The sequence below is a fragment of the Hyla sarda genome, chromosome 12, assembly GCF_029499605.1.
Source record: "Hyla sarda isolate aHylSar1 chromosome 12, aHylSar1.hap1, whole genome shotgun sequence".
NCBI lineage: Eukaryota > Metazoa > Chordata > Amphibia > Anura > Hylidae > Hyla > Hyla sarda.
Genome location: NC_079200.1, coordinates 60,219,480 through 60,280,501, shown reverse-complemented (window position 1 = coordinate 60,280,501; position 61,022 = coordinate 60,219,480). Strand labels below are relative to the sequence as shown.

Genomic DNA, 61,022 nt, shown 5'->3' with positions numbered 1-61,022 from the left:
TCCCATACATAGTGCCGCAGTGAGTTATCCAATTTTTATTTCAGTTGCAATATATGTACCCCACTTTATTTCCCAACCAGTATTCATGTGTCAAGTTGATAATGTACAACTCCCCTTGTATGTTGACTTTTTGATGCTGTGTATACTTGTTTATACTATTTATACTATTTATTTTTTGTTATTTTACTTGAATGGAAATTCAGAGCATTGAATCACACCCCACCTGCGAGTGGGATGGATCGTTGTTGTACACCTTTTTTGTTGCATTGTGCTCAATAAAAATTATAGTTGAAAAAAAAAATTATAATATTATGTTAAGGGTGCCAATTATTTTGTCCAGCCCATTTTTGGAGTTTGGTGTGACATTATATCCAATTTGCTTTTTTTTTCCCCTCCCTTTTTTCGTTTAGTTCTAATACACACAAAAGGGAATAAACGTGTATAGCAAAACATGTGTTACTGGAATCCTTTTCTGTGAGAAATACTTCATTTTCTAGAAAGATTTAAGGGGTTTATGGCCAGGGACTGCTTTACTTGCTTGTTACGGACCAGGGATTTCTCACAGAAGAAAACATTGTCTGGGAAAGTTTACATAATGTGGATGGAGACAGTAACTTTTGTGATTCTGACTTCTTTTGTGATTCCGATGGCTTTATCAAGCAAGAGAAGCAGAACCAAGACATGGACTGGGAACAGACACCATGAGTGATCTCGAATTGGCTAAAAAACGTCAGAAAGAAGGACAGGAGAGCCTCGCCATATTACCAGGAACAAGTGCAGCCAGTCCTTTCAGTGGACGGCCACCATGGAGCAGTGAGAAGAAGAGGAAAGAGCCACCCAAAAAAAAGGACAAAACAATTCTTGCATACGTCAATGCAATGTGTCGCCATTTTTATATATATTACCTACACTGGGTATGTGGTGTAGGATTAGGTATGTGTGTATGGGTGTAGGCATGTGCATACATATGTGTGCATGTGTGGGTATAGATGCATATATATATATATATATATATATATATATATATATACATATATATATTTTTTGTATATATATTTTTTCATATATTATTGATTTTTTATAATTTTTTTATTATTTTATATATATATTTTTTTTTAACCAATACCACTTATGGGTTTCTAATGGTATGCATGAAATGGATGTTTTTGATTAGACTAAATATGATTGGATATAGGATATATGGGTAGAGGCTGCTGGCACTCATGTGTAGGTCCCACATTAGTCTGTAGGGGGCTCCCTTAGGACTAGGATACATGAATGCGAGGGATAGGAATAGATTATATGATTGATAGAGATAGGGGTATGAATAGATTTACATAATTCTTGCTGGAATAAACAATGAGGGCTATTCTATAACCACTATGTGAAATCGTTTTGATTCAGGATCCATGTCTATGGCATTATTACTTTTGATATATGACTAAACATTTCCTATATATTATTATTATTTATATATCTTTATTATTTTTTCGAATATAGTATAGCCAATTGATAATGTTCTATAACTTTTTCCTTGTTGGTACATGTGACGCGGCTCCCCTGGGTGATACTCACAAAGAGGATGGTTACGCCCGGAGCGCATGCGCGGATTCGTGACGCTGTGCCGTCTTTCGGAGGGCAGTCAGTATGGGCGGATGTGTTTCAAGTTCTGACGCGCATCCGCCGGTGACGCCACCCGGAAGTCGGCAGGCGTCTGGTTCCGCTACATGCGCCATTGGAGGGCGACCATTATAAAGAGCCAGTAGTTCTCACCTCAAGCAGCGCCTCTTGAGAAAGGAATCATCCGAAACACGTGTCGAGGTCGCAGGACTATCACTGGGAGGCTGTCAGCATGTCACAATTAGGTAAAGTGTTTTGAGATATTGTCCTATTATACGCTGACTAAACCTATATTGTAGGATTGTGTTATTGGCAACATTGTGATATTTGTACTTATCCCAGAGATATCCTGCTTAGCTTTTTGTTGGGGGTTTTTTAAGGGCGAGTTATTTTATGGGTGTTTTTTCTACCTGTTTTGTATACATAATAAAGATTACATTTTTGAACATAATTTTGGGCTAATTTTGTAGGTTGTTTGCATTTCATTTATATGTTTAGTTTTAGGACAATGCAGTTTTAATGTTATTTATCAACCCCTTAAGGACCAGGCCCATCTTTGCCCAGAAAATCATGCTACGTAGATATCATGGCAGCAGAGAGGGGGTGCCCTTGATCTCGGATGACTCACAGGTTCTAGCTATGTTGGAGGCACTATGGAGTGAGGCCCAAGGTGAGAGTAATGACCCGATACCAGGGAGCATACAGAAAAAAATCCACGACCTTCCCACCCTTTGCACTCTGTCCGCAGGTTGAAGTATTTGTCAAATTGGTCTCTGAAGATCTTAAGGCGCTGCAGGGCCAACATTGGGACAACCTTACTGGTAGCGAACGCGCAGCACTTAAGCAACTGAGGAATATTAAAGATGTCACCTATAAACCTGCAGACAAGGGTGGCAACGTGGTGGTTTGGCCGTGTGACATGTATGAGAAGGAGGCTAGACACCAGCTAAATGATGGTGGAGTGTATCGTCAATTGTCCAAGAATCCCATGACAGTATTCCAGGGTAAATTATGTAGAATTTTGGATAGAGCTGTGGATGAAGGTATCATATCAAGGAAGGTCCGGGACGGCTTGGTTGTGACTCATCCAAGGGTATCAACTCTATATCTCCTGCCCAAAGTCCACAAGAGTGTGACTTGCCCCCCGGGACGTCCCATAATATCTGGGATAGGGAGTTTGACGGAGGTGGTATGTCAGTTTTTGGATTTTTATTTGAAGCCGCTTGTCGAGTCCCTGCCATCATATTTACGCGACTCCACTGACGTCCTGAAATGTTTTGAGGAAATTAGATTGGAGGATGATATGGTCATTGTGACGAGTGATGTGGAGTCGCTATACACTTCCATCGCACATGATGACGGACTGCGCGCATGCAAATTCTTTCTCAGTACCAGTAATCTTTCATCACAACTTATACATTTACTGTTAGAATTATTGGAATTTGTTTTGAGACACAATTTTTTTGTTTTTTGTGACAAATTTTATTTACAGGTAAGTGGTACTGCTATCGGGGTGCCTTGTGCGCCCCCATATGCAAATTTATTCATGGGATACTGGGAGAGAGCAATGATCCAGGAAGGTGAGCATGCATGCGTGCGTGCAGTCCATCATCATGTGGCGTCGTTATATTGACGACATCATTTTTGTATGGCAGGGACCGACAGGCGACTTAGAAAGGTTTTTAGTTTATTTACAGGACAATCCTATGAATGTTAGGTTGACCAGCAAATGGAGTCGATCTAGTATGGACTTTTTGGATGTTAAGTTGATAGTTGAAATGGATGGGTCAATATCGACCGACCTTCATAGGAAGGAGACCTCCGTCAATTCCTATCTGTTGGCTAATTCTTTTCACCCTCCCCATGTGATTGGGGGGAATTCCCCGGGGGCAACTCATACGGGCTAAGCGTATATGCTCTAATGATACCTTATTCAATAGACAAGCAGATGATATGGTTAGATTCTCTAATAGGGGATACCCACGTGATAAGATAATGCAGGAGTTGTTACAGGTGAAACAAATACTGAGGAAGACACTCATGAATAAGAAGGAGAACAAGAAAGATGAGGGGAGTGGACACACAAGGTTTCTATCCCAGTTTAATAAACAATGGTCTGGTATGCGGAGGATCTTGACGCGCCATTGGCACGTCTTACACAGTGATGCCAAGTTGAGACATCTACTCCCGGATAGGCCCCTTATGACACCCAGGAGAGCACCCAACCTTAGGGACTTATTGGTGACCAGCCACTATGTCCCTCCTAGGTCGGGACAATACTTATTTTGATCTAAGGGACCGCCCTGGGGCAACTATCCGTGTGGTAGATGTGGAGCTTGTTCCGCTATGGAAAGAACTCAGGAATTTGTTAACTGCAGCGGGACGAAGAAGTACAAGATCGTCCATACCATCAACTGTGGTGTCTCAGGTGTGGTCTATCATGCGCGCTGCCCATGTAATAAAATCTACATAGGCATGACCACGTGGGAATTGAGAGCGCGTGATGGAGCACAGAGACATTAAAAATTCCGCACGTGATGATTGGATAGACGAGGGTGGATCACGTGGGAAACCTCTAGCCAGACATTTTAAGATCATGCACCAATCAAATTGGAGATTATTGAAAGTTAAGGGTATTGATAAGATTTATATGGGTAACGGGAGGCGATGCCACAAGGGCCCTCCTACGTAAGGAAACGAAATGGATTGTGATGTTGGATACCATGACCCCCAAAGGGTTAAATGAATATTTGAGCTTCTCTCCCTTCCTGTAATTTGGAACTTGTTTTTAACCTGTTAAGGACATAGGACGTTCTCTAACGTCCTCACTACCTGGGCTTTAATGCCCAAGGACGTTAGAGAACGTCCTGTTGTATTTCCGGTCTCTGCCGCTGACCGGGCAGAGATCGGAACTGGATGCCTGCTGAAATCCTTCAGCAGGCATCCAGGGCAAACGCCGAGGGGGGGGGGGGGGGGGGGGGGGGGGGGAGGGAAACGCCCAGTATTGCTGGACAGCCGTTGACTGTCCAAGCATGCTGGGAGTTTTGCAACAGCTGGAGGCACCCTGTTTGGGAATCACTGGCGTAGAATACCCCTATGTCCACCCCTATGCAAATCCCTAATTCAGGCCTCAAATGCGCATGGCGCTCTTACTTTGGAGCCCTGTCGTATTTCAAGGCAACAGTTTAGGGACACATATGGGGTATCGCTGTACTCGGGAGAAATTGTGTTACAAATTTTGGGGGGCTTTTTCTCCTTTAACCCCTTATGAAAAGGTGAAGTTGGGGTCTACAACAGCATGTTAGTGTAAAAAAATAAATTTTTTACACTAACACGCTGGTGTTGCCCTATACTGTTCATTTTGACAAGAGGTAAAAATGAAAAACGCCCCCCAAAATTTGTAATGCAATTTCTCCCGACTACGGAGATACCCCATAAGTGGGCGCAAAGTTCTCTGGGGGTGCACAACAAGGCCCAGAAGGGAGAGTGCACCATGTACATTTGAGGTGATTTGCACAGGGGTGGCTGATTCTTACAGCGGTTTTGACAAACGCAAAAAAAAACCCCACATGTGACCCCATTTCGGAAACTACACCCCTCACGGAATGTAATGAGGGGCGCAGTGAGAATTTACACCCCACTGGTGTCTGACAGATCTTTGGAACAGTGGGCTGTGCAAATAAAAAATTTTGTACAGCCCACTGTTCCAAAGTTCTGACAGACACCAGTGGGGGGGTAAATGCTCACTGTACCCCTTGTTACGTTCCTCAAGGGGTCTAGTTTCCAAAATGGTATGCCATGTGGGGGTTATTTTGCTGTTGTGGCACCATAGGGGCTTCCTAAATGAGACATGCCCCCCGACCAAAATTTGCTCTCCAAAAGCCAAATGTGACTCCTTCTCTTCTGAGCATTGTAGTTCGCCTGTAGTGCACTTCAGGTCCACTTATGGGGTACCTTCATACTCAGAAGAGTGGGGTTACAAATTTTGGGGGGTATTTTCTGCTATTAACCCTTGCAAAAATGTGAAATTTGGGGGGGAAACACATTTTAGTGAAAAAATATATATATTTTTTTACATATGCAAAAGTCATGAAACCCCTGTGGGGTATTAAGGTTCACTTTACCCCTTGTTACGTTCCCCAAGGGGTCTAGTTTCCAAAATGGTATGCCATGTGGGGATTTTTTGCTGTTTTGGTACCATAGGGGCTTCCTAAATGCGACATGCCCCCCAAAAACCATTTCAGAAAAACGTACTCTCCAAAATCCCCTTGTCGCTCCTTCCCTTCTGAGCCCTCTACTGCGCCCGCCGAACACTTTTCATGGACATATGAGGTATGTCCTTACTCGAGAGAAATTGGGCTACAAAAATAAGTATAAATTTTCTCTTTTTACCCCTTGTAAAAATTCAAAAATTGGGTCTACAAGAACATGAGTGTAAAAAATGAAGATTGTGAATTTTCTCCTTCACTTTGCTGCTATTCCTGTGAAACACCTAAAGGGTTAAAACGCTGACTGAATGTCATTTTGAATATTTTGGGGTGTGCAGTTTTTATAATGGGGTCATTTGTGGGGTATTTCTAATATGAAGACCCTTCAAATCCACTTCAAACCTGAACTGGTCCCTGAAAAATAGTGAGTTTGAAAATTTTGTGAAAAATTGGAAAATTGCTGCTGAACTTTGAAGCCCTCTGGTGTCTTCCAAAAGTAAAATCACGTCAATTTTATGATGCAAACAAAGTAGACATATTGTATTTGTGAAAAAAAATTATTTGGAATATCCATTTTCCTTACAAGCAGAGAGCTTCAAAGTTAGAAAAATGCAAAATTTTCAAATTTTTTCAGCAAATTTTCAAATTTTTCACTAAGAAACGATGCAAGTATCGACAAAATTTTACCAACAACATGATGAATATGTCAAGAAAAAACAATCTCTGAATCAGAATGAAAAGTAAAAGCATCCCAGAGTTATTAATGCTTAAAGTGACAGTGGTCAGATGTGTTAAAATGGGCTGGGTCCTTAAAGGAGAACTCCAGAATATAAAAAAATGTCGCCCTTACTGCCGGCAGTAAAAATAAAGATGTACATACCTTCCTCCGCTCCCCCGGGGCCTCCGGTTCCGGTCTCCGCTGTGATCCACTTCCTGGTTGCTGGTGGTCGGATGAATCATACTGCGCTCAGCCAATCGCCAGCCGCAGCAAAGTCAGAGTCGGCCGGCGATAGGCTGAGCGGCAGTGTGAAAACGCTTCAGGACACAAAATCCTTCACTACACCGGCACTTTCAGCCGGGGCCAAAAACGTCACACTGCCGCTCAGCCTATCGCCGGCCGAGTTGGGACTTTGCTGCAGCCGGTGATTGGCTGAGCGCAGTACGATTCATCCGGCAACCAGGAAGTGGAGCGCGGGCGGAGACCGGAGCTGGTTACCGGGGGAGCGGAGGAAGGTATGTACATCTTTATTTTTACTGCCGGCAGTAAGGGCGACTTTTTTATATTCTGGAGTTCTCCTTTAAGGACCCAGCCCATTTTAACACATCTGACCACTGTCACTTTAAGCATTAACTCTGGGATGCTTTTACTTTTCATTCTGATTCTGAGATAGTTTTTTCGTGACATATTCTACTTTAGGTCAGTGGTAAATTTGTCGATACTTGAATAATTTCTTGGTGAAAAATTCCCAAATTTGATGAAAAGTTTTAAAATTGTAATTTTTTACTGTGAAACTCTGCTTATAAGGAAGAGACAAATAAATGATATATTGATTCACATATACCATATGTCTATAGTTTCATCATAAAATTAACATGTTTTTACTTTTGGAAGACATCAGAGGGCTTCAAAGTTCAGCAGCAATTTTCCACAAAATTTTCAGAATTCTAATTTTTCAGGGACCAGTTACGTTTTGAAGTGGATTTAAAGGGCCTTCATATTATAAATACTGCACCCCTCCAAGTATACAAAGTGACATTCAGTAAGTGTGTTAACCGTTTAGGTGTTTCACAGGAAGGAAGGAGAAAGTGAAGGAGAAAAATTCAAAATCTTCATTTTTTTTTTTTTACACACGTTCTTGTAAACCCAGTTTTTGACTTTTTACAAGGTGTAAAAGCAGAAAAATCCCCCCAACATTTGTAACCCAATTTCTCTCAAGTAAGGAAATACCTCATATGTGTATGTCAAGTGTTCGGCAGGCAGACTAGAGGGCTCAGAAAGGAAAGAGACAGAGACAATGGGATTTAGGAGAGTGAGTTTTTCTGAAATTGTTTTTGGGGGGCATGTCGCATTTATGAAGCCCCTATGGTGCCAGAACAAAAAAGAAAACCCCAACATGGCATACTATTTTGGAAACTACACCCCCTCAAGGAACTTAACAAGGGGTCCAATGAGCCTTAACCCCCCAGGTGTTTGACAACTTAATTTTTTTTCCATTGAAATGCCGATTCCCCCAAATTTTAAATAGCAGAACAACTCCCAGCATGCACTGACAGACCATACATGCTGGGAGTTGTAGTTATGCATCAGCTGGAGGCACTGGTTGCGCTACACAGACTGTTCCTTAACTCCGTGTTTCCCAACCAGTGTGCCTCCAGCTGTTGCATAACCAGACCTGGTGAGTGCTCCATCTTTTTCATCTTTTGTATGGATTTGTTACCGATTCATTATATGTGAGCACCGAGAGGGTCTGAACAGCATCTATACCAGAGTGCCGTGGACGGTTAGACTTCAGTGGCAGGTTTCTCTCTATTAGGACTGCATAACTAGAAACTGCCAGCATGTACAGTCTGTGCATGCTGGGAGTTTTAGTTTTGCAACAGCTGGAGGCACACTGCTTCACCTCCCAGCATGCCCTTAGGTAGTCTGTGAATGCTGGGAGTTGTAGTTAAACAGCTGGATGCACACATGCAACTGCTGGAGGCACATTTTTCCTAACTACAACCCCCAGCATGCACAGACTACCAAAGGGCATGCTGTGAGTTTTAGTTGGAACTCCAGCTGTTGAACTACAGCTCCCAGCATGCCGAGAGTTGTTGCTAAGCAACAGCAGGAGGTGAACAGGCCTCACATCCTGCCGCCAGGACTACCACTGCCACCACTCCTGCCGCCAAGACCTCCTGGTCAATTTTGTGTTAAAATGAAAGGTATCATTACAAAGTTCAAATAGTCACACAAAACACAACTTTGAGTCTGGAGGTGGGGAAAAAAAAAAAGTTATGGATTTCAAAAGGAGAAGGAAAAAACAAAGATGCAAAAAGAAAAATTTCCTTAATCCATAAAAAGGGGAACTTCCACTTGAGCATATTCAGAAGCTGATAAGTACTGGAAGGGTTAAGATTTTTAAATAGAAGTAATTTACAAATCTGTTTAACTTTCTGGCACCAGTTTTTTTTTTTTTAAATAACGTTATTTCACTGGGAGTATCCATTTAACCCCTTAACGACGCAGGACGTATATTTACGTCCTGCGCCGGCTCCCGCGATATGAAGCGGGATCGCGCCGCGATCCCGCATCATATCGTGTGGGTCCCGGCGCTAAACGGCCGGGACCCGCGGCTAATACCACACATCGCCGATCGCGGCGATGTGCGGTATTAACCCTTTAGAAGCGGCGGTCAAAGCTGACCGCCGCTTCTAAAGTGAAACTGAAAGTATCCCGGCTGCTCAGTCGGGCTGTTCGGGACCGCCGCGGTGAAATCGCGGCGTCCCGAACAGCTGATCGGACACCGGGAGGGCTCTTACCTGCCTCCTCCGTGTCCGATCGATGAATGACTGCTCCGTGCCTGAGATCCAGGCAGGAGCAGTCAACCGCCGATAATGCTGATCACAGGCGTGTTAATACACGCCTGTGATCAGGATGAGAGATCAGTGTGTGCAGTGTTATAGGTCCCTATGGGACCTATAACACTGCAAAAAAAAAAGTAAAAAAAAAAGTGTTAAGGTCATTTAACCCCTTCCCTAATAAAAGTTTGAATCACCCCCCTTTTCCCATAAAAAAAATAAAACAGTGTAAAAAAAATAACATATGTGGTATCGCCGCGTGCGTAAATGTCCGAACTATAAAAATATATCATTAATTAAGCCGTATGGTCAATGGCGTACGCGCAAAAAAATTCCAAAGTCCAAAAAAGCGTATTTTGGTAACTTTTTATAACATTAAAAAATGAATAAAAAGTGATCAAAATGTCAGATCAAAACAAAAATCATACCAATAAAAACTTCAGATCACGGTGCAAAAAATGAGTCCTCATACCGCCCCGTACGTGGAAAAATAAAAAAGTTATAGGGGTCAGAAGATGACATTTTTAAACGTATAAATTTTCCTGCATGTAGTTATGATTTTTTCCAGAAGTGCGACAAAATCAAACCTATATAAGTAGGGTATCATTTTAACCGTATGGACCTACAGAATAAAGATAAGGTGTAATTTTTACCGAAATATGCACTGCGTAGAAACGGAAGCCCCCAAAAGTTACAAAATGGCGTTTTTTTTCGATTTTGTCGCACAATGATTTTTTTTTCCGTTTCGCCGTGCATTTTTCGGTAAAATGACTAATGTCACTGCAAAGTAGAATTGTCGACGCAAAAAATAAGCCATAATATGGATTTTTAGGTGGAAAATTGAAAGGGTTATGATTTTTAAAAGGTAAGGAGGAAAAAACGAAAGTGCACAAACGGAAAAACCCTGAGTCCTTAAGGGGTTAAAGACCAAAATGGGCCAAGTCCTTAAAGGAACACTCATGTTTTCTCCCGCTCTATCCACAGGTACTGATAGATAGTGGGGGAGACTAAACATTTTGAGTCCTACCTTGCCCGAATGTGCTGCGCTGTTTGCCCGTTACAGCAGTTTCTGTATATTTAAATTAGCTGCTAACTGGCACGGACAGGGTTACTGGCACTATGGAATGGAAAGGGGGGGGGGGGTCTAGATGTGATTACTAAGAGCTACTAAACTAGTACATGGATTGCAGGATAAAATTAACCAGGAAAGTGTGGTGTCCCGGTACCAGATTGCATCCGTTACCTTGTGGTGAGGTCCCCAAAGTCAGAGTCCCTAGGTACTGGTGGGGTCCTCATCACTAATTAGCCCCTTGTCACCCCTTTAATAGTTAAAATTATTCAAATTCAATGTGTGAATATGTATATAATGTATACTTACCTTGTTGTGGTGTCGCAGGCCCTCCGGGTCACGTGATTCGTTCCAAAAACTATGGTTTTCTGATTCAAGGACCTTTGGAGGAAGTCAGGTGATCGCCCACCATGCATTGTAACGGTAAGTGACAGCTGACGCAGACCAATCCAAAACGTCCCTGCCCCATATAAGGGAGCGGTGGCCATTAATCGTTCTTTCCTCATGGGCTGCTGATGGAGGAGGATTTGTGCAGCTGTCATCAGCAGTGACTAGGCCCAAGCCTTGCGGCAAAGACCATCTTTTCAAAACAGAGTTATTTCAATCCCTGTTAACTCTGCAAGATCACCGGACCTAAATAGACCTGTAAATCTGCACCAATCCTAATTCTAACAGTATTTTGGATAAGTCAATGGTCCTCAGCATCTGTCAATCACTGCTGTGCTGCATAGAGACTATTGCCAAGACTGTTGCTGTTTACTGAGGTACTTACAGTACATCCAATTAAGTTTATGCAAGTTCATCTCTATTGTGGACCTTCATTCAAGCATGCACCTGTCATTTCTAGGAAGGGTGGCGATAGGCCGAAGATTTACCTCAGCGTATAAACCCTCACCCTGGTGTCACGAGTGACAGGGGTTAAATTAACCCCTCATACTGAAACACCCCAACTACACTACACCCCAAGGCAGTTACCACAAAAGGTTAAAGGACCTTAACACGATATAGACTTCTATAAATAAAGGAAAACAAAGTAAAAGGTGGAGAGGATATTTTAAAGAAAAAAAAAAGGAGCAGAGAATTATACAGAATCAGGAAGTATTACTTACTGAGAGAGTGGTGGATGCATGGAATAGCCTTCCTGCACAAGTGGCAGCTGCAAATACAGGGAAGGCATTTAAGCATTACTGGGGAAGTGAAAGGAAGAGGGGCAGTTAAAAAGGAACTTGTAACTACCACATCTTTACCTGATAAAAAAAATGCATGGAAACCATTATAAAACTGGATATAAGAATACTGAACCCAAGTAATGGCAACTGCTTGGTTTGAACAATGCATAAGATGTTCACGCTAGCATCATGGCTTCCATTTATGTCATGACAAGAATAGCACTGTTCAAAGAAACCCAAGAATAGTCTAACTTTGTTCTGCTGCAGATTTGTATCCACTGAAGAACACTATAGCAACATAGTATGATATAGGAACATCTAGTCTTATCCAAAGGCTGCAGATATTTTGCACAGTTAATTGACTTGCAGTTTCTGCAGCTAAGGATTTGGTACAGATGTAGCTGTCACGCCCCCTCCCGTAGGCTTGCATTGAGGGGCGGAGCGTGACATCACACGGGGGTGGAGGCATGACATCACACGCCGCCCGCCCTGTAGTCGCCGGTAATCAGTCCCGGAGCGAACACGCTCCAGGGACTGATTACAAACTGGGTGCTGCGTGCAAGATCACGGGGGTCCCCAGCAGCGGGACTCCTGCGATCAGGCACCTTATCCCCTATCCTTTGGATAGGGGATAAGATGTCTAAGCACCGGAGTACCCCTTTAACCCACTGCACCAAAAAGGTTGACAGGATTTGTAATTCACGCAGTCAAGCCAGGCGTAGATTTGTGACAAAACAGTCGCGTATGATAAATTCACGACTGACCCATCTACACAACCATGAGAAAGTGAAATGGCAAATTGCAATAAAACCTACTGCAACACTGTACACCATTCTCAACCATCTTTTTGTTGGTTAAAGCTACAGTTTCCAACCTGTGGCTTCAGTTGACAAACTACAACTCGCAGCATGCCCCCAACTACCAAACACCGTCAGGGAATGCTGAGAGGTTAAGTTTTGCTACAGCTGTAAACCAGGTTGGAGACAGATTGTCTAAAATAGTCTTTAACCCTTTGCTTGCCAGAAGGAGTTTTAGCTTGCATCAGCTGGAGAGGCACAGGTAGGTTGGTGAACCCTGAGGGGAAGAAAGGGGTTGAATAAATGTGGCACAAGTTAAATGGTTGTAGATTTATTGGTAGATTCCAAGTCATATCACCTCCCCAATGGGCTACTGGTTATCAGCACCAGGATTCTACAAAAATAAAGACACTTTCTTAAATTAAATCTCATAACTTAAAAATGGTAATTTGCAGAAATTTTTTACAATACCAGGTAAGTGGCAATGTCAGGAAACAAAAACAAAAAAAAGTAGATCCACCTCATGCAAACTTTGTCATCTTGTGGCAGTAACTTAGAAGTCATGCTGTGCTTTGGCAGAACTGAAGAGTTGCATGACAGAACCTTGGATTGGGTCAACATATGAGAGGGTGTTTTTTGCATTTTGGGTGACTATTCCAGATTACATGGTTTCGGCAGTCGGCTAGCAGTCTGGTCTAGTGTTATGAGAATAGCGTTCATAGATTCACACATGCATAGCCTTCCTACCTGGCTACCATGGCGACAATGAACAAAGTGCTTTGATGAAGAAAAAACAAAAACTAAAGAGTGAGGGGGTTGAGTCTGTACCCGCCACCTAACATTGAACCTACTTTGGTACACTTCTGAATACTTGAGTTACATTTCATGTAAGGGGGTAGGGGAGAGGGAGGGGTGAGCAGATCGCTCGTCCGAGCACAAAACAAAAGGCATTAAAACCCCCTCGCTTAAAAGGGCAATTGGCGTGGAAAAAAATTACACATTAAAAAGTACAAAACAGAAACCTCCTGTCTGAGGTCCAAAATATAACTGCTCACTTCAACTGAAATATACCACGCCCCTATAAAGCACCGCTATGCTCTTCTATACGCACACGCACTTATGTGCCATGTCCAATCTGCAGCCTATACAAACCAGTGTTATATGGATGAAAGCAATGCAGGGTCTTCTCCTGCCCAGTGCAGGGTTACAGAGCTGCTACAATGCATTTTGAGGGGTGGAGGAGGGGAGGTTGGGGTAAGAAGTTATGGAAGACTAGTCCAGTTAGGGACACACAAAACCCTTTTTTCGTCCATTTTAATGACAGAAGTCTTTACACCCTCCCAGTGCCAGCCCTCTGCGTTGTCTGGTTTCTTCTTGGAACGGCACCACCTCTTCCTCCTCTGAACCCACCACGAAAGCTGCGGCCTCGACGGAATCTGCCAGAGACCCCAAATGTTTCTGTGTTCAGCTTTTTCTCCTCTGCCCATGTGGTACGCCTGTGCAGACAAGGAAAAAAGTCAAATTTATATTTTAATTCAATATTTTATATATAAAGTTCTAGCCTAAATGAGGGCCTATAGAGATAGCAGTAATATACCATAGGCATGCTAAAAACCCTGTATTATACTCCAGAGCTGCACTTACTAATCTGCTGGAGAAGTCACTGTACACTATCCTGTACTGATCCAGAGTTTTTATTCTCTAGAGCTGCACTCGCCATTCTGTTGGTGTGATCACCATACTTTTTTTATTTACAGATTCTGAGAGCCATTACATGTGTATTTAGTGGTGACAAAACTAGTAATGGCTTTCTAAGGGTATGTTCACACTGCGCAGTCTCCATGGGCAGAGATTCTGTGGTGAGCATACCCTTATAAAGCCATTAGTAGCTTTGTCACCACTGACAAGTAGATTTCATATGGTGGCCATAGGTAGGACTGCGTGGCACTGTGCCATCAGCTTCTGCGCAACGAACAAACATGTTCAATCTTTGCGCAGAACAATTTTAGTGGAGGAATTGTCTGCTGCTGAAATACCCCATTGTGAACGGGTCTTGCGGAAGACCTATTCACGCTGATACTAACGTTCACAGGGCGTAATTCCTTGCATGGAGTTCTGCAGGAATTACAGTGTGAACATACCCTAAAGTTGCAAAAAAGGGAGGAGTGCTTTGGTATTGTACTACTTTGGATATGCTAGGGCCATGGAGTTAAGGGCCTGACACCACAAGCACTTGGAGTTTATGCATTTCGGATCTGAGGTGGCACTGCACCACTCTACTTGTGTCACTGCGCATACAATATTTGACATAACCAAGGATCAGTACAAGATAAGTTATGTCCATAAACTGACCACCAATAGTGAGAAGCTCTGGAGTATCTTTGCACATTACATATAAGTGATACTATTAAACATTAAGAGAATAGACTGGATTCTTAATTCAAAGCCCTTGAACCAGGACAAATTGTTTAATCATATATTTAAGCTTTATTTGTAAAGAAATGCAATGAACTACCTGGATTTCATCTCCGAAGAAATATTATCAAAGAAAGACTTTGTGCGGTCATAATATATATTGGGTCCCAAGGGATCTTCCTCTGGATTCCCATCACTATTCTGGGTTTCCACTCCAGAGTCTCCCTTCTCATCACCCTCTTTCTCAGGCTTGTCATCTACAAGGTAGAAGCAAAGTGTAATCCAGCATGGTGGCGCCAGCACATGACCCCACAGAACTGATAGATACCTTTTAAGTTTAGCTTATCCTTGAATTCTTTATCCAGTTCTTCCCGATTGAACTGAGCGTTTGCACTTTCAAAATCAAAGTCCCCATCAAACTTGATCGCGTTTTCTTTGACTGTGGTTGGCCGGTTCTGCCCCCGAGAGCGATTCCTGGCCCGTCTGTTACCTGAAGAGTCACAGGACGACATAGATACTGCAAAGCATACACTGCCTCTAAAGTTTGTAAAGGGGGTAGGGAAGCATTTAACATGAATAAGTCAATAAAGTCAGAAAAGTGACTAGACTATCTAACCTCCATGGCTTATTTCTAAAGGGGTTGTCCAGTCTTATGAACATGTTAGAGAGATTCATTAAAACCTCTAGAGGAAGAGTGGTGCAGTTGCCCATAGCAACCAATCACTAATTTTTTTAGGCCTTTTTAAAAATGAAATCAGCAATCTGGTTGCTATGTGCAACTGGTCCCCTTTTCCTCTGCACATGTTTCAATAAATCTCCCCCTTAAAGCTTTCAAGTGGTCTATCCACCATCACTACCTATTCACAAGACCGGTGATAACGGACCTGTGGGGGGTTTCAACTGTATCCCTCCCCCCGTGTCCCCCGATTGACTAGAGGAGTGGTCAGACATGTGTCCTGCCTATCCATTTCAACTTCAGACTTTTACAATGCCCATAGAGTTGACTTGAGCAAGCATGTTTGACTGCTGCTTTATTCAATCAGAACCACCACTTCAATCTCATGATCAATGAAGGTCCCAGAAGTCAGACCCCCAGTCATCTATCTATAATTCGTGGTAAGCCCTCTTCAACCATTTCTGATATACTTTGGGTTTCTATTCATCACCAATTTAAAGACCTGCTTGCTGTCAGTAAATGCAAACTTTCTACTTTTAAATGGTGGTAGGTTAGGACATTGACATCAATTCAGGAACATAAACATCTTAGGGAGATTTCTCAATACTTTCAGGGAAAGTCAAGCAGTTGCCTATAGCAACCAGATCACTTTCATTTAAAAAAAGGCCTGTAAAAATGTACAGTGATCTGATTGGTTGCTATGGGCAACTGATGAACTTTTCCTATGCACATGTTTTGATGTGTTTTGTTACAATGTATCACTGCAATGCAAGTAACACTCCCAGGCTGATACACAGTAAGTCAATGCAAGGATATGGACCATATCAAGAAGGGGATTTCTTAATTGGTCTTTTCCATTCCCTTAAAGAAAGCCAATGTCTTGAAAAAGTGGCAGCAAGACACTGTACAATTCAAATGCATCTCTTCATTATGCAATTAGGAAAGCTTTATTTACATGGGACAGGTCCTTTAAACTTTGTCCTTCAGTTTAAAGGATAACAAATAGAGATGAGCGAACTTAGTGATTTGGTTCGTCACGAACTTCTCGGCTCGGCAGTTGCTGACTTTAGCCTGCATGAATTAGTTCAGCTTTCAGGTGCTCCGGTGGGCTGGAGACTCTAGGACTGTATCCACCTTCTCCAGCCCACCGGAGCACCTGAAAGATGAACTAATTTATGCAGGCTAAAGTCAGCAACTGCCAAGGCGAGAAGTTTGTGACGAATCGAATTTCTGTAAGTTCGCTCATCTAATAAATTCTATTTTTGCAAATCCTATATATGTCCCCCCTACCAGGATTTCTGTCTGGGCCAGAGTAACTCAAAATGTCTCATTCTGGCAAATTCAGCATAGTCATGTCTGTATTGGCACTATGTTTTGCTACATTCTCCCTACGCTTCAGAAGATTTAGTCTGTAAACTACTCCCATGATCAATCACAGTAATAAAATAACTCCCACACCCCATTATTTTACCTGACCTCCGTCTCTGGGGTCGTCTATTGTCATCATTGATCATATTCTGTGTCGGTGCAGTCTGAGGTGGTACTGAAAGAAACCAAAAGTAGACTGAAAGGGTTTCTGGCAGGCTCCCTGGTTACTGAGGTGTCCCTTCAGACACTCCAGGAACTTTATAAAATTACTTATGCTTAAAATAGAATCTAGGCTTAATGTGAAAGAAAAAGGGGACAAGCACCGGTACACCCTGTGCCTTTATCTAGTGATAATGTGAATGTGTGGGGTTAAATAGAAACCTGCTCACCTTAAGGCGTTATGCTCCAAGCACAACGTGTAGCGCTTGTAAATGCCAGTAGCAGCCTGTGCCTGTTCGCACCAAGGGTTCTGAGGTGGTGTGTAGATAAGTGGGAGACCACATGATCAGTGTGGCAGTAGGAAATTTGCACTTGCTGGTAGTGGATAGTCGTGGTACAAAAACCAATTCCAAGGCGGTTGCAGTAAAGCAGTAGCGTTCTCCATTTCAAACCGAGCAAGACATTGCATTGAGGGGGCCAGTATTTATACACGTATGGAGAACAGCCTGCAAAGCTTGTCCTGGCCAGTGAGCATGTCAGGTGAAGTCATTGCAAGGCCATGGGCCAGCCCATGTGTTGTAAACAAACTGAGGCAATATACAGAGGCTGGCTGTATGGCGGTTGTAGAAACAGACTGATCTAAAACACGTATATTGCAAAGGACCATTGATTGTACAGTAAAAAGTGAAGGGGATAAGATGGGGCAGGGTAGGGGGAGAAAACAATTGTGACAGGGAGAGGGCTGGGCCGGCAGAAATACCCGGCAGTGTTAACATAGGTGGAGTGTTATCGGAGGAGGAGTTCTTTTGTTTCGTTCAGACCGTGGTTGGAGCGATCCCAGGTTGTAGATCCAAAATATTTCTCTTTACTAGGGCTTCAAATCTATTTGTTAGATCCCCAGGGATCTGGTCAATTGGGGCGATTCCTATGGGCAACGTGTCTCCAGGGCAATTCTTGCTACAGTGTCATAAGAGCCCATGTAATTGGTAGCTTTTCCTGATGTTCGCCCGGTCTTGGTTAAGTCTGATGTGTAGTGGTTGTGTGGTTCTGCCCACATACTGTTTTTGCACTTGCAATCAATGAGATACACAATATACCTGGATTGACATGTGAGATGTTTTTTGATTTGGAACAATTTGCCTGTGTTATTGCCTCATGTCAGATGGTCTGGCAACACATACATCTGAGTGCATTACACTTGTATGCTCCTTTTTCACAGTGGTGTCCTGTTTATGGGTGCGGGGTTTGTTTACTTGAGGCGATCATCCCCTTTATGGTGGGAGCTCTGTGGAATGTGATCCCTTCGGGATAAAGTCTTTGAGGTATGGGTTGGACAGAAGAATGTGCCAGTGTTTTTGTAGGATATTCCTTATGGCATGTTGTCCAGCTGAGTAGGTGGTCACAAAATTCGACCCAAAGGGGTTCTTTGTTGGATGTGACTGCACTGTATACCAACATCCCCAAGACTTGGGTATTCAGTGCACCAGTTTCTGGAAAACAGCTCTACCATCTGAACAAGCATCCTTCCTCAACCTGCTTGGTATTAAAGTACAACTGCAGCGCTAGCAAATTAGGGCCCAAATGGAATAATATCACAAGTTATACAAGTTTCTAAATGGGATTCATTAGCTGGCTGGTCCCGTTTCTCCGCTATGCCACCACCGGAAGTCATCTCCTGGTCCCCTAACGCGCGTAGCGTCGACCTATTCTCTATGGATCCGCCATCTTTGTCGACGCTACGTCACAAATGCCCATAATGCGCCGGGGGATTGCTTCACTCCCCCTGCCGCTCGTCGTGCCGGCCCCTCTCCTCCCATCTTATAAATATTCATAATGTTATTATGTGCTCAGCCCTGATAGGCTGCGGCCCCTACTGTGCGCTCAGCCAATCAGTACATGTGGTGAGGGTGGAGAGGGAGGAGATAACCACAAGGGAAGGAGCTGTGGGCGTATTATAATTTCCTCGGGGGGGAGGGGAGGAGGGGGAGAGAGCAGCAGCTAATAGGAAGCTGGCACAGTGAGTCATGGGAAATGTAGTCTTTATGACATTGCTGCTTACTGCTACAGGTGGCAATTACAAGAGAATGGTTGGGCCAAATATGACAAATGAGGCATTGTTGGAAAGGTCTGTGAAAGAGCTATCAGATGAGGTAAACTTTTTTATGTATGAGTGCTGCAGATGTCCTTTAAAGAACAACTACTTCACCTACAAATACAGGGGACCGCTATGGGACAAAGGTAGCCCCAGGCCTTTGCAAATCTCTTTATGGGATACTTTGAAGAGGTGTTCATCACAAACAACTACCTCTTCAAGGACCATGCCATTCTGTATAAGATACATAGAAGACTTGTAAATCCTATGGCAAGAACCCACAGAAGATAGACCTCCTGGTTAACAAAATCAATGCCAATAATTGCGGGGGAAATCATCCTAAGCCCAAACTACTCTAAAGATCAAATTTTTAGATCTAGAAATCTACAGTTTTATTCTACAGTGGCCACTACAAGAGATGGCGAGAGAACACCCCCTATGGCCAATTCAAAAGGAGTGAGGAAAAAGTTGCAGTTTATGCAACTTTCGCCAACTAGGCCAAAATCCTGGAAGAATGCTTCAGTGCCAAAGGATACCCTAGGCCCCTCAGATGCTTACACCACAACAAGAGATCTGACTCAAGAGACAACATGCCATAAGGAATATCCTACAAACACTGGCACATTCTTCTGTTCAACCCATACCTGAAGACAGCAGGGATCACATTCTGCAGGGCACCCACCATAAAGGGGATGATCACACGAAGTAAATTGAAACGCCACACCCATAAACAGAACCAGGATACCCCTGGGGGAAAAAAGGATCATACAAGTGCAATGCACCCAGATGTATGTGTTGCCAGACCATCTAACATGAGGCAACATCATGAGCAATAACGCAGGCAAATTGTTCCAAATCAGAAACATCTCACATGTCAATCCAGGTATATTGTGCATCTCATTGAATGCAAGTGCAAAAACAGTATGTGGGCAGAACCACACAACCACTACACATCAGACTTAAACACCGGGCGAACATCAGGAAAAGCTACCAATTACATGGGCTCTCAACACTGTAGCAAGCATCACCCCGGAGACACCTTGCCCATAGCAATCCCCCCAATTGACCAGATCCCCAGGCATCTGACATAGATCCCCCTGTGACTACCTCAAACCCCATGCATTCCCAGCCTTACTCACCCACCTACCCTGCCATTCTAACTGTCTTTACTACCCCAACAAGTTCAATATATCCCAACTTAAGACCCCTTATGCTGTCCCTGGACACCATACTACTACCAGGGTACCTACCCTGGGTTGACCAACTACAACATGCAAAATCACTAGCTAAGTTAGCCATTGCCTCTTACAAAACCAGAATACCTTTCTCCTTGCAAATCCAAGTTCACTCACCCCCCATCATACAGTGTCTCAGCCTGTTTATATCAAAAGGTATCCCAGTATACTTTGAGGATTACCTTTTTTTCTCCTTTTTTGCAATTGCATGCTCTCTTTATCCCTTATTACTTTATATTTTGCCTCTGCAGTACATGCAGCTGAGCCAGGGATCGCCACTAACAGGCAACTCCCTTACCTCCATTGTACAACCGCACGTAGCACCGGCATCCTAACCTAGGACTGCCTCTTCCATGCGATCGTGCATGGAACACCTGCATGTGGTCACTGAATTCCCCCCGATGTGATCTTGCTACACCCAGCGATCACAGTATCACAGAATCTGAGATGCAGCCGTGCTGCAACAAGCCAACTGCACAGCCCCCTGCACATACCTATGATGCACTGAAACGAGTGCAGCATATTATGCCTCCGCTTCCCAACCAGCACTGAGGACCAATGCCAAGAGAAGCCCCATCTTAACCCCTTCACTTTTTACAATACAATCAATGGTCCTTTGCAATATGTGTTTATATCAGTCTATTGTTTCTACAACCGCCATACAGCCAGCCTCTGTATATTACCTCAGTTTGTTTACAACACACACACAGGCCGGCACTTTGCCTTGCGATGACGTCACCTGACCTGGCCAGGACAAGCATCGCAGGCTTTTCTCCATACATGTGTGTATAAATACTGGCCCCTTGTGCCTGTAATCTCCATGACCTGAGTAACACGTTGTCTTACTCTGTATGAAATAAATGCTACTGCTTTACTGCAACCACCTTGGAATTGGTTTTTGTACCACGATGATCCACAGCCAGCAAGCGCCAGGCAAGTGCCAATTTCCTATGCCACACTGAGTGTGGTCTCCCACTTAAAGTAGCATCTCATCATAAGTTTAAGTTCTGACTGTATTCAGCTTTAAAGATGCCAGTTTACAGCCTATCCTTGTGCAGACTATTTACCACTTATTGGTGCAGGTTGACCCACTGCCTGGCCCTGTCTGTTTCCCCGCTGGCTCACAGGAGGCCCTTTTGCTGGTTGGAGCTTCTTTTGTGCCATATTCTCCATTGGACCCGTCTGGACTGCTTGCTCCACCATGGGACTTTTCCTTACTGGGATTGATGGGAAACCAGCTGCAGGCAGGAAAGGGAACATTTAGGTGGGAAAAAAAGAGATCATGCAGCGCTGTCCTAGGAGCCCCCCAGCAGCACATAATTGTCTTAACACAAAGCAATAGTGTTAACAGAACCAACAGAAGAGAAAGCAGATCTGCTAGAAACAAGCTCCTATACAAGAATATTTTCTAGGCAGGACCAGGTGACAAAACCACCAACCAGTTCTGAAACTTAAATGGGCACTGTCATGAAATAAAAAAAATTGATCTGTTGTAGTACTTAAGTACTACAACATCTCTAATATACTTAAAAAAAAAAAAAAGTTTTAAATCACTTAAATTCGGCCACTAGGGGTCACCCTAAAGCAGCTGCACACATTAGACCACCTCTATTCACATGGTGGTGGACATAGAACCCCGTGCTTGTAACCTGTAGGGTCACTTTGCTTGGACCTGGACCACCAGGCGGCCCAAGTGTAACTCTTATGTGGCGCTCTGTCTGCAGTTCTGTCAAGTTTAGCAGAAAAAAATGAACTAACTTTCTCCACTAAATGGCTGCAAAATTACCAGATCACCGTCAGACCCCATGCAATTCAAAAATACTCCCCCTGGTATTTAGCCCTCAGAGCAGCCGTCCCCAGGACTAGTCACCCAAGTACTTGCATTTTTATAACTGAATTAGGTTTGAGTTGGTTTGAGTAACCAGTGTCCTGGGATCGTGTAAAACAGATAACTGGTTGCCTTAAAAAAAATTTAAGTGACTACAGACTAAGTATTTGCATACCCCCTGTAAACTGGTATGGCACCATTTCAGTTTTTTAGTATAGCAACCACTTAACATGATTTTGCTATCACCAGGTTTTGCCTGAAAAGCAAAGAACAGTCAAATTTGCACTCAAGCTCGATCAGGCAGCCAAGGCGGGCACCCAAACATGGTTAGTAACTAGCCCCCTTAACAATTGCTAGTTTTTACAGAGAACTGTATGAGGTCATACATTAGGGCACCATTGCTACATGCAAGTCATGCAAAAACCATGCAAGAAAAATGCTTCTAGAAATGGATAATTGTTAGATGCATGAAATAAAGCAGAAAAATACACACAAAAAATTTGGGAAAACCAGTGCAGCCCTTCCCTGCTAAGCTATGGGTACATTTACTTCAATATAGGCTGTTCAACTTCAGAATCCACAGGATAGAGTTTAGCTAAAAGGGGCTAACATGGCATTTGCTAGGGGTGTGCCAACCAGCCACTTCTCCCTGCCCAGGAAACACCGTGAGGTCATTTAATGAATGTTTGCCCCAGGTGAAAGAAAGCTCCTTTATCTGGAGTAGAGGTGCAGTTAACTGACCTAGCCCTCTATCCTGGCCAAGGCAAAGTGCCTTGTTGGCACATGCCCCTGTATTCTGACACATCTCAAACAAGTGATTATTGCTAACAGACAAGCCCTTTACAATGAATGTATCATGCAAGAACATAGTCAAGTGATAACATTCTAGCTGCCAGTTGCCACCGCTAGGGGGAGCTCCCTGTATACATACAGATTTATACATTGTTTTCCATTGATTTTATATGAATTGAAGGGGCTGCTTTTAGCCCCAGACATCTGCTTCCAAGAAAGCTAGGCATGAGCTCACCATTTAGGAGTCAGTTTTAGCACCAGCGTGTTAAATTGATAGCCAGCACTAGGTGTACGTGACCTTTTAAAGTCAGGCTCTGTTTACATTTTATTTTTGCCTTCTATTGGTAATATAAAGGCTCACATATGCCTCAGAACAAGCAAGGGCAGCAGACTAAACTTTCCTACACAGAATACATAAGCTAAGTGTGAGAACTGCAGGTCAACATGGCAAAAAGACCCTTCGTATCCATCAGGTAACTGAGGCCCATTGATCCGTTCTGTGCACACATTGGGAGCCATTTCATGCATGCACCAAACTATACTGTCAGTGCTGGACTAATGCATGCTGCTTGTACGAGTATAGCAGTCTCCTCTTCAGAGGTCAGCAAGGGCAACTTTACGCCATTGTTTCCAACTACACTACGAGCATGCACTGACAGCCAAAGTATGCTGTTCTAGTTTCGCAACAGCTAAAGATCACTGCTGTATGCAGCACTGCTGTATGGCTTTTCTGCAAGCTATCAGTGCATGATGAGTTGGAATTTGGACCAGCTGGTGTGCAGCAGGCTGCTCTACAAAATAAATGCCAAGATTTGAACTAATAATTCATTAGTTAAGAAACTAAGACATGTACAGTACAATGCCAGCTGTCCAAATACAATACACAGGATAAGGTTAGATCACTACCCAGTGTAGAGTTCAAAACTACTATGGAAACCAGTGCAATTCATACTGGTGACAAATTCCAGTGTCCCTGATTCTTCTATATCTGCAGCCAAATACGTTTTGCAGGGCAGAGGCTACGGTACAGTAGTACCAACATAGGAAAGGGTACTAGGTTTAATTTTTAAAGTTTAAGGTTTTTCATAGACACCATCTCTGCTCTGGATAACAGGGATCACTATTACATCCACATGCAATAGGAGCATCTCCGGCCACATCAATAGTCACTAGAAGCTGCTGTCATGTCATTAGTGACCCTGAGATATGACTATTCATGACTATTCAGGTATGGATGAGACCTGCTACCAATACCATCCATCTCCTAGCATATTTCTAGGCAGCTTGTCATGGACTACAGTCCTAGGCCAGTCATGTTCCCCCAACGACCAGTTCTTTTCTTTCTGGAGTAGACTACCTTTGCTAGGCCTATAAACCATGCTTTTCTAGCTGGTGGTGCCCACAGAAACTCAGACTTAAAGGATAGGGAATAAGATTCATGATTGCAGGGGTCCCAGCAATCACTCTTGCAGCACCCCCATTCACTAGCTGCAGGGCATGAATGCTCCGTGGCTGATGAGGGGCCGGAGTGTTGTGACGTCACGGTCCGCCCCCTCAATGCAAGCCTATGGGAGGGGGTGTGGCGACCACCACACCCCCTCCCATAGGCTTGCATTGAGAGGGCGGAGCGTGACATCACAAGGGGACTGCGACATCACAGAACTCCGGCCCCTCAGCCACAGAGAGTCCTTCATGCCATGCAGCTGGTGAACGGGGGTGCTGCAGTAGAGAATGCCGGTGTCCCCAGCAGTAGGACCCCTGCAATCAGATATGTTCCCCCTTATCCTTTTAATGTCAAGCAATGGGTCAGCTTAAGGCGCAAACTGGTCCAATATGACAGCACTGGTTCAACACGTAACAAGACAACAATGTTACTTGACAGAACAAAAAGCGGACTATTCTACAACAGCATGCGAATACGCAAAACACAAGCCAGCTGTGTTACCCTTAGAGAGGTGCGGGGGCTCTGCCAGCAAGTCAGGATCCGATGCCACAGGCTGTGGAGATGGGGAGGACGAGGAGCTGGACGCTGCGGCTGACGCAGAAGGGCTTACCAGCTTCTCTGCGTGGACAGTGCAATGCGTTATTGAAAGGTCACCATTACCACCTGCTGCACATTCTAGAATAAATACCGCTAAGGCTGCACAGCAACTTGTGTCCACACAACATAAGTTTATGCTACATAGAAACTTATGCTAGTGACTGAAGTTACATTGCAACCTGCATTATACCAAGCAAACTGCTGATCTCACCAGCAGTCGTGTTTTCAGCAGCCCAACATTGTGATCTAATGTCACACGGCCATAAGTCGCTGTGTAACCAGAGCCTTATATCACTGTTCGCAATGTAACCCCACCCAAAACATACAGACATTGTTAGCCTACCCTGTATTAGATGTTCAACATTCTCAGTTTCCAACATTATCTCTCCCTTTTAAGATCATCTAATATATCCTAAATATATATTTTTGCTGTACAGGTGACTACAGTTTCCTGTTCAACCATTTCAGGCTGGGAAAACAAACTAAGAGATTCATAGGCTTTTCCCAACTGCCCTTAATCTTAGCTGACCACCAATTCAAATAATGGCCAGCTTTAGAATGTAGTGCAATCTTTTAGGGATCGACCGATTATCGGTATGGCCGATAATGACTATTTTGGGCATTATCGTATCGGCAATTACCTTGCCGATAAGCAGATAATGCCCCCCGCACCGCGACCGCCACCCCCTGACCCGCCGCACCCCCAACCCACTGCACCGCGTCGCACCCCCCCACCGTGATGCTGGGCGGTATACCGGTATGGATTTTTGCCCATACCGCTATACCGGTCGGGCCCCTCCCCCACCCTCCGAGTCAATAAAAAAATTAAACTTACCCGTAATGGGGGTGGTCCGGGCCATCCATCCATCATTCCTGTAGTGTCCGGTGGCGTTCCGGGTGAAGAGTGAACCGGTCCGGGCTGTCCTTCTCCGGCGGTCATCTTCACTCCGGGCAGGCTCCGGCCTAGTACACTGCCTAGACGCCGCTACGCCGTGACGTCAGGTGCGTCGCTGCGCACGGGCGTCACTGCGCAGTGGCGTCTATGCAGCGTACTAGGCCGGAGCCTGCCCGGAGTGGAGAAGATGACCGCCGGAGAAGAAGGACAGCCCGGACCGGTTCACTCTTCACCTGGAACGCCCTCGGACACTACAGGATCAATGATCTGCAGTGGTGTTGCAGGGGGTTAAATAGCCTATAACTTAGCCGATAACTTATACCGGAATATCGGTATAAGTTATCGGCTATCGGCCCTAACCTGCACCGATTATCGTATCGGCCCTAAAAAAACGATATCGGTCGACCCCTACAATCTTTCCCTTCCAATACACATGCATACTCTGGTCAGTTGAGTCTGCATTTATTCTAAGAGGAGAGTAGAAAAAAAACTGCTTACTGACATCCCGTTCCCCACCCCATACGGGAGTGCATACGGCAGGGGAGAGCTAAAACCTTGCGCTCCCGCATGACTTCCTATGTGCTCCCGTATGCAATTAATTTCAATGAGCCGGCCAGAGTGAAACGTTCGTTGGCTAATTTTTGCGCCGTATGCGCTTTAACAACCGTCCCTAAAACCGTGGTTGACCACAGTTTTAGGTCCGGGGAAAAAGCTCATATGGCGCAAAAATGAGCTGACCGAACGTTTCACTCCGGCCGGGTCATTGAAATGAATTGCATACGGGAGCACATAGAAAGGCATACGGGAGCGCAAGGTTTTAGCTCTCCCCTGCCGTATGCACTCCCGTATGGGAGAAAACGTGATGTGAACCAGCCCTTAGGCTGTATTCACATCTCGTTTTTGCAATACTGTTGTAGCAGTATGAGCCACCCTTTAAAAATATAAAAAAATTCAGTCAGAAATTTCAGTCTACATACCTAGACCCAAGGACGCAGCGTACTGCTGGCTGAGAAGAGAGGAGGCAGCAAGCTGGCCATAAGACGGCATGCCACGAAACGGGCTGTAAGGCACAGACGGCTGATAGGATGTGGAGGAGGCAGAGCCCAGGGATGACTGCAGATAGAGACAAAAGCATTTACAAAATAAAGTAAAAAGCTATTCAACCATAGCATGTGTCTATGTTCATTATGAGTAAAGTTATAAGGCAATTTACAAGGGCCAAGACGGGCAGACGTCTGTTTACTGTAGGGTATGTGCACAGGGCCACACTGGTAACTAGGAGGTCCTGAATGCGCCGTGTCCTCCATATTTAAGAGAAGAGGTTGTGGCCAAGCAACAGCTGACCAGAAGGAGTGCTAGTTGTCGGACGCCCACCAATCCGATAGGGATGGCCAATCGGTAGGGACGGCCATCAGTTTTAAAGAGTCAGATAACCCTTTGGTATATAAAAATTTGTGAATTTTTATATTCCTCAATGTTGCTAGTCACTGACAGCAAGCAGATTTTGAAAGCAACTGGTACGTACAAGGCCTTTATAGACTATTGCTAGTCACTTATGGTCACAGTCTAAAAAATGACTACTGTATATAGACTGGACATTCCAATTGCTTTCCCAGTCTGCTTGCAGTCAGTGAATGAGAACTATTAAATATTTAGCTTGCGTATAAAGGAATGAGTAAATAAATGTTCCTTATTTACCATCTTGTCAAGGCTCAATGCATATTCACCATTCACTAACCGTAACTATTTTGAAAGCAATGAGAAATCTGAACATTTACGTGCAGAAGCTTAACCCCTTAATGGCAGCGATTTTTTGTTCTTGCGTAAAAAAAAATTCACTCTTAAAATCATAACTCAAATTTTCAATTTTCCATTTTCCCATAAAAATCTGATTGCTTTCATTTTCAAAAGGGCCTATAACTTTATTATAAAAAGCAGAAATCTAATTTGATGCTATAGGCAACTGGCCAACTTTACCTTTAAACAGATTGACAAGTCTCCCCCATTATCTCTATTCTGTAGGTCCATACAATTAATACCCAAATTATAAAAACTGCTTTACTTTGCTAGTGAAAAAACCTTTAAGAAAATTAGTATGCTTAAAACTGTTCTCTTCTGACCCCTATAACTTAATTTTTCTGTATACAGGGCAGTATGAGGAAACACTTTTTGCAAAGTGATTTTCAGTTTTAATGGTACCATTTTTGTTTTTAAAGGGACTGATCACTTTCTGCTATATGAAGTGACCAAAAATGCGCAATTGTGTACTATGATATTTCCATTTACGCCACTGACTGGTTTAAATAAAAGTTAAATTTTATTAATGCAGACATTTAAGCATACATTTAGGGCAATACCACACTTTATAAATATATTTGAGAGGAGGGGTTATACACTAATTTTTTTTACATTTAGTCCACAAAAGAGACCAACATTGACTCTTTGGATTCCTAACTAATCAACGCTGTGCTATTACACATCATTGATCAGCATTATCTGCGCTCTGGTGCTCTAGGCTGCCAAAGTGAGCTGGATCCACAGAGAAGAACAGACAGCATGGAGGCAGGTAAGGTTCTCGGGACTGCATCACCCATAGCAATGAACTGGAAACATTGAATTACTGACTTTAGGTCCCACAATCAGCTTGATCACAGGATCTAAAGAGTTAACGGCCTTGCATTGGTGATCAATGCTGCAAGCTATTAGCTGCTGACCCTGGCTGTACATTTCAGCCAGAGACCACGCAGTACGGAGTGGGATGAGGTCACAATCCTGCTCCGTAGTTGTACCCTTCTTCCCAGAACTTACCCATACATCCTGGGGAAGGAAGGGGTTAAAAAGGAATTTACAAAAATATATCACCTATCCAAAGGATAGGGCATAAGGGTCTGATCATTGGGGGTGGTGTCAGACTGCTCAGACCCTTGTGATCTCATGCACAGCACCCCTACACTGCATGAAAAGCACTTTGTCGAAGCAGTGGTCAACATGCCCCCTTTAAAATCAGTTTACATCACACTGAATTTCCATCTTCTCACAGGCAGGGGGCGTGTCCCTCTCTTACCCTCACTGTAGATTACCTCTTCCTCCCTGTGTCACTGAGCTGTCAGCTGGCCTCATGTAATCTCAATACTGGGCTGCCACACTGAAATAAACCCCCTCCCCATCTCCTTACTACTGGTGAACTGTTGTATAAGGCTGAACATGCTGTCACTTCTGCTCCTTCTCTATGCTATGGACGGAGCTGTGCACTGAATTCCTCTCACTCGCTGCTGAGAGCTGGGGAGGTGTGGCCTCCTCTCAGCCAATCACAGCAGCTCACTCACTGCCCGCTCTCCTCTGCTCTGTGTTGGAGATCTCACATGGAGCGCACAACCTTATAAAGCCCCCACCCCTCCTGTATTCTGACAGATGCCGATGTTGCCAACGTTGGAAAGCAGTAACAGGTGGGGGACATTTTATGAGGACCTCTAATGGACACTTCTAGGAGCAGTTTTCTAAGGGAAACTGGGAAAAAAAATGAAATAGTATTAGAGATATACTTATTTTATATGGCTATTTTTTTATAGTTTTAATGATAGGGGCCATTTAAATGAAAATCTTAACCCCTTAAGGACTCAGCCCATTTGGGCCTTAAGGACTCAGACAATTTTATTTTTAAGTTTTCATTTTTTCCTCACCTTCAAAAAAATCATAACATTTTCATCCACAGACTAGTATGAGGGCTTGTTTTTTGCACGACCAGTTGTCCGTTGTAATGCCACTCACTTTACCATAAAATGTATGGCGCAACCATATACTATGTGGAGAAATTAAAAAGAAAACCACAATTTTGCAAATTTTGGAAGGTTTCCTTTTCATGCCGTACAATTTACGGTAAAATGACATGTGTTCTTTATTCTTTGGGTCAATACGATTAAGATATCCATGATAACACTTTTCTATTACTGTTGCGCTTAAAAAAAAAAAAAACGCAAACTGTTTAACCAAATTAGTACATTTAAAATCCCTTATTTTGAAGACCTATAACTTTCACTTTTCGTTATAATCGGCAGGATGAGGGCTAATTTTTTGCGCCGTGATCTGTACTTTATTGATACCATATTTGCTTATATAACACTTAAAACTTTTATAAATTTTTTTGGAATAAAATGTTATAAAAAAAAGCAGCTATTTACATTCATGCCTTTCACCGTACGGTAACATTAACATTTTAGTTTAATAGTTGGGATATTTACGCACACGGCGATACCAAATATGTATATAAAAATTCAGCCGCCAGGACCTGCCGCGCATGACTAGCATCGCTCTGATGCTTGCAGTTATGCATAGGATGTAAATGTATGTCCTGGTGCGTTAAAGGTGTACTCCACCCCTAAACATCTTATCCCCTATCCAAAGGATAGGATAGGGGATATGTCGTCAGATCGCGGGGGTCCCGCCGGGATCTACCATGCAGCAACCACCTTTAGAGGCTTCCGGAGCCGCTGGAGGTCCTCAGGCTGAGTCCATCTCGACCACGAGGACTGAGCATAGTGACGTCACGACTCCGTCCCAGTGTGACGGCACACTCTGCCCCATCAATGCAAGTCTATAGAAGGGGTGTGAAAGCTGCCACGCCCCCTTCCATAGGCTTGCATTGAGGGGGCGGAGCGTGATGGCACATGGGGCGGAGCCGTGACATCACTATGCTCCTTCCCCGTGATCGCCAGTAATCAGACCCGGAGCGAACACACTCCGGGGACTGATTCTATAGGGGTGCGACATGGAAGATCACGGGGGTCCCCAGCGATCAGGCATCTTATCCCCCATCCTTTAGATATAGGATAAGATGTCTTAGCCCTGGAGTACCCCTTTAAGTACCAGCTCACCAGGAGGTACATTTACATCCTGTGTCATTAAGGGGTTAAACTGGCATACAAGAAGTGTACTGAAAAAAGTAAATAGTGGGGTTATCTGGCAGGAGGGCCCTATCCTTGTCTGCTGCACACTACAGCAGATGACATTAGGACTCTGCTCACAGCTTTTATCCCTTTAACCTCTAATTGGGACAAGTTACATAAACCAGAACTAAATCTGGCAGCAGCATGTTAAGCGCTTCTCTCACCCACCGCACATTTTATAACACATGATCCAGCAAAAACAGAAATTAACCAATTCAAAGGCTGCCCCCAACTGAACCTAGGTTTATTGCCAAATTATACTACGAGATTCAAGAGGTATTATTAACAGAACATATTTATTAAGGGGGTATTTTTTTTAATTAACTGTTGCCAGAAAATTAAACAGATTTGTAAGTCACTTCTATTTAAAAATCTTAATCCTTCCAGTACTTTGCTGCTGTTTGTTCCAGAGGAAGTAGTTCTCTTTTTGAATTTCCTTTGACCAGTGCTCTCTGCTGACACCTCTGTCCATTTTAGGAACTGTCCAGAGCAGGATAGGTTTGCTATGGAGATTTGCTCCTCTGGACAGATGTGTCCACAGAGCACTGTGGTCAGACAAAGGAAATTCAAAGAGAAAAGAACTTCCTCTGGAACATACAGCAGCTGATAAGTTCGGGAAGGATTACAATTTTTAAATAGAAGTAATTTACAAATCTAACTTTTGGGCACCAGTTGATTTAAAAAAATAAAATAAAATAAAGTTTTCCAGTGGAGTACCCCTTTAACATTAAGACTAGATATCTAGATTTTACAAATACACTACAAATGTTCAACATGATTTCCATTGGTGACAATAGATTGCAGTCCAGTTCTGCCCAGATGTGTGCCAGTATATCCCAGGATACAGACTCCAATGTTTCTGTAATTCTGTCTCCGGTTGTTCAGATCCTGTGTCGGCAGTCCTTGAGGTAGCCCCACTGAAAAGTTGCAGCATGTTGGATCATGAGGCCAGCGCAACATTGGTAAATCAGTTTCTATTTGGATGTTCACAATACCTGAATGAAACTGAACATTCAATAGGCTGGAAAAAATTCACAAATAAATAAAAAATTTTTATTTTAATATAAATATATATTCTGGAGCTAACACAAGGAGTAAGGCTGCGTTCACATCACGATTTCTCTATCCGACTTGAGTACATGATTTTATAACTTAATCATATAAAGTCGTATATCAAGTCGGATATATTGACCTCCAATAAAAAAATAATAATTCGGATCAATTATACACATCCAATTTGATTCACATTCGATTTCACACAATTTTTGTTCGGGTCTGAAATCGGGTTTGACCACACTTTCAGACGTGAACAAAAATAGTTTGAAATCTGACGCGGATCAAATCGTATGTGTGTAAGATCAGATTTTTTTAATGGAGGTCAATATATCCGACTTTATATACGATTTTAAGTCTGATCAGAGAAACCGTGATGTAAACGCAGCCTAACTTGAGACAACCCATCACTGCCACACACCTGGACAGAACTGGACCACCACCTAGACCAGCGTTTCCAAAACAGGGTGCCTCCAGCTGTTGCAAAACTACAACTCCCAGCATGACCAGGGCAAAGGCTGCATGAGAGTTGTAGTTTTGCAACAGCGGGAGGCATCCTTTTGGAAAATACTGGCCTAGGCAGCTGCCATGTCACCAATGGAAGTCACTGAACATATGCATTGTATGAATAAAATGGATAGATACTGGGGAGATCAAAACCTGTGCTGAGGAAAAGTTGCCGAGTTGCCCATAGCAACCAATTCGATTGCTTATATTTTTCAGAGGCTCCTTCAGAAAGTGAAAGCAATCTGGTTGCTATGGGCAACTCAGCATCTTTTCCTCTAGACAGATTAATAAATCTCCCCCACTGTTTTAATGTCAATAAATTTCCATGTTTCCTCGTTTATGAATAACGTGGCTATAATTTTGCATCATTCATCTGAATCACTTACATAAATAGGAAACCTCTAGTATAACAAGTACTTGAAAGATACTCCCATTAGGGATCGACAGATAGTTTTTTTTTAGGGCCGATACCAATAATCGGTGGAGGTTAGGGCCGATAGCCGATAACTTATACTGATATTCCGGTATAAGTTATCGGCTATTTATCCTCCTGCGACACCGCTGCAGATCATTGATTTAAGCCGGGCGCTTTAAATCAATGCACTGCAGTGGCTTTTGCGGTGCCATAGGCCGCCGCCGCCCCCCGCTTCTCTTCCCCTGCCTGTCCGGGGGTCCTGAGACCTATCACCGCCACCGCTCGCTGTGCCGCACCACGCCTAGGGGTGCCTCCAGCTGTTGCAAAACTACTACTCCCATGCTGGGAGTTGTAGTTTTGCAACAGCTGGAGGGCCTACTGTAGGTATAGTATATTATACAGACCCCTGTCCATCCCAGAAGCCTGACTCCCCTTCCCAGTTGCTGCAGGGACCGTCCGGGGAGGGTGGTCCGGGCCATCCATCCTTCCTGTAGTGTCCGGCGGCATTCAGGGTGAACCGGTCCGGGCTGTGCTTCTCCGGGGGTCCTCTTCTCCACTTCGGGCAGGCTCCGGCCTAGTAACGCTGCATAGACTTATGTACTACAACATGTAATATAGTTTCATTTTGTATTTTTTATTAAAATGGTTTAATTTACATTTGAAAACTAGTCACTAGGGGTCTCCCTCCTAGGGGCCGGCTGCAGGCTGGCGTGACGTCACTTGAATTCGGACCAATGCCGGCCGGGCATCTGTCCCAATTCATTCAGCCTGCGCTTGCTTCTTGTCAATCAGGCGGGAGCGAGCGCTGTGAAAGCCGGGGCTTGAGCGCATTGGCTCCCTAGCCTCACGCCGGCCCCACCTCCCGACATACACGCGGCAGCACACAGTGCTGCGCTGCTTCTGTCTTGGACATGTTATATGGAGCTGTAAGGGATCGGGTAGCGCAGCCGTGATTTTATAGGGAGTTTTTTGGAGGTGGGCGGGGGGCGATGGGTGGATTTGCGCTGCAGCTGTGGTTTTATAAGGAACTGTGTGGGGGGGTTGTGTCCGTTACAAAGATTGTTTTCAGCACAGGGTGCCTCTAGTTTCACCACTAAACTCCCAGCATCTATTTGGCTGTAAGGGCAAGCTGGGAGTTGTAGTGGTGAAACCGCTGGAGACACCCTGTATATTGTAACTAAGGGTGGAAGTCAGCCCCCCAGCAGGCATCAGTGACGTCATGCCTGCTGGGGAAGGCTGCCTGGTAGTGAGCACACTACCAGGGAGACCCTTATTTCTAAGATAGTAAAAAATTAAAGGCAGGGAGGGGGGTTAGGGATAGATAGGCAATAGGCAGGGACAGAAATATATATAGTATGGTGGGAGCTACCCTTTAAGCAAAGCTGTAGTGCAAATCATGGGTGAGTGATTGCATCTTTAGTCTCAAGTGGATTTAGTCTCCATCAGACCATGTACTTATGCTGCATGGTTACAAGCCACTAACGTGTATAATAGGAAAGCCTCGTCCTGGTGTAGTGATGCTCAAGTCCTGTCAATGCGTCATACCTGAACAATGGCTGGATCCTGGGGTAAGGCATGCTGGGCTTTCGGGGGCTCACACACCGTGATGTCTTTGATGTCGCTGCCCCTGAATATTATATACTCGTACACCTCTTCACGAGGAGGTGCAGGGCGGTCAGTCGGACGATCTTCAGTCCCAAAGGATCGCACTGTGCAAACACCATCAGAAAGGAAAAAGTTATATGCAACAGGAAGCATGAGCAATACAGCCTAATGCTATATACAACAGGAACCAGCCATACAGGGGAAATACAACCCGACACTGTCCTGTATGGGACACCGGCTGGACATCTCACTGGACACCATTCAAAGCCATGTGTCTCCTCACTGAAGTCATCCTCTAGCCATAAACTATAGAAGACTGATGTCAAAGGGATAAGAAAGGACCATCTTTCCTCCCTAAGCCAGAGCCCCTTTATTAGCAAAATGAATCCAGTCCCATTAAAGGCCACTAGGGATGTCCTGATACAGGTACTAGACATTTGCACAAGTACTTGTACTCGTGCAAGTGTCCCCGATACCTGCCAGCAGACATCATGGAGGTGCAGTAAGACTTCTGCACTCTCCGCTCCTGAGCTATGCAGTGCGCTCAGCAGCTGAACGCACATAGTTGGGAGCCGCATTAACCCTTTAGACACCCTGATCAGTTTATCGCAGCGTCTAAAAGTCTTGAAGTTAACTGCCCGTTACCTTGGGGATGCTGATCGAGATCACCACGGTGTATTCACGGTATCCCGTTCAGCTGTGAGGACAGCCGGAGCAGTGCTCTGTGCCTTCCAATACTCACTCCTTTACTGCTGCCAACCAGGCAGATCTTAGTAAAGGAGCACCGATAACCCTGGTCACTGCTATGTTATGGCATAGCATTGATCAGTGTATGCAAAGTTTAAATAAAATAAAAGAATTTTATATAAAAAAGCCCTAAAGACACCTTTTCCCCCATTAGGATATGTTCCCACAGGCATATCCACAGCCTATTTTACACTGCAGATTTGCCGCTGAAGGACCGCTACATGCTGCCTTTAGATGCGCCTGTGCGTAGCAGCATATTGCTGCTTCGAGCAGACACATCTAAAGGCACCACTTAGCAGTCCTTCAGCTGTGGAGCCGTAGCGTAAAATACACTGTGGATCCGCCCGTGTGAATGTACCCTTGAGAAAAAAAATGAAAAAAGTCACGACATTGGAAAAAGTATCGTAATTGGTATCGACAAGAACTTTAGAAAAAAGTATCGGTACTCTTAGAACCCTTTCACACAAAATTCATCCGTAATGAACTTCCGTCATAAAAATCTTGAAAATCGGCCGTTAAACAATCTCATTATAGTCTATGGGATTTTTCTAATAGCTGTTTTAAACCCATTATCACCTGTTATTAATAACGGCGTTATTTTGTGACAGGCGATAGTAACAGGAGAAATAGTGCATGCACTATTTCTTCCGTTCATTCGACCGTCACAAAATAACGCCGTTAATAACGGGCAATAACGGCTATTAGAAAAATCCCATAGACTAATGGGATTTTCTAACTTCTTTTTAACGGCCAACTTCCAGGGTTTTTATAAAGGGTGTAACCGAGTTATTTTTATAGTTTCAAAGCAGCCTTAGGCTGGGTCCCCATTAAGGTTTCCCCCCCATACCGGAGCGTATACGGCAGTGGATAGCTAAAGACTCACGCTCCCGTATGCAATTCATTTCAATGAGCCGACCGCGGTGAAACGTTCGGTCCAGTCGGCTCATTTTTGCCCCATATGCGTTTTTCCCCTGCACCTAAAACCGTGGTCGACCACTGTTTTAGGTCCGGTTGTAAAAGGACATATGGCGCAAAAATGAGCCGACCGAACTTTTCACTGCGGTCGGCTCATTGAAATGAATTAAATATTGGAGCGCATAAAAAGGCATACGGGAGCACGAGTCTTTAGTTCTACCCTGCCGTATGCACTCCCATATGGGGGGGGGGATGTAATGGGAACCAAGCCTTAGTCAAAAGTATCGGGACATCCCACTACATTTTTTCCTCCATTGCGCAAAGCAGCAGTAGCTTCCAGCTAATAAAGGTCTTTTTTGTCCCTTTAAATCAGAATAATCAACTGTGGCTGCAATTACGGGAGGTTTCTTTAACAGATGACCCCTTTAATTTGGCACCCACATGATCATCAGCATGTGGCAGGAGGTCCGGCTCCTGTGACCCCTAATCAAATGGGACCAGTGACCCTCCATATTGCATTCTCATGTCATGGATACATGTAAAAGAGCTGCGGTGATTAGACAAACCCTTATATGTCAACAACCCTCAGGAGCTGAAATCTGGAATTCTGCAGGACTGCTGAAAGTCCATGTTCCAAAAATGTATAAACAAAAAATAAATTTAAAAAAATCTGATTTTGTAATCTTCGTATCTGCTTCTGTTTTGGTGGCTGTCCCTGCTATTGGCTGTCACCGAGATGCAACGTAGTCACCAGAGATTCTGTAACGCCAAGAAAAGAATCACCGGCGGCCACAATATTCCCTCCGCGTCAGGCACAGCTGCTGCAAAACTACAACTCCCAGCATGCCATGAGAGCCCTTGTATGTTGAGAATTGGACTAGAACCCCACAGGCTGGCGAACCCAGAGGGAGATGCACCTGAAGGCATGTGCTACGCACGGCATGCTGGTACTTGTAGTTATGCATCAGGATAAGCACACCAATAAATGTCCCGAACCTTCTGGCTGAGAAATACTGGTATAACGGCCTCAATTAATATCTGATCACAGATTATCATCATTTATAAACCAATAAATCAGAAAGTTTGCTCTTGCACATCTGCCACCCATTAGATCAGCATTTCCCAATCAGGGCCAGCCAAAGGTATGCTGGGAGTTGTAGTTTTACAACAGCTGGAGGCACCTACAAAATATCAGCTACTAGATGTGCACTCAACCTTGTCAGAAGGGGCCAACAACGATTACAGCTCTAGAGACACATCTTTCCAATATATAGGAAGCTCCAGAAAATCCTCTGCCCCCCCCCCCCAATGACAAGCCTCTATAGCAGTGGTCTCCAACCTGCGGACCTCCAGATGTTGCAAAACTACAACTCCCAGCATGCCCGGACAGCCGTTGGCTGTCCGGGCATGCTGGGAGTTGTAGTTTTGCAACATCTGGAGGTCCGCAGGTTGGAGACCACTGCTCTATAGGGTCCAGTGCACACCACATGTCCTTAGCCCCAATCCTGGCTGGGTTCACATCACGTTTTTGCCATACTGTTATCAGTTTTTTTTAAAGAAAACAGTATGGCAAAAAACGTATGGAACAGTATAGGAAAAAGTAAACCTTATACTGTTTTAAAAGTGCATACAGTTCCGTCCGTTTTTATTGTGTTTATATACCCATACGTATTAGAAAATGTTGTCCATTTTTAATGCGAGCGGTGTACGGTGGAGACTTTAGGATGCAAATGCGCATGTGCAAAGTAAAAACCGTACACTGTTTCCCGTATGGAACCGTATACATCTGACGTCCATGTCAAAAAACTTGAGGTTGCAGTACGGTTTTTAAACTGGAGTCAAAACCGTAGTTGACCACGTTTTTGTCCCCAGTTTTAAAACCGCACTGCAACTGCATAAGTTTTTTTTTTTTAAACATGGACGTCAATGTGAAACGCACATGTATACAGTTCTATACAGGAAACCATATACGGTTTTTACTTTGCACAAGTGCATTTGCATCCTAAAGTCCCCACCCAACACCCCTCCCATTAAAAATGGACAACATTTTCAAATTTTTTTTTAATAAAAACTGACGGAACTGTATACACTTAAAAACGCATAGTTACTTTTTCCCACACTGTTCCATCAATTTTTTTTTGCCATACAGGTTTCTTTAGAAAAACTGATTGAAAACAGTATGGCAAAAACGTGATGTGAACCCAGCCTAAAGCTGCATTCACACCTCGTTTTTGCAATACGGTTAACATATCCAGTTTAAAAAACGTATCGAACCTTATTGCAAACCGTACACACACACACTTCATTGTAAACCGTATACCAACCGTAGCATCAGGTTGTGTACGTTTTGCATCATTTACGGTTGTACACAGTTTTTAACTGTACACCAAACCGTACTCTACTACGGTTTTGTGTCCCGGTCAAAAAACGTATCCAACCTGTATACAGTTATTTTAAAATGAAGTTCTATGGTAACCGTATGTGCATACGGTTACATCCGGTTTCTCATTTTCTCTTTATTCAAAATGTTGACAAACTTTAAAACCGTATATATTTTCTTCAAGAAAAAACATTAAAACGTATATCCATTTTTAAACCGTATACAGTTTAAAAACCATGAGGCGGCATATACGGTTGCATACGTTTCAGTGACAAACTGGATACGGCAACAGTATTGCTAAAACGAGATGTGAATGCAGCCTAACCCAAAAGCATGCATTTATCTCTCACCCACCAAGAGCACCAGCAAGGAAGTCAATTAAAGGGTGTCATTTAAAGGGCCATGCACCAGTCAGGAATAAATAAAATTAAGAAGCCCCGACCACTCCCATCATCCCAGGTCCTCTAGCGCCCCCTACAGTGCAAAGTTTGCAGGAGGTTTTCTGCCCTGCATTACGTCAGCTGTTTGCAGGATGCTGTGCAGACCCTATGGTATACAAGCGGTTAAGAGGCAGAAGATGCATATCTGGAGACCGATGCCCCCGCAATCCCAACCACCCAGCAGGCCCGGGGATCCCCTCTTTACCTTTGGCTAGGGCCACAGTGGAGTTCTCGGTGTCGATGGTGTACAGAATCCCCTCATAGCGAATCTGCGCCTTGGAAATGAGGCTTATTTTGCTTCCGATATACGGGGTTCCAGAGCTCATGATGCCGATTTCTTAGCAACTCCCTCCCGGTCCGCACCTTTCTACCTGATGAGCCCCCACTGGACTGCCTGGCGCCGCCTACTGTCTGCCTTTATATACCAGAAAAGCGACCCCGCCCATGTGCACGCCGGGGGCGGGGCCAAGCCTTCTTTCTTACTGCGCACTCTGCGAACACTTCTCCGTGCCAGTGACGTCGAGCGTCCTGATTGGCTGGCGGAGGCAGAATTAGCGTTAGACCCGGCAACTAATGACGCTGGGAGACGGCGGCGGCCATGTTGTAGGTGGGATTAGGTGATGTGATAGAGAATATTTATGTCGGAGCTGATGTCATGTCTATGGGTGATGCCGATCTGAACGGCGGGCCTGTGTTATGTAGGGACAGAGGGGTATTCCACAGCAACCAAATATTGTTTTAATTGTGACATGTAAACGTATGCAGTGCAAAGTAATGTTTTACTGTATGCCCCGCCCACTATCTAAGACACACCCCAGTTTAAAGCATGTGGATCACAGTCTATATGGTGCCCATCATTATACTCCACAACGAATACAGACCTCAGACCAGACTCCTCAATGTAATGCAGACCTCAGACCAGACCCATACCCCCCTTCCCCCACAGTGATACAGACCCCAGACCAGAACAAAACACCTACAGTAATGAAGACCCTAGGCCAGACCCACTACAGTAATACAGACACCATACCAGACCGACTACAGTAATACAGGCCCCAGACCAGACCCACTACAGTAATACAGACACCAGACCAGACCCACTACAGTAATACAGACACCAGACCAGACCCACTACAGTAATACATACCTTAGACCAGACCCACTACAGTAATACAGACACCAGACCAGACCCACTACAGTAATACAGACACCAGACCAGACCGACTACAGTAATACAGACACCAGACCAGACCCACTACAGTAATACAGACACCAGACCAGACCCACTACAGTAATACAGACACCAGACCAGACCCACTACAGTAATACAGACACCAGACCAGACCCACTACAGTAATACAGACACCAGACCAGACCCACTACAGTAATACAGACACCAGACCAGACCCACTACAGTAATACAGACACCAGACCAGACCCACTACAGTAATACAGACACCATACCAGACCGACTACAGTAATACAGGCCCCAGACCAGACCCACTACAGTAATACAGACACCAGACCAGACCCACTACAGTAATACAGACACCAGACCAGACCGACTACAGTAATACAGACACCAGACCAGACCCACTACAGTAATACAGACACCAGACCAGACCCACTACAGTAATACAGACACCAGACCAGACCCACTACAGTAATACAGACACCAGACCAGACCCACTACAGTAATACAGACACCAGACCAGACCCACTACAGTAATACATACCTTAGACCAGACCCACTACAGTAATACATGTAACAGTGAGCGCTCTGGTCCCCTCCTCTGTACTGGAGCGCTCGCTGTCTCAGCCCTTGTCAACTGATTCCCGGCGTCTCCCGGCCAGACACGCTGGCCGAGAGTGCAGGGATTCTTCCGGCAGGGTTGCGGTGAGCATGGTGGCTGATCCCCGCACACGCGCCGCATCCCATTCCTCCTTACCTGCAGCTCCCTTCCCGAGTGCTGTCTCTGTCCCCCGGCGCGCGGCCCCGCTCCTTAGGGTGCTCGCGCGCCGGCTTCATGAAATTTAAAGGGCCAGCGCAGCATTGATTGGTGCCTGGCTCTCACTGTGTGTATAAATGTTTCCTGCCCCTTCCTGCCCTCGCTGGATCTTTAGTGCCTTGTGCCTAGTGAAAGCGTTCCCCTGTTCTGTGTTTGTCCTTGTCTGCTGCCGACCCATTGCCCGTGACTACCGCCAGTGAACCTGTACTGCCTGCCCTGACCTGTTGCCTGACTACCGCCTGTGAACCTGTGCCGCTGGCCTGACCTTTGCTACGTCTGACTACGCTTCTGCCTGCTCCTCCTGTACCGCGCCATTCTCAGCTACCAGAGGGGTCGAGTCGCTATCGGGTGGAATGACCTGGGGGCTACCTGCTGCAGCAAGACCATCCCGCTTTGCGGCGGGCCCTGGTGAAGACCAGTAGTCCCTTAGACTCCGTTCCCTTGGTACGGCCCATGTCATCGCCCCTCTGGTTCAGTGGATCCACCTCCTGTCGCCTGACCGGTATGTTACAGTAAGATCCGGCCATGGATCCCGCTGAGGCGCCTCTTCCTAGCCTTGCGGATCTTACCACCGTAGTGGCTAAACAGAATCAGCAGATATCCCAGCAAGGTCAACAGTTGGCCCAGTTGCCGTGAGTTCCTGTCGCAGTGCTCACTCCATCTCGAGTTACTGGCCGACCAGTTCCCGTCCGAACGAACCAAGGTGGCGTTCATACTCAGCTTGCTCTCCGGGAAGGCCCTGGCCTGGGCTACACCTTTATGGGACCGCTTTGATCCAGCCACCACCTCCGTCCAGAACTTCTGTCAAGAATTCCGGAGTGTGCTTGAGGAACCTGGCCGGGTTACCTCCGCAGAATCTGCTTTGCTGAACCTGACCCAAGGAGGCTCTATCGTGGGTGAATACGCCATCGAATTCCGTACCCTCGCCTCTGAGTTGAATTGGAACAATGATGCCCTTTGTGCCACTTTCAAGAAGGGACTAAGTAGTGAAGTTAAAGACGTCCTAGCTGCACGGGAAATACCGTCCACCCTCAGTGACCTTATTTTACTGGCCACTAGGATCGACAAGCGATTCGCCGAGAGACAAGAGGAACTTCTTCAGGAGAAAGAGAGAGCTCGTCCAAGACGCTATCCTCGGCTGGCTCCCATTTTTCAGCGTCCACCACAACCCGTCTCTGGGCCTCCTGCTGTGGAAGCCATGCTGGTGGACCGGCCTCGCCTGACCCCGCAGGAACGGAGCCGTCGCAGAGACGAGAACCTGTGTGTGTATTGTGCTAGTACCGAGCACTTCCACAGAGATTTTCCTCTTCGTCCACCGTGTTCGGGAAAGCTCGCACCTAGTAAACGTAGGAGAGGCGTTGCTAGGTTTGGATTCTTCCTCTCCACGGGGCATATCCATTTTTTATCAAAACCTCCTTTGTGTCTCATTAACCAGTGATACTGCAGATCACTGGCTGTGACTAACTACTAGGAAGCAGCCAGCTCATAGTTCACTAATTATACAGTTATATACACACAAGGAGTTCAATTTTAATTCAGTTGATCACCATATTACTATTATTACTGTTACTTTAATAAAAGTTAAGTTTTAGGGGGTGGGATTAAGAAGGGTATTAGTGACCCAGGGTGTTATGTTTAATTGACCCTAACCAATTCCGGGGTAAATAATTGTTGTTCCTCTCCACGTCTTACAGTATCAGTGCAGCTTTCCGTTCCCTCCAAGTCTACCTTCACTGCCTCCGCCTTCTTGGATTCTGGATCTGCTGGCAACTTCATCCATGCCTCCTTGGTTGATAAGCACCAAATCCCTATGGTCCGGTTGCCCAAGCCATTTTTCATCTCTACTGTCAATGGGGAGAGACTTTCTGCCACTGTGCAGTACTGCACCTTACCATTACAGATGGGCATTGGATTTTTGCATACCGAAACGCTGGAGTTCTTGGTCCTCCCCTTCTGTTCCTCAGAACTCCTCTTGGGTTTGCCCTGGCTTCAGCGCCACTATCCCATCCAGGATTGGACCTCCGGAGAGATCCTGAAGTGGGGTCCCTCCTGCTCCGGTCATTGTCTCAAGTCTGTTCTTGTCAAACGAGACCCCGTTGTTCCTCCGCCACCTGGTCTTCCGGAGCCTTACCACTGCTTCGCTGACGTTTTCTGCAAGAAGTAAGCTGAAGTTCTTCCACCTCATAGACCTTACGATTGTCCAATTGATTTGGTGCCCGGTTCTACTCCACCTCGGGGTAGAACCCACCCACTCTCACCACCAGAGACTCTCGCCATGTCAGAGTCCATTCGTGAAAATCTGCAGAGAGGTTTCATAAGGAAATCTTCCTCTCCCTCTGGGGCCGGTTTTTTCTTTGTTACCAAGAAGGACGGCTCCCTCCTTCCTTGCATAGACTACAGAGATTTAAACAAGATTACTGTCAAGAACCGTTACCCTCTTCCCCTGATCTCAGAGCTATTTGACCGCCTCCATGGGGCTAGGATCTTCACCAAGTTGGATCTGCGAGGAGCCTACAATCTGATCCGAATCTGAGAGGGTGACGAGTGGAAGACCGCCTTCAACACCCGGGATGGCCATTTTGAATACCTGGTGATGCCATTCGGTCTTTGCAACGCACCTGCCGTATTCCAAGAATTTGTCAATGACATTTTCAGAGATTTGCTTTACACCAGCGTGGTCGTATACCTTGACGACATCCTCATCTTCTCCTCCAACCTGGACCAACACCGGGTCCATGTCCGTCAAGTTCTTTCTCGTCTTAGAAGGAATCGCCTGTATGCAAAGATCGAGAAGTGTCTGTTCGAGCGGCCCAGTCTGCCCTTCCTTGGGTACATCATTTCAGCCCAGGGTCTATAGATGGACCCAGCCAAGCTCTCAGCGGTACTGGACTGGCCACGCCCCTCTGGACTCCGTGCTAGGGGAATCCTAAAACTGTCTGCAACTGATGACACAACTGATGACATTGTGCATCAGTTATTTAGGATCCTGCGCCTAATATTTCTAAATGCCAGATGGGGGGTAAACAACGGCAAGATGTGTTCCCCCGTCCATCGCCGTGCAGTTTGTCTAGCAATCCAGAGATTACTCTGCCAGGTGACTGGACATATGTTAAGGGAGCCGTAGCGTAGGAACATACTACGTTTTGGCCCCCGTTAATCATATCTTTCAGCATCCCACCGAAAATGGGATGCCGACGTATACTGTTAATGGGAGAAGCGCACCCCATTCACTTCTGCTGCCGAATGGAGTCACCCCCTAGTGGCTCCGTTCGGGACATATGTGCTATTTTAAACACACTCGTGACAGGGACTGTTGCATTTTAAAATAGCGCACACATCTTCTTTTGGCCATACAATTGAATGGGTCCGCTGCGCCTGTTAACAGTATACCTCAGCATCCTGTTTTCAGCAGGATGTCAATGGATACAATTATCGGGGGCCAAAACACAGTGTGTTCCTACCCTTACAAATTCTGAGGTCTTCACATAACAGATGTATGTATACTGAAAATAAATTGCAGGCTGGTTTATCTCATTTTCTAATTATGGGACTTGTGAAGGCAATTGGTCCTCCAGATTTTTGTTAGGGGTGTTACAGTAAAAGAAGAGGTTAAATACATTTGCATCCAACACTTTTCAGATTTTTATTTATAAATAGTTTTGAAATTAAGGCAATATGTCTCCCACGTGCAAATGATGGACTATTTGTGTTGGTTCATTACATAAAATTGCAATAATAAAAATTTGAATATTTGGTTATACCATGACAAAATATAAGGGGTGAATACTTATGCCAGGCACTGTTGAAAGGAGGTGCAGAAAAAAAAATTTGGGGCAAAAAGGTGCAAGAAAAAAAAATGTTTTAAGTTTTTTCTTTTTTTTCTGCCATTTTTGTGTGGAAACTGTGGGGGAGATTTATCAAAACCTGTACAGAGAAAAAGTTGCCTATAGCAAACAATCAGATAACTTTTTTCATTTTAACATGGCCTCTACAAAATGAAATAAGCAATCTGATTGGTTGCTAAGGGCAGCGGGGTCAACATTTCCTCTGCACAGGTGTGGATCTCCCCCTGTTTTTTTTTCCCCCCAGAGGCTGTTTTTTTTTTTGTGGCCCCAAAAAAGGCAAGTAAAAAAACACCAGAAAAAACGCCACAGCATTTTCCTGTGTTTGGCATTTTTCTCTGGCGTTTTCTGCCTTTGAGTGGAAATTGTATTTTTGGCCCCTTTGACGTTTTTTTCAAAATGTGTTGGGTACCAAGATGCAGTAGTGATATGAAAAAAATTATATTTTTTATAACAAAATTTTTATTCATTTTTAATAAAGTGTGCGTGTGTGTGTTTCACTTCTTTTTTTCTAATTTTTTTTACATTTTTTAGGTAGTACTATTACTCCCAGCATGGAACAGACTGTTCCATGATGGGAGTTGTAGTACCTGTACTAATAGGCAGATCGCCCCGGGTGTCACTCCTGACACCTGATGTGATCGTCCATAATATAGCAGAGATGCAGAGTGGCTCTATACAGCGCTCGCATCTCTGCACTATACTTCGGGACGGCCAGTGATGTGAATAGATATTGTGAATAGAATAGATATTCATATTTTCTGAGTGGGGATTGGCCGGATGGTGGCACCCAATCACCACTCTCAGTGGGAAATATAAATGAGTGATGTTCTATTTATATCACTGGCCGGCCGGAGTATACCACCTGCAAAAATGCCAAAGGTAAAACCCACATGTCGTTTTCCTTGGCGTTTTTTTCTTTTACTTCTATGGGAGAAAAACACCACAATTTCAGGGGAATAGGCTCAACATGCTGCGACTTTGCATAACCGCCAAGGAGCTAAAAAAGAGTGAAAAATGCCAAAAGGATAAAATTAAAAAGGTGCCAAACTGATAAACGCAAAGTGGAAAAAGAATTTAGCAATTTCTCATTGATTTACAACATCTGGCCGCAGCGTTTAGGCTAAGTTTTTACTTGTTTATTTGTGTGCCTTTCCCCCCCCCCCCAAAAAAGGCCAAAACGGCCCCATTTGCGATCCTTCTGTATAATGTATAGATGCGGCCGCTCTTCTTTGGTCCCCTGCACTGCCGTATATATACACCTATTCATATTTCCCGTAGAGAGCTGGGATTGGCCAAATGGTTCCAGCCAATCACAACTCTCCGGGAAATATGAATAGGTGTATATATACGTCAGTTCAGGGGGCCATAGAAGAGCGGCCGCATGTATACATTATACAGTACGATCACAGTGGGTGTCAAGAGGGACACTCGCTGTGATCTGTCTATTAATGCAGGTACTGCAGCCCCCTCATGGAGCAGAGTGTGCTCCATGTTGGGAGCAGTAGTACCTGCAATTAAGGAAAGATCACATTGGGTGTCACTCCTGACACCCGATGCAATCATCCTATCTATTGCAGAGATGCGGAGCAGCTTAGAGCATCTCTTCTCTATACTCCGGCCAGTGATATGAATAGAACATCACTCACTATTTCCTTCTGAGAGCGTTAATTGGCTGCCACCATCCGGCCAATCCCCACTCTGGGCGGAAAATATGAATGAGTGATGTCAATTTCCATTCACCTCACTGGCCGGCCCGGAGTACAGAGCAGAGATGCGATCACAGTATAGAGCCGCTCTGCATCTCTGCTATATTATGGACGATCGCATCGGGTGTCAGGAGTGACACCCGGGACGATCTTTCTATTAGTACAGGTACTACTCATGGAACAGTCTGTTCCATGCTGGAAGTAGTAGTACTACCTAAAAAATTTCCAAAATAAAGAAAAAAAAAACTGAAACACACACACACACTTTATAAAAAATTTATTAAAATGTCATTATAAAAAAATATAAATTTAGTTAAATACATTTATTTCCATCACTACTGCTTCCTTTTTTTTTTTTTTTTTTTTTGGTATCCAACAAAATGTTGAAAAAGTGGGCAAAAATGCAATTTCCACTCAAAAAAAAAAATGCAAGAAAAAAACACAGGAAAATGCTGTGGCGTTTTTTCTGGCGTTTTTGGGGCCACAAAAATAAACAATTAGAAACTTAGCCACACGCTATTGCTAGCAGCCAGTTTCATGCTGCGGGAAACCTGCTGCGAGTTACACTACCATTGATTTGATTGGGTCCACAAACAGTCCGCAATAGTGTCAGATTTGCGGACTGTCCGCGGACCCATTTAAATAAATGGTAGCATAACTCGCAGCGGGTTCCCCGCAGCGGGAAATTCGCTGCTAGCTACTAGCTTGTGAACGCACCCTTAGGCAGTTTACCTGTTCCTGCAATTCTGAAAATTGCACACTGAGCGCAAAAATGCTGAAAAACCTTTGATGTGATGTGGCAGAAATGCGTAGGTAGCTTCATTTATAGACAGACTGCATGATTGGGCTGGCTGGGCCTTGCAGAGACCCATCTGTGCGGAATATTGTATCTATTATTGACCAATAGTCTGTATGCTCAAGTGTTGGGATCACATTTATACACCTTACTTTGTTATTATATTTAATTGAACAGATTAAAAGTTATGTATTAAGCACACCCTGAGCACCATAAAATCTTTTGGTTTAGCTCTTGGTTGATTAGAATTTATGCTGGGTGATTGACATGCCAAGCTTGGTCTGACGTGGGACCATATATCCATACCCCGTTTTACTTTCTTTACACCCTGTACAGTGTTTGGTTATTCCTGTCAGTCCCATAGTTTTCTGTGGAGCAACCAAGGGGGCACAAGATCCAAAGTCTTATGATCAAGTGGAAGTCCCAGTGGTTAGATCGCCTCTATTAGACACCACTATCCTAAAATTATTACTGTATTTATTGGGGTATACCATGCACCGGCCTATAACATGAGGGTGCGTGTGTGTGCGGGTATGCCTCGATAAACTGTTTCTGGCCCTGCAGAAGCCACTGCAGTTCAGTGATTTAAAGCGAGCACTTTGAATCATTGAACTGCAGTGGCTTCTGTGGGACCAGAGTGCCGCTGCCCGATCCCCTCCCCGTCCCCGGTTTTATAGTTGCCTGTCCTGGGGACCACGCTCCTTCATGCTCCAGTGGCATCCTGAGCTGTCACTGTGCGATGCGCTCTGACGAGTGACGTAGCATTGAGGACGTCACCCGTCATTGCTCACAGTGACAGCGCAGGACGCCGCCAGAGCATGAAGGAGCGCGGTCCCCAGGACATGCAACTATAAAACCGGGGACGGAGAGGGAATCGGGCAGCGGGACACTGGCCCCGCAGAAGCCACTGCAGTTCAAAGTGTCCCCTTTAAATAATTGAACTGCAGCGGCTTCTGCGAAGCCAGAAACACTTTATCGGCATATAACACGCAAATAGACTTTAGGCTAAAAATGTTAGCCTAAAAAAGGTGTGTTATACAACGATAAATAAGGTATGTCCTTTCTGGGAAAACCTTTTTAGGGCCAATCTAAGCACACTACAGAATTTCTTGCCAGAAAAATTTAGGGTGGAGATTCTGTCGTAGGAGCCTCCCATTGGGGGATATTTATCAATGCATGTACACCGTTTTCTGGTGTGTATTAGGCGCATCCTTTTGGGCAGTTGCCGTTTTTGCGGCTTTTTTTGTGCATTCTTTTTGAAAGAGCATTTTTCATACCATGTGTTGTTTGGAGCACTTTATGCAGTGGGCATGAACTTATGTCCCGAAAAAGCCTACTTTTTTTGCGCAGACCTATACCACCTAATAGGGCACGTAAAAATGTGTCAGAACACAAAGCTTAAACCTAGCTCTGCAGCTCACTGGTTTCTATAATTGCGCAAAATTTATCAAGACCTGTGTGCCATTTTGGTAAATTTTGAGCAGCTGCGCAAAAAATACACTAAGCAAATATGGGTCAAATCTATACTACCTCACACCAACATTGATAAATGTCCCCCAGTGTCTTCAATGGGATTCTACTGCACTGTGTACACTGCTGAATGTCTGCTGTGGAAATTCCGGACCAAAAATAAAGTCCCCTTGAATGGAAGTTTCCTGCAGAAAATAATCCTCATTACGACCTTCCATTGGCATCAATGGGACTTTGAGTCCATGAGGATTGCAGGCAGATTTTGAGTCAGAATCCACATGAAAATTCTGTTGGAAACTGCACTGGTTTCTGCATGAAGAAGTAGAGGATTTTTAGCTTTTCCTCATCATTTTTCTTGTTGTTTCCTTAGTGTAAACAGATTATGGATCTACTGAGTAAATTCAGCATGGAATTTCCTTGCTAAATTCCCTTAATGTGTTATGAGCCTTAATTCTCTGTTCACACGGCAGAATTTCCATGTTTCAGCTTGAAAATGCCGCAAAAGTTACTGTACATTGAATTGAATAGGGATTCCGCTGTCCCATACACACGGCAGAGTTTCCGCTTTTAATTTTAAAGATTTCAGGGCAGTACCCCATTGAACTCAACACCTGTCCACATGAAAAGTTGCCCAGTTGCCCATAGCAACCAATTAGATTGCTTCTTTAATTTTTCAGAGACCTTGTTAAAAATGAAAGAAGCGATCTGATTGGCTGCTATGTGCAGCTGGGCAACTTTTCATCTGGACAGATTTTGATAAATCTCCCCAATAGAGCTTTGAATTTCGGCAGAATTCTGTGTTTTGAGCACACAGAAATTCTGCTCAAATTCCTTAAAACTGCCAAAATTCCGCTGCAAGCTTTGCAGAACAGAATTTGAGTGGAATAGCAGAATTTCAACTGTGTGAACATAGCCTAAGGGTGCATTCAGTAGACGATAGGACTGCTTGGACATGCACCATCACCATTGATGCCAATGGATGAGCATGTTCATTCTTTTGGTGGAATCTGGAATTTGAATTTTCGCCACAGAAATTCTGCAGTGAGCATGGTGCACCAAAATACCATTGAAGACATATGAGGCTGCAGCACCGAAATTAAGATAGACATTCTGTGTGTAGCAGCGGCCGCAGTAATAATTTAGCGCTATCACCTGCACGTCCCTATTGAAGGCAATGCTCTTCCGCGTGGTATTAGACTGAAAGAATGAACTTGTTTAGGCTACATATAACCAAAGTTATGGCACAGTATAGTATATATTATAATTAGGGATCTATGATTCCTATATACCATTATTACATATGGCCCGCTATACACTCCTTATACTAAGAATATGTACAAAAGAATGGGATGGAGTACTAGATTGATAAAATATTATGACTTTATTAATAATTCATTGCATTATAAAAACAAGAAAAAACATCATGAAAGGGAAAAGCCAACTTGTGGTGGAAAGAGGGCGTCACTCCAGAAGGTCCACAAGGTAAACAACAGTATTAGACACATTACATATATTGCACTACTGCTCATTCTATTGCACGATCCCATAGAGAATATACCTCAACAACTATAAAGTGCTTAGAGACAGTATACATACCAATAAACAAAATAGAAGTACAAATGTGAGAGGGACCGCTGGAGAGACGCCACCCCAACGTACGTTTCGGGTTGTCCTTCGTCCTGGGGGAAGGAGGTCCGCGATTATGACGGTGGAATATTCATCAGCAAAAAAATTTCATCATTGCAAAAAAAAAAAAAGTATCCTTTTTTATAATTAAAACTTTTTGCAATAAAGTTCAGATTGTTTTATTGAAATTCCAAGGAAAGTAGGTGTGGCTTGCAATGTGCAAAATACATATCCCAAAAACTGTATGCCACTGAAGACCCATCTGTTTTTCACTTACTTCAATGTTAAAAAAAAAATGTATACGGTTTGTATACAGTTTTTAAACAGGTCACCCCATATCGGCGATTGCCGCAAATCGCCAGTCAATTCAGACCGGCAATTTGCTGCGATTCCGTTCCCCGACGCTCGCGGGGCAGGGTTCGAAGCCGGAGGCCTGCTGAATTATTTCACACTGCCGAGGAAGGTCCTGAGGATTCTCCATATCGGCGATCGCTGCAGATCGCCGGTAAATACAAACCGACGATCTGCAGCGATTCCGGGTCATGGGGGTCACATGTGACCCCATGACCCAGAAAAGGATGATGATCAGTGGTGTAATGTACACCACCGATCATCATCCGTACTGTTCTGGGAGGTGGCAGTGCCAGTACAGATGTGATTGGACGGTCATAATCACAGTGTATGAGGAGGGGGGAGGAGAGCAGGAGCATGTTGCTCTGCTCTGATCAGCACCATTTTACATCTGGTGCTGATCAGGACGGAGACCCATGCTGCATCTCCCCTTCAGAGTGTTCTTAGTGCCCCTTGGCACTGTTTCTGTGCCCCTGGCACAGCAGCTATTGGGGAAAGCTTTAGATTAGGCAGGGACAGAGTTAGGTGGTTAAAATAAAGAATTTTTTTTTCAGTGTACCATCTGCAGGTGTCCGCTGGTCCGCAGCACCTTTAGCTGGATGACCCGTTTTTTTTTGGGGGGGAGGCACAGACCTTTTTTCTTTTTGCTAAACGTGTGGCCGGGCCCTCTAAGCGATAAAAGAGTGGTCTGTCACCATTAGCTAAAGCCCACCTGCCGCTGATTAGTCCCGCAGTACTGATCAGCATTTTTTTTTGTGGTGCAATTGCTTTTTCGGTTTATAGTGGCTTTTTATTTTTTGTATTTTTTGCACCTATAGGTGGTCCGTACCACCAGAAGCAGGCCTGTGCTGTGTGGACGGACAGTACCTCTTGTCGGCCTGCCCCACCGCTGTCAGTAACTTATCACTGATCAGTGTTTTTTTGGGGTTCAGGCGGGTGCATTTTATCGGGGTTAAGCGTTTTTCATTTATTTTTCGGGTATTATGTGTGGGGGTCTGTACGTGGCACCAGCCACTGTTCTGGGCTGAGTGGCCGGACCCCCCACTGACTTCGGCGCTCCCTGCCGCCACCAATCGCTAATCAGTGTGCACACCACTAATTAGGTAAATGTGTTTTTTTTTTGCGCAGGGCTTTTTTTGCGCTAGAAGTCTATTTTTTTCTTCCCCTTTAGTTTATATTTTTTCTGTTAGGGCGGGTTTAGTTAGGTCAGGGCGGGTTAGGGTGGTAGTCTCGCACCACACCACACACATTACATACACAAATAAAGTTTTCCCCACACACATACACATTCCCCCCCCCCCCCCCCCCCGCGCTTCCCCATTAGAGTAGGGAAATGGCCCACAGGGTGTTTTCAGTGGAGGAGGCATATGCCATACTTGCCTCGGACACTGAAAGCGCAACGGAGGATGAGGAAGACCCCAAGCTTCCTTATTTCTTCCGTGTCCTCATCATCTTCTGATGATGAGCCACCAAGGTGGCGGAGACCCCGCCATGCAAGGCTGCAAACCTCCTCTGCTCCTGACCCTCTGCCCTATGCTAGTATGAGTCCCCCTGGCGCTCATCCTAGTCAAGCCCCCCCAGCAAAGTTTACTGGTGCCTGGTACCGGTGAACTTGTCTGGACTGAGCCAGCGGACCACGAGCTGGTGATTCCTGAGTTTGTTGGCGACTCAGGAATCAAGATTGACATAGTTGGGTTCACTGAAATGGGCTATTTTAGTTTTTTTTTCAGTGACGACTTTGTCAATCTGATGGTTGACCAGACAAACCTGGGCTCCTTTTTAGCTAGGCCCGGTGGCTGGTTCCCAGTCAGTGCAGCCGAAATGAGGACCTTTTGGAGCCTTGTGCTGCATATGGGCCTAGTTAAAAAAAAAAAAAAAAGTCAGGCAGTACTGGAGTGGGGACGTCCTCTACCAGTATGGCCATGAGCGGTCCCCGGTACGAGGCCATTCGGAAATGTTTGCATTATGCTGATAATGCTGCATGTCCCCCCGAACTGATCCCACGTATGACCGCCTGTATTAAAACAGGCCGGTCATCAATCACTTCGGGGCCAAATTTTTGGAGGCCTATGTCCCTGGAAGGGAGGTTGCTATTGATGAGTCTCTCATCAGCTTTAAGGGGAGACTTAGCTTCCGGCAATAAATCCCAACCAAGCGAGAGCGGTAGGGCGTGAAGATATATAAACTTTGCGAGAGTACCTCAGGGTACACTTGCAAGTTTATAGTGTATGAGGGACGAGATTGCCGTTTTGAACCCCGAGAATGTCCCCCCACTCTGAGTGTTAACGGGAAAATCGTTTGGGGCCTTTTGCACCCATTCCTAGATAAAGGTTACTACCTTTACGTGGATAACTTTTAGACTAGTATCCTTCTCTTCACATCCATTGTCGTCAGATCCACAGTCGCTTGTGGGAGAGTCTGGAAGAATCAAAGAGGCCTTCCTTCCTATCCCTTGCAGACTCCTCTCTCTCGGGGTGAGTCCTGTGCCTTTTCCCTTGAAAACCTGTTGCTGGTCCGTTATAAAGATAAGAGGGATGTCCTTATGCTCACCACAATTCATGGGATCGGCAGCACCCCTGTCTCTGTGCGAGGTATCGGTCCTCAAGCCTGATTGTATTCTGAACTACAATCGGTATATGGGGAGAGTTAATCTTTCTGATCAAGTCCTCAAGTCATATAATGCCATGCGCACAACAGGGGTATGGTACAAAAAAGGTTGCGGTCAACATGGTACAGGTTGCCATGTATAACTCTTTTGTACTGTCCCAGCACGCTGGCAACACAGAGACATTCCTGGAGTTCCAAGAGGAAGTTCTAAAGGCCCTTAACTTTGGTGACCGCCTTTGGTGAGCACGTCTGGAACTGTGGTTCCCCGGATCGTCCCCGGCCAACACTTTCCAGGTGAGGACCCCCACACTGGAAAGAAGGGACGATCCCAGAAAAAATGCAGAGTGTGTCGCAAGAGGGGGGTTCGGAAGGACACCAGCACTCAATGTGACACTTGCCCCGATCATCCCGGCCTCTGTATTAATGATTGCTTCAGGGAGTATTACACTTCCAAGGAGCACTAAATTTTAATCCTTTTCCCTGATTTTAAACGGGTATTTTGGGCATCGAAAGGATAGTGGATAAGTTGTCTGACCGTGGGGGGCCCGCCGCTGGGACCCCCCGCAATCTCCCTGCAGTAGCCCGCATTCTATGCGTAGCTGCATCTGAAGTTTTGGAAACCTCTGGGTTTCTGAGACGGGGACGTCTTTTGATGTCTTTTGCCCGGAATACCCCTTTAATTCCCCAGAATTCGACTCCAACGATCCAGTCCAGAGTACATTGTCTTCCAAATTTTAAAACCAACCCCCCCCACCACAAAAAAAATCCTATTTACCAATACCCCTTCTAATATCTATTTTTTTTAACCATCCAATAAATGGGTCATGGGACATAGAGTCAACAGCATTGGGGGTTTGCAGTTGCCTCAAATGAGCAGCGCTCTCTCCCCGCCTAAGCGGGGTGCGCATTTGAGGTAACAGAATAGGGACGGCCACACATCCCCTTCCCAGAATGATGATTCAGAGTATAGGGTTTGGGGCGGGCATAATTTTTACTTTTGGCTATACTCTGGGTCATCATTCTGGGAATATAATTGGCATATCAGTACTAAAATTGCAATAAAAATTTTTCCCAAACTACACTTCATCCATTCCTGGAAAATAAATTTAGGGAACACCTGTCTGTTCCAAATCTACACTTCACCCCTATACACCTTCCCTAGGGGGTGTACTCTTTTTAATATTCTCACATGTGGGTGTTCCTTTCTTGTATTTTCCTCTGAATGTATGTAACTGTCAGGTCAGTAAGAAACTTCGGCCTCAAATGCGAAGAGTTCTCGCTGAGCTCTGTCGTATTTCCAGGCGACAATTCGGAGTCACATGTTAGTTGTTCACAGAAAGATGAAGCAGAGCATAGGTTGAAAATTGCAATTTTCAAAAGCTACCCTTCATCCATTCCTGGAAAAAAAATTTAGGAAACAACCGTGCATTCAAAATGTCCTCTTTACCCCTATACCCATTCCTCAGGGTGTGTACTTCTGTAATGGTGTCACAAGTGGGTGTTTCATTTTTGTATTTTCCTCGGAATTTAAGTAACCGTCAGCTACTGATATACCATAGGCCTCAAATGCAAACAGACCTTTGACTTCTGAGCCTTGTTGTGCGCCCCCCAGAACGTTACCCCATATGTGGATGTGTTTCCATAGTGAGGAGAAAAAGCCCTCCAAAATTTGTAACCCAATTTCTACCATTACCCCTTGTGAAAATGTAAAAAATTGGGTAACCCTAGCATTTTAGTGTTAAAAAATCAAATTTATTAATTTACAGCCCACTGTTCAAAAACCTGTGAGGTGTAAGTACTCACTGTACCCCTTGTTACCTTCCTTGAGGGGCGTAGTTTCAAAATTGTGGTCACTTGCCGGAGTTTTTTTTTAGATTTTATGTCAGAACCTCAACCATTGCAGTGCAAAGCACCACTTTAGGCCTCAAATCTCATCAGTGCTGTCTCACTCCTAAGCCCTGTTTTGCACCCATATAGCGCTTTTCTGCCTTATATGGGGTATTTCCTTATTCTGGAGAAAATGGGCTACAAATTTTGTGGAGATTTTTCTTACTACTTCTGAAAGTAGAAAAATTTGGGGTAACACCATCATTTTAGTGTTAAAAATCAAATTTTTCATTTTCACGTCCAACTTCAACGCAAAGTCGTCAGACACCTGCGAGGTGTAAGTACTCACTATAATCATTGTTAGGTTCCTTGAGGGGTGTAGTGTCTAAAATGGTGTCACATGTGTGGGGTTACTGCTGTTCTTGCACAATAGGGGCTTTTATTAAACACAGATGGCCCCTGACTTCAATTCCAACAAACTTTTCACTCCAAAACCCCAATAGTGCTCCTTCTATTCTGAGCATTGCAGTGCGCCCGCAGAGCACTTTACATCCACATATGGGGTATTTTCTTTCTCAGGCAAAATTGTACTACAAATTTTTGGGGCCTTCTGCCCTATTACCCCATGTGAAAATGAAACATTTGGGGTAACACTATCAATATAGTGTGAAAAAACAAATTTTTTACATTTACGGCCCACTGTTCAAAAAACCTGTGAGGTGTAAGTAGTCACTGTAACCCATGTTACATTCCTGAAGGGGTGTAGTTTCCAAAATGGTGTCACATGTGGGGGGTTTCTGCTGTTCTGGTACCATGGGAGGTTTGTAAATGCACATGGCCCCCAACTTCAATTTCAGGAAATTCTCTCTCTAAAAGTCAAATGGCACTCCTTCTGTCCTGGGACCTGTAGTGCGCCAGCAGAGCACTTAACGTCCACATATGGTGCGTTTTCTTAGGCTGCTTTCACACTATAAAATTAATCCGTTTTAAAGATCCGTTTGATGTTCCACTATGAAAACCCTGAAAATCGGCCATTAAACGTCCGTTAGAAAATCCCATTATAGTCTATGGGATTTATACGTTATCCGTTTTAATCCGTTATAGTCCGATATTAATAACGGACGTTATTTTGTGACGGAAGATAGTAACAGGAGAAATAGTGCATGCAGTATTTCTTCCATTCATTCTCCCGTCACAAAATAACGTCCGTTATTAATATCGGACTATAACGGATTAAAACGGATAACGTATAAATCCCATAGACTATAATGGGATTCTCTAACGGACGTTTAATGGCCGATTTTCAGGGTTTTTTCATAACAGAACATCAAACGGATCTTTAAAACGGATGAATTTTATAGTGTGAAAGCAGCCTTAATCGGGAGAAATTGGGCTTCAAATTCTGGGGTCCATTTTCTCCTATTACCCCTTGTGAAAAATAAAAGTTTGGGGTAACACCATCATTTTAGTGTTAAAAATCAAATTTTTCATTTTCAACGTAAAGTCGTCAAACACCTGTGAGGTGTTAAGGCTCACTATACCCCTTGTTACGTTCCTTGAGGGGTGTAGTGTCCAAAAAAGTATGCCATGTGTTTTTTTGTTTTTTTTGCTGTTCTGGCACCATGGGGGCTTCCTAAATGCAACATGCCCCCCAAAAACCATTTCAGCAAAATACTCTTTCAAAAAGCCAAATTTTGCTCTTTGTCTTCTGAACATTGTAGTGCGCCAGGAGAGCACTTAACGTCCACATATGGGGCATTTTCTTAATTGGAAGAAATTGGGTTTTACATTTTGGGGTCCATTCTCTCCTATTACCCCTTGTGAAAAGAAAAATTTTAGTGTTAAAGGGGTACACTGGAAAAAAAATTTTTTTAAATCAACTGATGACAGAAACAGATTTGTAAATTACTTCTATCAAAATCTTAATCCTTCTAGTACTTATAGTAAGTTCTTCAAAGTTTTCAAATTTCCTTTCTGTCACGACTACAGTGCTCTATGCTGACACCTCTGTTCATTTTAGGAACTGTCCACAGCAGGAGAGGTTTTCTATGGGGAGTTGCTCCTACTCTGGACAGTTCCTAAAATGGAATGCACCCTAATTCAGTGTGCAAACAATAGGAGGCAGCTGCACAGGAATCTCCACCTGGAATATCTCTGCGCAGTTATTCCATAGTGTGCATGGGCCGTTATCCTTTTGACAACACATTGTTTTTTACTGAAAAAAACGCCTCAAAAAATGTTTTTTGTCCTCCATAATGCAGTATTTGTGGCATTTTTCCCCGAAACCTTTTTTTACCTATGTTTTTCCCATTGCACATCATGTGACTCATTGATCATGTGATTCTAGGAATTCTATTCACCACTAACTAGGTAAAAAAAAATCCACAGCCAGAGCTATCAGTTGGCTAAAGAAAAACAAGCATATGGCATGATCGGCCAAATTCGGGTCATCATTTGCCACTAAGTGCAAGTCGATCAAATGCCAGCTTAAAAGTACAGACATCCGGCAAAACCTGGATACATATATGCAGTATGTGTACACAAGATGCCACTATCCACGGGTGACTGTTGGCATCTATGGATTACATTGCCAATGCTGAAGCTAATGAGCCGCCTGTTTACTAACAATGATCAGCTGCCATTTATACGCTTAACAGACTCACAATAACATTTGTTTATGAGCCCGACTGCCAAGTTTTGCAGCTGGCACTGAGCCTTTGCAAATGGACCAGACATCCCCGGCCTCTTGTGGGTCAATTTCTTCATTTACAGTAAAGAAAACCTAACACTGATGGTATTTTTGTAGGACAAAACAATACATGGTCTATATGGGGTAAAATTAATTAGGGGGATATTCATGGGGGTCCGACCTGCCAGCATCACACTTTACAAACATGTGCCATTGGATTTAGAGCTGCAGATGTGGGAGGTGGGAATCCTGGCACAGGTTCCCTGTTACCTTCCACGCACCTGACGAAGGAGGGAGCCCCTCCGAAACGCGTTGTCCAACTGAGCACCGATACTTTTTATAAATATTAATAAAACGCTATCACAACTTCTCTGCACCCTCTCTGACTGCCAATTGACCCCGCCGGTGTAGTGCTACAGCGCCGAAGTAGTCACCCATGGGAAGGTAACAGGGAACTTGTACCGGGATTCCCACCTCCCACATCTGCAACACTATCCTACCCACCGTCTCCGACAGGACTGACGGCCAGCTGCTCCCGACGTACCTGCAAAAAGACACCTGCTCAAAACTTTCATCAGTGTTGCGCCTGAGACTAGCGCAACATGAAAAGGTGAGCAGGCTCTTGTCTCTCTTTATTACACATCCATTATCCACGGATACCCGGCACTATATTAGCACCACATCTGTCTTTTTTTCTCCCCCCCACATTCACTATTGGATTTAGAGCAGGAGAGTTACTATTACAAAAGCGCAAAAGCGTAATTTGTGGCAAAAAAAAGTTGCTCAATAAGTTTCTGACACTCAACAAGTTTCTGAGCCTTACTTGAAAGGGGCGTGACTTGCATACAACTCACTGTGCCAAACAGGGACGTGCACAGACATTTTGGAGGGCAGGGGCTCAAATAAAATAAAGGGCACTTTTCATTATATATAAAAAAAAAAAAAAATGTTAGTAAAAGCCTTACATATGTTTAAAGGGTAGCTCCCACCATCCCAATTTTTTTTTTTTGCTAGCCCGTTCATCCCCCCCCCCCCCCCGCTATGGCACTAGCCCGTTCCCTCCTCCCCCCCCCCCCGCCCCGCATACCCCGTTCCCTCATTACACTTGCAGTTACTGCAGAGTCCGGCAGCGGGCGTGCAGGGACAGCGGCGGCAACGGCGATGTGCGGGAGGAGTGGCCTCCCAGCCAGTGGCCGGGGAGCCAATGCGCTCGCTCCCGCCTGTCTGATTGACAGGCAGGGAGTGAGTGCAGCCTAACTGAAAAAGGACTGATTGCCACTCCAAAATCAGTCCTTTTTCAGTGGCAGGTTTTTAAATGTAAATTAAACCTTTTTAATGAAAAAAAAATAATAATAAAAGTATATTAGAGATATGTTGTAGTACAATCTCCTACTCACAGGATAGGGGATAAGTATCTGATTACAGGGGATCCGACCACTGGGACCCCCTTCTATCTCCTGCCCAGCACCCCGGCTCTTCTCATGTATGGAGCGATCTAAGCACCGTGCATGGATTTCTGTCGACCACTGCACAAAGCAGTGACAAACACACCCCTCCATGTATCTCTGGCTCCCCCATAAAGATACATAGAGGGACATGTCGGCCACCTCTTCGCACAGTGGTCGACAGTAATCCAGTCACGGTGCTTAGATCATTCAATACATGAGAAGAGCCGGGGTGCTGGGAAGGAGAGAGTGGGGGAGGGGGGTCCCAGCGGTCGGACTCTGTGGATAGGGGATAAGATGTTCTGTATCAGAGTTCCCCTATAACAGAACACAATTCCTGAGGTAGGGGCCTCCGTTGTCATGTCAGCTAAATAGGACCCTGCATCACCCCACGTAGGTCCCGATCAGCCCCCCTAAAACCCACTGGCACCAGTAGTTTGCACTTTTAGATGCCGCAATCAAGTTTGATCACAGCATCTAAAGTGTTAGTGCCGGATATTGCTGTGATCACTGAGGTCTGGCATTACTTACCGGCATTGAAGCAAATTCAGCTCCAGATCTCACTTCACAAAGTCTAGTAGCATCCTCTAGGTCAGGGGTCCTCAAACTTTTTAAACGGGGGGCCAGTTCATGGTCCCTCAGACCGTTGGAGGGCCGGACTATAGATATCAAAACATGAACACTATGCACACTTATATATCTTATTAGTGGACTAGCACTTTAAGTACGCAGCACAGATCCCCCCACATTAGGGTTGGCAGTACAGTTCCCCCACATTAGGTGCAGTACAATTCCCCCACATTAGGTGCAGCATGTTCCCCCACATTAGGTGCAGTATAGTTCCCCAAATTAGGTTCAGTATAGCTCCCCACATTAGGTGCAGTATAGCTCCCCACATTAGGTGCAGTATAGCTCCCCCATATTAGGTGCAGCATGTTCCCCCACATTAGGTGCAGTATAGATCCCCCAAATTAGGTGAAGTATAGCTCCCCACATTAGGTGCAGTATGTTCCCCCACAGACATACAGCCTCCAGCCATACAGTGGATGGCTGGAGGCTGTATGCCTGTGTTCTGCCCCACTTCAGTGCTCCGACCACCGCTCCTCCGGTCCAGACATAGCAGTAAGTCCCGGGACCGAAGGAGCGGTGGTCGGAGCACCGAAGCTGACGTGCCGCTGGTAACACTTACCTAGCTGGCCATCGCACTTCCTTATCGCTGCCCCGCTCCTCCGCGCTCCGTTGCTCTGGGCACATGCACGGCATCAGTGACGTCCCTGCGTGCGCCACCTTCCCGGCGGCCCCTGTGTTTTTAAAGTAAACGCGGGGTTTCCGAGAGCGCATCCCTGTGTCCTGAAAACATCTTTCGGGGCACAGAAATGTCCCAGGCAGTGGCGGGACGGATAAATGTCCTCGGCGGGCCACATGTAGCCCGCGGGCCGTAGTTTGAGGACCCCTGCTCTAGGTGTTCAAAAATTATATGTATGCAATAGTAAAAATTAACTATATAAGTTGAATTTCAAACACAGACTGAAAACTGTAATACTATTACTTCACATTTGACAGGTTACACAGTCATGAATGATACCTCCAAATGTCTGCTGCAGCTGCACTCGGACAGCAGGCTCTCTCCCTGTATATGAGGGTCCCTACCTGCAGCCATCTCCGTCCGATCAGCGATCTGCTGTTCCATGCCTGCTCAGGTGGCTGAAGCAGCAGAGTGC

General features: G+C 44.7%; 1 protein-coding gene across 5 annotated transcripts; it reads right to left on the bottom strand.

Moving 5' to 3' along the window:
- Nucleotides 1-12,948: 12,948 nt before the first annotated feature.
- Nucleotides 12,949-39,389, bottom strand: LSM14B (LSM family member 14B). Of its 5 annotated transcripts, none has more exons than XM_056548976.1 (9): nucleotides 39,136-39,387; nucleotides 34,389-34,552; nucleotides 26,903-27,038; nucleotides 24,935-25,051; nucleotides 21,437-21,607; nucleotides 16,992-17,058; nucleotides 15,168-15,376; nucleotides 14,940-15,096; nucleotides 12,949-13,920 (listed from the first exon to the last, which is right to left on the bottom strand). In XM_056548976.1, exons 1-9 carry the CDS (start codon nucleotides 39,254-39,256, stop codon nucleotides 13,755-13,757), a joined length of 1,308 nt encoding a protein of 435 aa, XP_056404951.1. In that variant the 5' UTR covers nucleotides 39,257-39,387; the 3' UTR covers nucleotides 12,949-13,754. The 5 variants fall into 5 exon arrangements, with proteins under 5 accessions (XP_056404951.1, XP_056404952.1, XP_056404954.1 ...); XM_056548977.1 differs by having other exon boundaries at nucleotides 15,168-15,329; nucleotides 16,987-17,058; nucleotides 39,136-39,384; XM_056548979.1 differs by lacking the exon at nucleotides 24,935-25,051 and having other exon boundaries at nucleotides 39,136-39,389.
- Between the last annotated feature and the right edge of the window lie 21,633 nt (nucleotides 39,390-61,022).

What these genes read in the sequence shown, in the direction of transcription:
- LSM14B (XM_056548976.1), bottom strand. Translation starts at nt 39,256, where the DNA reads ATGAGCTCTGGAACCCCGTATATCGGAAGCAAAATAAGCCTCATTTCC. An exon ending in CGCTGCGTCCTTGGGTCTAG is followed by an intron (nt 25,052 to 26,902) that starts GTATGTAGACTG and finishes CTGTCCACGCAG; the next exon opens with AGAAGCTGGTAAGCCCTTCT. An exon ending in TCTTCGGAGATGAAATCCAG is followed by an intron (nt 13,921 to 14,939) that starts GTAGTTCATTGC and finishes TTGTCTGCACAG; the next exon opens with GCGTACCACATGGGCAGAGG.